This window comes from Trachurus japonicus, chromosome 14 (genome assembly GCF_045865225.1).
Source record: "Trachurus japonicus isolate A0001 chromosome 14, Traja_1.0".
Taxonomy (NCBI): domain Eukaryota; kingdom Metazoa; phylum Chordata; class Actinopteri; order Carangiformes; family Carangidae; genus Trachurus; species Trachurus japonicus.
The window spans coordinates 5,968,851-6,039,880 of NC_140920.1; the positions used below are offsets into that span (position 1 = coordinate 5,968,851).

General features: G+C 43.3%; 5 protein-coding genes across 5 annotated transcripts in view; 4 read left to right on the forward strand and 1 right to left on the reverse strand.

Annotated features, from left to right (window-relative positions):
- The window catches only part of LOC146974112 (uncharacterized), a 3,631-nt gene extending 2,664 nt beyond the window's left edge, over window positions 1–967 (forward strand). The window contains exons 3-5 of the mRNA XM_085796775.1: window positions 169–483; window positions 589–726; window positions 876–967. Of these exons, the coding sequence (XP_085652901.1) occupies window positions 169–483; window positions 589–726; window positions 876–967 (545 nt within the window). The remainder of the gene's footprint in view (window positions 1–168; window positions 484–588; window positions 727–875) is intronic.
- Window positions 968–4,161: 3,194 nt separating this feature from the next.
- Window positions 4,162–7,227, forward strand: LOC146974113 (uncharacterized). The gene is made up of 5 exons (XM_085796776.1): window positions 4,162–4,216; window positions 4,410–4,727; window positions 6,506–6,772; window positions 6,867–6,980; window positions 7,132–7,227. Exons 1-4 carry the CDS (start codon window positions 4,162–4,164, stop codon window positions 6,977–6,979), a joined length of 753 nt encoding a protein of 250 aa, XP_085652902.1. The 3' UTR covers window position 6,980; window positions 7,132–7,227.
- A 3,728-nt stretch (window positions 7,228–10,955) lies between these two features.
- LOC146974114 (T-cell surface antigen CD2-like) lies at window positions 10,956–16,080 on the forward strand. Its single transcript, XM_085798921.1, has 4 exons — window positions 10,956–11,010; window positions 11,587–11,913; window positions 14,014–14,211; window positions 16,028–16,080. Exons 1-4 carry the CDS (start codon window positions 10,956–10,958, stop codon window positions 16,078–16,080), a joined length of 633 nt encoding a protein of 210 aa, XP_085655047.1.
- A 17,776-nt stretch (window positions 16,081–33,856) lies between these two features.
- On the forward strand, window positions 33,857–37,111 carry LOC146974115 (uncharacterized). Its single transcript, XM_085798922.1, has 5 exons — window positions 33,857–33,913; window positions 34,214–34,543; window positions 35,028–35,294; window positions 35,500–35,643; window positions 37,020–37,111. Exons 1-5 carry the CDS (start codon window positions 33,859–33,861, stop codon window positions 37,109–37,111), a joined length of 888 nt encoding a protein of 295 aa, XP_085655048.1. The 5' UTR covers window positions 33,857–33,858.
- Window positions 37,112–43,794: 6,683 nt separating this feature from the next.
- LOC146974116 (interferon regulatory factor 1-like) lies at window positions 43,795–46,985 on the reverse strand. The gene is made up of 9 exons (XM_085798923.1): window positions 46,910–46,985; window positions 46,306–46,398; window positions 45,703–45,802; window positions 45,400–45,604; window positions 45,038–45,201; window positions 44,787–44,891; window positions 44,658–44,680; window positions 44,302–44,407; window positions 43,795–43,965 (listed from the first exon to the last, which is right to left on the reverse strand). The coding sequence occupies exons 2-9, from the start codon at window positions 46,390–46,392 to the stop codon at window positions 43,868–43,870; spliced, it is 888 nt and encodes a 295-aa protein (XP_085655049.1). The 5' UTR covers window positions 46,393–46,398; window positions 46,910–46,985; the 3' UTR covers window positions 43,795–43,867.
- Window positions 46,986–71,030: the final 24,045 nt, after the last annotated feature.

The window sequence follows — 71,030 nt, forward strand, 5'->3', positions numbered from 1 at the left end:
CATAAACACCCCTGAAAAATCTAGCTGTAATTCTTCAAGATGTAATTTAATGAAAAAAATCTAGTTATTGTAACTTAGGAAATTATGATATCGTGGTTCTATGATGTACGGAGTTGGCAGTGACACTTTGCTTTAAATTATGTATTTATGTATGTGTTTGTCTTCCAGTTCCAGTGTCTGAACCAGTTGTGTCTCAAGTGTGTTTGTCAGCAGAACAGATGAATGTCAGCTGCTCCTCTGAGGGAGATGGAGTAGAGTTCACTTTGACTTTAAACGGTCACTCACTGATACAGACCAGAGGCCAAAGTCTGTCCCCAAGTAGCCGCACAACAAACACACCATCACTGACTGGAGAAGCAGCTGAACAGAACAAAACCAGCGTTTCCATCAACTTACATGGTCAGCTGACAGGAGACGTGATTTGTAATGTTCAAAATAATGTCAGCAGAAGTCAAACTGTTCTTCATCTGACAAGCTGCAAAGGTAAAGTGTTTAAAGAATGGTTGATTTTACTTTATAAGTTCAATGCCACTGAATATTTTTTATGTCTGGAAAAATGATTTGGTCTCGTTTTTGTGTGTTTCTTAGATTCTAGCTCTTCCCTCTTCTTTGTGACTGTGACTGTGGCAGTGATAGTTGGTATCATTGTCCTCCTCCTTGTGGCTTTTTGTCTTGGTAGAAAAAGTCTTCAAAACAAATCAAGAAGACCCACATCCACCAATGTGGGTAAGTGAAATGAGCCACTCTTCTTCCACTGACTCAAGTTAGATTGTCATAGTTTACATTTCAGGTATTTTGCTTTGTGTTCATGTAACCCCTTAACAACTGTTCTGTGGAGAGAGAAAGACTAAGATGCATCTGTTGTCTGTTTTTAGTTTCCGCCGGTGACTCTGACGTCATCTACGCAGATGTTAAAGTGACAAGAAAAGTGAAGAAACCACAACCAACTGTACCGAACACACCATGAGCCTCTACAGTCCTGAAGTGTCAACCATTTTTCAACCTTGCATGTAAAGAGGTCATTGTCTCTGATTGGGGGAAACAGTGGAGGCTGGAGATTCTCGTCAAATGACTTTCGACCTGTAGGTTCAAGTTCGTTGTTCTTTTTTCCTTGTGATAACTTTTTTTTTAATAAATGTTAAAATTGTAGCCATGTTTTTTGAGCATTTTGTGCTATTGCTTTTTAAGGTAAAGAGTTTTATAGTTTTATTTTCGGATGTTTTTTGTCTCTGCAGAAAATGTGTGACCTTTGTCTCTCTTACTTCTATTTTAAGAAACATTTTATACATATCTATAAAAAATGACTGTTTTCATATTTCCATTAAACTGATACAAACAAGTACTCTTGCTTCAGATTGAACTTATATATTTATCAACAAAAACTGTAACCCACTCATGACATCTGGAGGATACACAGTGTTCTGCACTTACTATGTAAAAAATGAGTATAAACTGCAAAGAACGTAGTCACCACGAGATGGAGCTAAAAAGATTATCTTGTAACGACATGAAGGCCATGTATATTTAGTAGAGTTGCTTAGTGTACATACAGTAATTAAACGAGGCACTGTTTCCACCATGACTTTACATCATTGCACCTAGTTAAATGACTGTGTACATTGGCTGTGGATCTTTTAATTGTATAATTCAGCTCATACAAATCTCGTCTCCAAGCATCACAATCTGCTGTGCTCTGTTTTGATTTTGGTAATCATATCCCTGAACTGTATTTTATCATGGTTCCATTAGCCACACTAAGCTTAGACTGAAATGGAACATCAAAGGTGTTTAGACAGATACATAAAGTCGATATGAAAGCTTGATTTGTTCGTCTTACAGACATCAGTCTCCTACAGTATGACCACAACCCTCTCTCCAATTCGAGTTAGTGAAGCAGAAATATCAAATGCAAAAAGGTTGTGGTTTTGACCTGACACACAACTAAAACTAAAAACGCACATCAGGCCTGCAAACCAACTAACATGTCTGCAACATCAAATGCTTTTCAAAGAAACAATGCACATTAAATTAGTATTTTACAGTAACATATTTGACTTGTTGCAAAATCTTAGTAATGAACATATTGGTGCAATGTTGCACATAGTTTTTATTTTTCTACAATATCCACTCACAGCCACAAAAGCATGACCTAACTTGTTTGCCTTATGTATATAATATTCTCCACATGAAAAATGTCTTTTTGTAACATTGAGCACGTGCATCTCTTTGAATTGAAAGAGATATAATGTTCAGAAAATGATGTGACGAATTCACCTTTACACATTTCATGACAAGAGCTACCAGCCACAGTGCCCCACAACTAAATTAGTATGTCAAAAAATAACCTGACAAATTCACATGCAAATCTGACTGACTGATAATGGTACGGTTTAAAAGTAGAGCACAGTTTTATAACCCTCTCTCTACAACTAGACTTGTCATGTGCATCTTGTTTCCTTTCAACGCAGGCTACACGAATATGTGCACAACTGTGCTTCCTTATTGCCAGCTGACATCCATCATTATATAGCAGTAGGTTCATTACCTTTAATTATTGGTGTACGTTGTTTTGAGATCCGCGGGGCAGAGAATGTTACATGATTATTTCATAGTGTGGTGAATGTGCAGGTCACAACTTGTCCACCAGAGCGTTTTGGAGTTGTTGGATTGTGTATTTGATGAGTTTGATGAGGGACAGGGAACCTGTACCGTTCACCTCCATTGTGTCCACTGAGCAGCTCATGTCTCTGCCCCGCGGATCTCAAAACAACATGCACCGATAGTTAAAAGGTAATGAACCTACTGCTATGACTATAGGGATTATGGCAATAGGAGAATTTGCCAAAATGTTGAATTATCTCTTTAAGATTTCTTTGGATGATGCATACCATAAGTGAAGCAAAGACATACACAACTTTTCTAGTACAATTTCAAAGTGAACCACAAAGAATACATAGAAAGAATGCAGTTGTCCATGATATTCCAGTTAATGTCAGTAGTCTTTACTGTACAGTATATGAAGGTTGTCAGCTCAGTAGATTTAAATCTACAAACTAGGTCCAGCAGATCAGAGCTTTACTGGTGCTAAGGTGAGCGCTGTTTGCCACATCCTCAGTTTCACCCATACAGCAAAACAAGACCAGAAATATACTAACACAACATCCTATATTAGCAGCAGCAAGTGATCGTTTTGAACTTGAGACTGCGAATGCTGACGTTAAGTAAAACCAGGTGAAAGTTAATTGACTATATGGTGAAAATGTTTTCTACAGTAGAAGTATTTGGAATAGTAAATGACCAGTTTCATATTTTTTGTTCTTCAGTTTGAAATAAAGTAATGGATACTACGTGAAAAGCAACACGTTTCAGATTGAATATGAGAAGGTTTATGTCACTATGGACAGTCAGTGAGTAGATTACTGTTAATAACCAAAAAAATTACTGTAGTAAATATGATGGCAAGAGAAAAGTGATCATGACACAGAGCCACCACCCCGTATGTTGAACATGTTGGTTGTTTTTTTGATGGCTCAGCAGGACACTATTCCGCTATGAGTGTACAACGGGAACTAGGTTACTGTAAACTGTAATGGTATTATGGTGCTAATAACACAACTCACATAAAGTGAAGTTGGCCATAGTACAGAGAATATAAGAAAAACCTCTGAGACGGCAAAAGATAGATGGATCAGGGCTGCAGACAATGATAGCTTAGAATAACACACTTCACCACCAAATACACTACATGGTCTGATTGAAACACCATGTTCTAGTTAACAGCAGTAATTGTGCTATCAACATGAGAACAGCACAAATTCATCAAACTAAAAATTTTAGTGCTTCAGTACTTAAATGGAGGAACATGACCACTTCCTCTGCTGCCCCCACAGCAAGAATAAAATACCAGAAATACACCCGTCTGCCATCAGTAGATCACTGACAAGCCACACACCGTCGTCAACGCCGTGAGTAACAGTTTATGTTTATGTCGACTTAAAAACTTATGGTACAGTAAACACTGTCTAAATTGTATTATCCAAGTATCGATTTTAATTCTCACTACAAATGCACTTTTTGGTACAAATATAAAAGCAAACAACTTGTAATTGTGGGTGACACTGACCATGTTTTTAACAGAATTTCATTGTGTTACAACAGAAAATGAATTTCATCTTCATAATCGTCACAACTTTGGTGACAACAGCTCCGGTAAAAGGTAAACACTAACTTTTACATTTTAGATTCAGTGATACTGTATTTTTACTGAATAGCTGCTCACTGTTTATTAATCATTTAAAGAGACCCCAAGGCTTTTGGTTATAAAAGATTATCATATTAATGTGGATGAATCTGCATTTCCCACACTTGTTGTTTCTGTTTTGATGATTTTTTTTTTTCTTTTCCATCAGGTGCTATGGAGTGCAATTTTGTCGCAGACACTGATCGACAGTGTCTCGGAGCACTTGGGGAACCGTTGAATTTTAACCTGCCAAGTGGTGCAAATAGGCAGATAATTCTGACCAAGAACGACTTTAACATTTTAAAGATAGCCAATAACGCACGAACAATTAACAGCAGATACCAAGACCACGCATCATTTTTGGCAAACGGAACCTTCAGGCTCAAAAATGTGAGAGAATCAGACTCTGGAGATTACATTTTGGAAATACATGGACTCACTGATGGTGTGTTTTTGCACAAAACCACAATCCACCTGACAATACAAGGTAAAACCAAAAAAAATATTTTTATACTCCTATATTGTGAACATTTTTAGTGATCCAATGGTTTAACTTACAACATGTGTGTCGCAAGGCCGTAGCTACCATTGAGGACACCGAGGTCATGACCTCGGTATTTTTTTCGGCCTAATGAATGGAAAAAAAAAAAAAAAAAGTGCAAAGTATTACCCGAAGTAAGCCTTGTGCTTTTTTTTGTCTACATAATTTTTTCAACTTCAAGAGCACCCCGTAACACCTGGAGTTACCTTTGTTTCCACCACGAGCACTTCCCCCCCGCCTTTGAAAACTATTAGGGAGGACAGATGGAAGGTGACTGAGTGACTCCTCTCTTGTCCAAACAACAATTCCGGTAGGCCTATAATGCTCTTGTTTATTGACGCCCTCACGTACGCTGGTGTTTGTTTACTGGTCGCGGGAAAAAAGGCGATTCATTCGGAAAAAGCGAGTGATACAGCGCGTCGCGGAGCCTGTGTGCATGGAGGAGAAGGCTACTAGATGCACAAGATGTGAGCATATGTGGTGCACAAGCACAAATATTTCACAAACAAAGACTGTGAAATTTTTTCTAAAAAATTTTGGACAGATTTAACAAAGAGCATACGGTGTAAAGTTTAGGCAACCATTAGTTTTATTTCAGTCTTTTTTATTTATTTAAAGAAAGCTAAGACCTGTGAGATTACTACAGACATGTCTGGAGTACAGTAGAAAATGTAAATTTTTCATCTCTGCCTAGTAAGAATACTAACAAAAATCACATTAGAGTAAAATCTACCTTTGAATCATGGGATATCAGGCAAATGAATAAGTAATGTGTAGGCTAACTGTGTAAAAGTAGATGCTAAAAAAAATGAACCTGAGCAATTTTGCAGCTGTTTTATTATCAGAGATACGTATGTCCAGGTGGAATTTGACCTTTGGAAAACTAATTAGGCTATATTTCACTAATAGCCGGTGTCATAATATTCACTCCATCCAAATACAACTGTTTTTGGCTCATTTTGATTTCACCTAGACCTCTTCATATTTTCCCATTCAAAGAAGACCATACAACCGAAATGAAGTTTGACACCAATATTTTACTCATAAAAAATATGCATAGAAATGTGAAATACTACACAAACCAACAACCAAAATTTGCTGCAACAAGGAGCAGTCAGATGTATGTTTGTGGTAACTATAAGGAAAAGCAAACAAACTTCCTGGGCCTGTTTCAAAGTGAGGAACACAGCTGACGCTCCAGAAGGAAGTCACCCAAAAATAGTAGGCTATAGCTATGGTCAAAAAGAGTGCACACTTCACCCTAGAAACCTGTTCATCTTTATGTTAACAACCAGGACCTTCACATTGCATTTCAGACTCTTTTTTTTTTCGAGCTGGAATTAAACTTTATAATATAATATTTTTGCTACTCTGTGGCTGCTACGAATGTGAGGAGCTAGTCTCCTGTTTGTAATAGATGGTGTGTTCTCATCAGAATTCAGTGAAGTTGGGTCTTCTCTGGATGATCACTAGTGATGATAATATCATAAAAATGGCATTAATCTAATATGATGTGTGTAGTTTTTATCTGTCAAAGTGCACCAGATTGAAGCCTTTTAATATAAAATTGCCCCAAATTTCTGACGCCACCCCCCCGCGCACCACGACTATGACCTCGGTATTTCAAAAATCCTGGCTACGGCCCTGGTGTGTCGTATTATAAACCTAAAAAGGTCTCTGTGCTGAACATGTTGTGGTTGTGTCTCATATCATGTGTTTTCCAGCTCCAGTTTCTCAGCCAGTTGTGTCTCAGGTGTGTTTGTCACCAGAACAAATGAGAGTCGGCTGCACCTCTGAGGGAGATGGAGTGGGGTTCACTTTGACTTTGGACGGTAACTTTCTGATAAAGACCAGAGCTGGGAGCACAGATGAACACCACATACCCAGTGTTACCATCAGCTTATACGGCCAACTGACAGGAATCTTGACATGTAATGTCCAGAACAACATCAGCAGAGAGGAAACATTCATCCACCTCACGAACTGCGGAGGTAATGGATGTTATACCATTATTGAAGCTAATTTTTCAAAGTTGGATTTTAGATACAGTCTGACACATTCTTGACTGGTCTTTGTGTTCTCCAGAATCCATTTGTCACTTCATCGTGGCTGTGAGAGCGATTGTTCTCACTCTGCTTCTTTTGGGTCTGTGTCTTGCTGTCTACCATGTACAGAAGAAAACAAGACGTAAGACTTAAGGTGAGAGGGTTGATATATGAATTTTCTATAAAGCAAGTGAATATATGAACTAATCTGAAGTTTCTCAGATGTATTACTATATTGAAGAGTTCTCAATGCATGAGTGTCTTTATCATGATTGTCTTTTTGCTTATCTTGTATAATTCTACAGATGAAAAAATGTTGACCGAGCTGTTCTAATGATGCAGAGAACGAGACAAACCAGACTGAACTTGGATCAGAAGGCATCAATATTTTCTCTGGAGATTTTAAAAGGACTTTGCTAAGTCAGGGTTTTTTTTGTCCAAAATTGCAGCACGTTTAAAAATAAATCCGGCCTTATGTTGTGACGATCATGTTTATACACTGACGCCGAATCGTATATGTTATATAACGTTATATAACATATACGATGTTACAACGTGTATATTTGTATATTTGTTAAGACTACACAAATATACACGTTGTAACATCGTATAAAAGATTACGGGTTACGGAGTGGATGGATGAAAGTTTCGGCGTCAGTGTATAAACATGATCGTCACAACATAAGGCTGCAATTTTGGACAATATATATCATTTACAGTACAAGCAGGTCCTCTTGCTCTTGATGTCATCTCAGGACTGGATAGACAACAATTTTTTTTTCTCTTTTTACTTTTAGATAAACTTTTAGATAGACTTTTGTCTCCCTTTCTGAAGTTTGGAACAAAACAAAAATGCAGAGGACTCAGTGTGTAAAGTGTCTGTGCAAAATGATTTTTATCAGCTGACGGATTAGAAAGACGCATTCGGGGGGGAAAAAACAGACTTGGTGTGCAAAGACCTTAAGACTTTACAGAACTATTGACTGTGTGTTAATACAGAACATTATATAATTAAGACTATCCAGATATTTGCTGTATGATGTTGCTCATTATTCCCAAAGGATTTCCATCATTACCATCAGGTATTGCCACAAAATGCGTTTTGTAATAAGGTTAGTGTTGCTTAAGTCCACCTACAGTTGTAGAAACTGTCTGTTTTTCCAATTTCCTCTTACTTCTGCTTATTTTGATTTGTAAAATGTTACTCTTTTAACTATTGTTGAACTGAAGTGCATTCATTTTGTTGTTGCTTTAAGTGATTTGCTGTGCAATTTTTAATTTCTCAGCCTTTTATAGAAAATGTATACATGTATAGCCTCATGAAGGATTCAGACCCCCATTTGTCTTTTGTACAATTTAACATGTAATTTAATTAACACAACTCCTGGTGAAAGGAGAAATGTGATGCGATTTTTGATCATTTATTGAAAATCCCTGGACAAACATAACAAAATACAAGGGAGATCAATGATGAAAAACTTTCACATGCAGCAAACATGACAAATACCTGTCAGAATAACAATGACCCGGGGCACACAGCTATGATAACGCTGTATTGTCTGTGGGAAAAGTGTGTGGCTTCCAAAGGCCCATTCAATGCCCTGATAGTGACTTCTCATCCTGTCTGAGCGTCAGTTCTGCTGTAGTCACTGCCAGCGGGCTACTTACTGAACTAAGGCTCTGAATACTTCTGTAAATCAAATTGAAGTTTTTTGCTAAGACTTTACTCTGTCATTGTGGAAGTGGATTAATGAGCGTGGCTTAGAAAGAATTTGAGTTATGTCAACTTTAAACCAAATCTAAAAAAATTTATAAAAAAATGAGTCGAAACTTAAAAATTATTGTCATGAAAATTGTATATGCGATTAAAATAAACTTTGATATGATTCATTAAAAAGTAATTTTGCTTGCTGTCTGATAATGTTTTAGGTTTCTACCGATTTGGAAAAGGTAGGTTATTCTTTATTGTGGGTTTGAAATAAATAATTAGTGTAACTAAGTGAGAATGGATGAGTACTAGCAGAGAATTTAAAATCAGATCAGTGAAGAGATTATTTATGAACACAAGATGGAGCCAAACTCCTTACATGTAACTAAACAGTGGTCATGCAATTAACCCTAAACTCCACTCATGGAGGAGTCCAGACTAGTAACAGCCCAAATGGAAATGGACAGTGTGCAAGATCTTCAATCCTGCACACTGTCCATTTGTGCAGATTCAATAGGACTCAATAGCACCTGACACAAAGATTTACCTGTTTTTATTGTCATACAGTAGCTTAATTAATTTCCAAACTCATATTTTTCCCATTAAGTGCTTCTGAAGATTTTAACAATTAGGCTACAATTATGATCAACATCATTTTTTACTCCTTACACCACAGGTGAAATGATTTTAATCTGTGAGAGTTTTCAGATATAGTGACAAATGGCCAGTGGTTACTGAGCATCAAGTCATGGCTGGAACAAAAAAAGCCTCTTTGATCTCCACTGTGTTGACTCTCCTACCAGATACTTGAATCGACCACAGCACAACCATATCTCTCGCTCCTCCTCTCTACTCGTCTATCAGAGTACAGAAAAACAACTGTGGTTTTTAACAGAACATGATATCAAGTTTAAGGTGCTACTTCCTTTAGGTCTCTTCTCTAACGCTAATATACACTATGGTTAACCATGTATAGCCACCATGAGGGTTCATGTAGCACAACGAGATATATCTGACTGAGAATGAACTATGACGTTAATTCTCAGGCAGATATTTTTTGAAGGGGAAGAGAACTAGCACTAGATGTTCTCATGGAAGGTGTTTAATAAAAAGGGTCCATAAAGAGACAAGTATAGTATAGAGGCTTCGAAAAGGAAACTGTAATGGAGATGTGTTGTGTTATCGCCTATGGTGGTGATGTTGATGATGATGATGATGATGATGGTGATGATGTTGATGATGAGTTGTTGCTATGTGCCACTTATGCACCTGTGCTGTGCACTTTGAGGTTAGCCACTCTACATGCACTTTATGAGGCAGCATAGAATGATGATGGGTATAATGACAAGCTTGTTTTTGTATGAATGTCTCTCACTGCGAGCCAAATTTACCTGCGAGTACAAATAAAGCAATCTAATCTAATCTAATCTAATTCACGTAAACTCTCTTGACAATGACAGACTTGTGTACAATTTCATCTTCTTCCCCTATTTTTCAAACTTAGAACAAGTTAGGACAAGTCAGCATGTTTCTTTGTCTTTCACTCCGTGTCTCATCTCCACCTCATGGCGTCTTTTGTGCAGATACTTAACGTCAACAAGTCTGTTTGTGCGTCTGCTTGAATTAACTTTCTTGAGTAAATATTTTGCAGACATGTCCTTGAATATTTCATAAAAATACTAAATGAAACTTGTGTCCACCATGAATTCATGCATGAAAAGCACAAATAATGTTTTCCCCCTATTTACAACAAAACAAACCAACTGAGTTTGTCTTGTTCTTATACAAAAGTCAGGAGCTAATTTAACTGCATTCAAATAGTCAGACAGGTAAATATTGTACAAGTTATGAAAGTACTTACAGCTCACACAATGCAGAATTCAGAAATATTAAGCAGAGAATACCTAACTTCTGCACCAGTTACTGCCAAAATTCAAGTGTTTGAGATTGATAAACCATATTAAGATAAATGTCGGTTTTAATCTGAAAGTTTGTCATTAAAATAAGTGCAATGCAAACTAATCAAATGATAAAAGTAAAATAAGCTTAGTGCCTCAGTAGTACTTGGTTGAGTGCAGACAACAGCTTCCTCATTCTCTTTGCACAGCAAGATCGAAAGACCAGAAATAACCTGCCCTGCTGTCAGTGGAAAACTCACAAGATACTGTAGTCAATCAGCCACAAGGACTAAAGACATCCTGCTCTTCAAGAGGTGAGTGATAGTTTGTAGTTACATTAAAGTGATGAGTAAAAATATATTCTAATGGGTAAAATTATCTTTAATAATTCTTAAATTATGCAGCAATTAGATAATCCAGACAAAAGCTTCTTTAGAAAAAGGCGAGTAAACAGCTTGATGATTCTTGTTTAGACAGTGGAAGACATTTGTTTTAAACATAATCTAATTATCTTACAGAGAAAATGAATTTCATCCAGTTAATCATCACAACTCTGACAACAGCAGCTCTGGCAAAAGGTAAACTTCAGCAATTACATTTTGATACTGTAGTTAAGTGTTAGTGTATAGACTCAAACTACTATGGACTTAATAATACTACATTTCACATGATCAAAAACAGCTATCACATCAACACGTGTTTTGCCTATCAGCAAATTGGGTAACACTTTATCATAAGTACATACTACTGTAGTTAAGCATTAAATAGTGAATTCATCATTTATAACACATGAATACTCAGTATGTAGTTTATACAGTAAACACAGTTACTCATCATTGATAAGCACCAAGTATCCATGCGTTATAAATGAAGAATTCAGTATTTATTATGCTTAAGATAATGCTTAATAGTGTGTACTTATTTTAAAGTGTTACCGCAAACTATTGCAGTTTAATTGGTCATAAATAATATTAAGTTGGCAATTAAATTTTAAAAAATATTGCCGGTCGAAAGCACAGGAAATTAATCATACATATACTGTAGTTAAAAAAGACATCCAACATTCAAGTATTAAGATTATTGTTTGAATTAAATGTTATTAGCCAGTTACTATAATAATGTTTTGATAAGTATATTTCTTTTGTGTCTATCAGGGGCTATGGAGTGCAAAATATCTGAAACCAGTGGAGCTCAGCAGTGTCTTGGAGCCGTCGGGCAGCCATTGAGTTTTCTCCTACCCATTGGTGAAAATAAAAAGACAAGACTGAAAAAGAATTCTGATATCATTATGGAGATCAGGGGAGTCGATACTACAACAGTGTCCATTCACAGCAACTACAGAAATCACTCAGAAATCTTCAGAAATGGAACATTTAGGCTTGAGACAGTGACAAACAAAGACTCTGGAGATTACATTCTGGAAACATATGGTACTGATGGTAAATTAATGCTCCAGGTCAACATCCAACTTACAATACAAGGTAAGAAAAAGTAACACAAAATGATTTTCTTTGAATCAACCCTTTACACTCTGTACCAATACAGATGCATCCTCAAGTTATCCGCCGGGTGTTGAGAGCAATACCTGAACATCAGTATAAATTGTGCAACTTGTTATCTTAAAGGAGTCATCACCCGGAAATCGCATTTTTCCTTGTTAAAACATGTATACTGGTGTTGGACCTCAGTGGAGACTTGCCTGAAAACCTGGGGTTTGAAAGTGGCTGAGTTTTTTCGTTTGGGCTGTTTGTGTAAGCCAGAGTAGCTCATGAGGCTGCACACCACAAAATTACGAGATTTTGATTCTGCGCCTACGGTGACGTCACCGTGGAGACTGCTTTCATAAACACACCTCTCTTCCACCACCCCGACATCCGCCGCGCCGCCATTACTTATTGTTTTATTTCCCACTGTAGCGCTGTTATTTCGCCACTTTATTAAGTTTTAATAATTTTTCATGTGAGAAAGTAAGGGTTTAGATCCCCAATGTGCGGTGAGTTTATCCAAATGACGGCTGTTTAGAAGTTTGTTCAACGTTGGGAGAAGTGAGGTGCAGCCAGCTGCAGGGAGCACCAGAGGAGCGGAGGTGTGACTGTCAGCAACCCGCCTGCAGCGCTCGTTTAGCCGGCCGAACGACATCGTCATGCCGCCGGAGGAAACGATCGTTAATTTATTAAGTTTTAATATTTTTTCATGCGAGAAAGTAAGGGTTTAGATCCCCAATGTACGGTTAGTTTATCCAAATGATGGCTTAGAAGTTTGCTTCGCATTGGGAGAAGTGAAGCTCCAGCGAGGCAGAGGAGCGGAGAGTGACTCGTCATCAACCCGCCTGCAGCGCTCGTTAACCGGTCATTGTCATGCCCGCGGAGGAAACGATCATTAATTAACTTACCCGTAGGTTTGTAGAGGTTTACCGCCGACTGGTTAAATTCTTTTTAGGAGATAAATGTTGGTCTCATTGATGAAATCTAACAGTTGTGGCAGTCGTATTAGTTTGTTTGAAGCAGCAGCTTTGCCCCGGGGCTCTGTAGCCTACGTACAGAAATCACCACATTTGCATCAATAAATACATATTTTATAATGAACCGATTAAATTTTGTTTTATTTTATGAAGTTATATAACATGGTTACGGTACACGACAGAGAGCAGCATAGTATGCAGTTTCCAATACAGCCTGCATGTAGCCCACTGGGCCAGCCACCATTCCGGCTCTGTCCTCCCTGCGTCCAATCAATGCGCGCCTCATTACATATTAATACAATGAACATCCCGGACCAGTCAAAACCTTGCACTTACTCTCACGAAAGAAAGTTGCCGTATGAAAAAGTGTCAGAAAAAGCTCTATGTTTGAATTTTTAAAAAAAAAAATGTTTCCAATAAGTTTCAAGAACTGATTCAAAGCAAAACCAGGTGATGACTCCTTTAAATATTGTAGCATGTAATACAGCACATCACAATTATGAATTTTATACCAAATGTTTTTATTCTTTTTTTATATATATTTTGTGTAACATATCTGATTATTAAATATAAACAAAGCATTGTCATACCTACTCCTGTTTTGTACATCTTTGATTTTAATCTCTGATGAAAACTTTTTGTGGTTGAAATAAACCATAAAAACCTTTTCTCAAATTCAAGTAGATGTAGATATCTATAGATGGGGGGGCACGGTGGCACAGTGGTTAGCACTGTTGCCTCACAGCAAGAAGGTCCTGGGTTCGAATCCCCGGCCGCCCAGGTCCTTTCTGTGTGGAGTTTGCATGTTCTCCCCGTGTCTGCGTGGGTTTCCTCCGGGTGCTCCGGTTTCCCCCACCACTAAAAACATGTCGGCTAGGTTAATCCTCCAGTCAGCGCCCCTGACCAAAGGCACTGGCTCATAATCTGGAGTTGGTCCCCGGGCGCTGCACCGCGGCTGCCCACTGCTCCTCAGGGATGGGTTAAATGCAGAGAAAGAATTTCACTGTACTAGCTGTATATGTGACAAATAAAGTACCTTTGACCTTTGACCTTTGAGATGAGTTGACAGTGTTGTTGATACTGTGTGTACTGTATGTGACTACCATCATTTGTCTTCCAGCCCCAGTGTCTGAACCAGTTGTGTCTCAGGTGTGTTTGTCACCAGAAAAGATGAAGGTCAACTGCTCCTCTGAGGGAGATGGAGTACAGGTCACTTTGACTTTGGACTTAGACGGCCAACACCCAGGAACCTTGACATGTAATGCCCATAACGACGTCAGCAGAAAGGAAACATTGATCCTCCTCACAAGCTGTAGTGGTAATGTATTCTATACATTTATTAAAAACATGGTCATAAATATGCACGAATAATGCAACTGCTTCAAAAATAATCCGTGATAATGCGTGATCATATTGCTGTTTGATTTGTATTTTTATGATTACTGCAATTGTTATGTGATTGTTGTTTTGATTTGATGTGCTCTCGACGTCATTGGAAATGAGGGTTTACCCTCAATGGTTTTCGAGATCTAAATAAAGGAAAAAAAAAAAGTTTAAATTCCATTTTTAAAGGGATAGTTCAACATTTTGCCAAATTGCCCCATTGCCATCGTTACCTTTATTTGTTGGTGCAAGCTATTTTTAGAATGGCGGAGCGGAGCGGCAGGCTGCTCAGAGATACGCTACGGAGGCTAATGGGATTTCTTGGTTTCCCTCATCAATCTCATCAAATACACAATCCAAAAACTCCAAAACGCTGTCGTGGACAAGTTGTGACCTGCACATTCACCACGCTATGAGATAATAACAGAACGTTACCAGACAGAGTTGTTTTAGAGGTAAATTCATGCAAAACCGCTGATGTGCGTTGCCTTCAGGGGCAGTTTTTCAGCAAGCAGTCTGTATTTACCTTGAAAACGGTTCAGTTTTGTAACGTTGCATTATTATCTCACACAGCATGGTGAATGTGCAGGTCACAACTTGTCCACAAGAGCGTTTTGGAGTTGTTGGATTGTGTATTTGATGAGGGAAACCAAGAAATCCCATGAGCCTCCGTAGCGTAGCACTGAGCAGCCTGCCGCTCCGCCGTTCTAAAAATAGCTTGCCCCGAACCTACTGCTATGACTATAGCGATTATGGCAATGGGCCAATTTGCAAAACTGTTGAACTATCCCTTTAATCATTTACTCATTTCATAAACAGATTGATTGATTCGTTTTCTTCTGAAAAAGGAAAATTTAAATCAGTATTGCGCATGGAGTTTAAACATAGGGGTTTTGAACAATGTTTTCCCCTTCAGAACAGTTTCAGTATCAACCTAATATAGGTGTTATAATGTCTACATTTCAGATTCAGGTTCTACTTCACAACTTGGTCTCATGGCTATGCCGGCTATGAGTGTGACGGCAACTGTCGGCGGCCTGCTTCTCCTTTTGGTTTTGTTTCTTGTCATCCAACAATTCAATAAGAAGAAAAGAAGGAACCCAGAACCCAGGACTGTTAACGAAGGTAAGAGAGAGACTTTCTACCAAGTCCATGTAGGGCTGGACAATGAATCAAATTTTAATTAACGATTTCAATTTTGGATCCAAACGATCTCAGAACATACTATATAATCAAAGAAAAGCGATTATTTTGTCATTTTCCCAGACTAGGGTGAGGGTTAGAAATCAGTGAGAGTGAAGTTGGCAAAGGCAGAGCAGCGTCATTTGGGCCATGCAACTTTTTCTGAAGGGAAGTTAAAATTTCACAAGGTTGCAAGGTTTATCTGGCAACAAATTGGTCTGTTGGTTGTGTTGTGAGTATTTACAGTTTGTGTATTTCATTGTGTTTTGTCTATTTCCATGTGTTAAGCTCAGAGTGCAAACAAAATTGTAGCTGAAAGGAGCACTTTCTTCTTAGTCGGCTTGGGGCTCAATAGGTCCCACCCACTGCTTGCTTGTACAAGGTAAAACAGAAATAAAAGATCACATAAGAGATAACAAAGTATAAGAAAAAATTAGATAATAAGATAATTTAGCTTTAATGTTGGGTCTGTTTTGATTATTTTACATCACTGTTTTCTGGTAGCACAGTTGAACACAGATACAAAGATCTCAAGATTTCACCAGATTCTTTATTTTTGTTTCTTTCAGATGACGCTGAGGATGAAATCGTCTACTCTGCTGTTAGAGTGAAGAACAAGTAAAAACTAGACCCAACAGGCATTAAAATGCAACTTAATTTGCTCCAAAAACATTAGTCATGCCTTTGCCTAAACCCTGACCTTATCTAAACACAATTTGTTAGTGCCTCTACTTTATGCCATTCATTTACGAGTGTAGAAACCTGATGCTGTGGGCACCTGAATTAACTTTAGCCTTCCTTTCTACCCTTCTGGGAAAGCATCCCTTTGTTTGAAAAACTCATCTGAACCAAAATAACGCGCAGAATTAGTGATCAGCCAGAAGAAATCCAGAATTTTTCATCAAGCTTGTAAAATGTTCTTGTTACTTGCACTGTACAGGTGGCTGCTAATTGTATATATTTTTACTATAGAATGTAAATGCAAATATAAATTTCATAGTATTTTCCATTATGATCTTGGTGTGGGATTTCTATGTTGAATTGGGGAGTTTGTTTAAAAATCATTTATGCTTTTGCTTCTCATTTGCAAGTGTTTTTGCCATGTCATTTTTTTTTTCATTGATTGGCTATCAAGTTCCACATAACCTTAAACAGATTTACAAATAAATCAATAAATATCCATGTGTCCAACACAATTTTAATTTAGTTTCCTCTTATATAAACTACTCCACCAGTCATAGTGCTCATTTGCACTGTTGAGAAATGTAAAAACACACACACCCTACCATGAAGGCATAAATTTAACCCATGGTCTCATAGTGCGTTAGACCAAGTAGAACCCCCTCCTCCAGAGATCAAGGTTGCCGACCATAGACGTCTCGACGTAGTAACTTCAACACAGACAGCTAGATAGGAGAGTGGGTGAATTCTGTTTTCGTCTCCTTTCAATAGAAACCAGGCAAAGCTTCCAGGTGTTTGATGCCTCGTATCATGTGCTAGGACCCTATTTGTAGTGTTGGTGCAGTCTGGTGTTCTGAGCATCATTTGTGTCTATGAGTGGCTTTTTTGAGTGCGGTTGGCTCGTGGCTACAAAGACAGCAGTATGTTGCTATGTGTAGTATTTGCTGAAGTCGCTTCAAGAGATGTTTGCGGTCGGCAAACTTGATCTCTGGAGGAGGTGTTCTACTGGGTCTCACAGTGCTTTAGAGTAGACTATGTGTTTAACTTACACCAAAATATCCCTTTAATATTGTTCTACTAGCTACTACAACACGTAACATTTGAAGAGTTAAACAGCTTGTAGTCTTTGAGGGTTAGGGTCACTCAGGTCAGCCCTGCCAGAGTCATGTATGGACTGAAACACAGTTCTGTTTTTTTTTTCTTTAACCACATAATCACAGTTTCACTTGGCTGCTACGGTCAAGTAACACAAAGATGAAAGTGCACACTGCAATTTCCACTAAGACTGTGTCTGACAAAGACATGAAACAACGCTGTGCTCTCCAGCCGGCTCACCTGCAGCTCGGCTCGAGCTTTGAATTATTTGGACACTTTTGTCCAGTTTTGAGCCTTGCCGAGGAAGTCACTTTTATATGAACTACGGAACAACTGACAGGGTGGTAACAACATGAAACAAAAACACATCCTCATCCTGAGTCAACTTGTCAAAAGCCAATTTGGACTGTGGCCAAGACTAAAAATAATACTGACTCTCTTCAACAACCATAGGAACAGTCTGATGGTCAAATCAACATGTAAGAGGTTAAACACAAACAGTACTGATTACAAAAGAAAAAGCATGTGACAACTCAATCAATATCTAGCCTCTGCTGGTAAGTGACTTAGGTCCAGTGCTAGTACTGTGATTTTTTTTTTTCATTATGAAATGCTGATACTGCAGGAAACACTCATGTACAGAAGAAAACAAAAGACTTTCCACAACCACCTTAACTGTCGTAAAAAATCTTTATATGCATTTTAAATAAATAATAAAAATCAATATGATTCATACATAAGAGGTTTTTTGCTTGCTGTCCATTTAACCAAAGATGAAAGTGCACACTGCAATTTCCACTAACCAAAACAAACCCGTGAACCCGTAAACTGTAGAATAGCATTGATTGATATATTGTAACTAACTTAGTATATGGTATAGAGGGTAAAGATTTAGTTATGGAGATAGCTTATATATTTATATTTATATTAATGATGATATGTATGTAGTATGTATTTATTTTGGTTATATAGATATTTATATAGAATATATTTTTGTAATTATATACTTATATGGATAATGATGTAGCATATATTTAATTTTGTAATTATATATTTATATAGATATTTATTAAGGTTACACATGGTATATACTTATATAGGGCTATTATGTACTGTAGTTAGGATGTATAGTTGCAAACCAAAGAGCAGATAAAAGGGGTGGGAAATTAAAATAAGTATTGTACTTCTTCCCACTTCCTTTTTCGAACAATGTGCGGTGTTTTGTTATGTCTTAGCTCTTTATTTTTAATATTTTGTTTGTTTTTTTTCTCTTTTTTTTCTATCTATTGTATGAACAATAGTTACATACAATTTCTTTTATTTTTATTTTTATACATGTTCGAAAATAAAATACATTCATTCATTCATTCATTCAACTTAGATCAAATACAGAAAAGCAATGGTACGTAACAATATTGTTTAAGGTTTTTAGTATACTGTTAAAAAGGTCTTCTGTATTTTAGTTTGTTAGATCTGGAGCATATAAACTGTTCTTAACTTCTCAAGTTGAGATCAGTGCAGAGAATATTTCTGAACACACGATGGAGCCAAAGGTCCTCACATGTAACTCAATGGTGATCAGGCAATGAAATAACTTGATCAGTCTCAATCTTCAATGTTTGAAAGTCTAAGTTTACCAGTTTTACTTTTATAGCTATTAAATGAATATATGATTAATTTCCACACATAATTTTCCAGTTTCCTGGGTCAGCAGGGTCACAGCGAGCGCAATATTTAAGATTTTAACAGTCAATACTATGATCAGTTTGGTTCTTTACACTTTACTCAACGGGTTAAGTGAGTTTCATCTAAGGGAGTTTTGTACTTTGCACTTCACCCACACTTCCTGCTTCCCCCGTCCTGCTCCACTGTTCCTTGGCAGAAGCACGCACCGCTGCAGGGGTGGATTTAATGTGCGCAGGGCGAGGGGGGCGCATGCAATTGCACGCAGGGTTGTTCTGTTTTCTTGATTATTGTATTGTGTGATTACTTTGTGAACCGGGGCCACATTGTAGGCTGCTGTGCTGTGCTGTGCTGTGCTGTGCTGTGCTGTGCTGTGCTGTGCTGTGCTGTGCTGTGCTGTGCTGTGCTGTGCTGTGCTGTGCTGTGCTGTGCTGTGCCTGATTAAAGGCTAGTGGTTTTTGTGGTCTATTTTTCTTTGTTTTCCATCCAGAAATGAAGATTGTTGGAAATAGAGCTGCATACGATTAACCGTTAAACATATAACAAGAACTTTGACCGTTTAATTTTTATCAATTAATTAGCTACTTATGTTGTCACCTCATGGGGGCGAGTCGACACCTGCATCGACACATGCGTGCTTTCAGTCATATTTCGCAGAAAAAAATCACACGGGAGTACTTGGCCTACAGTACAGAATGTGCCAGTTATGCAGTGCACTCCCCGCGAAGGAACGTCAGACAACAAACTTACACGGACGCCTGCATTGTGCGTCACCTGTAAGGACAAAAAAAAAAAAAGAAGGACAGCGCTCCAGCCGGCTCACCTGTAACTCAAGTGCAGCTGACCGAGCTGTCAGAGTAGCTCGGCTGTTCCTCTCTCTTTTGTCTGGTGTTTGGCTGCACTTACAAAAGAGTTCAACATGTGAAGATTTAACCTCCATCTGAGCACCGATCAGCTGAACCAGAGCACAATGAATGTGGTGCTATACAGCTGTAGCAGCGTGTGTGTTTTATAATGGCAAAAACAACAACAACAACAACAAAACATCATTGATCATCCTCTTAGGCTGGAGGATGGGGTTGTCGACCGGCACAAGCCCAGTCACAGACACTCAGAGCATTTTAATCCTATAACAAGTTATTAACTGACAAGCAAAAGCACAAGCATGTGACAACTCCCATAAATATTTGGCCTCCACTGATGACAAACTTAAAAACTGATTTGGGTCCAACAAGACCTACACATTAGTTATTTTCTTTGCATTACAAGATGCTTGCTACTACAGGTACACTCAGTAAAACCCCTAAATCTGGCTGTGGGAGTTCATTTTTTTTTTACTTAATTACTGTATGTACCAAAACTTGGCAAAGACATGTTTTCTGCAACATTTTCTCAGCCAACTTCCTTAATCATGTCAGACAACAGTAACAGGTATTCAATACTCATTAGTTGTTACACAAAATAGCAACTCACCAAGTCAAGAAATCCATTTTCCATAGAGCTGCTTGAAAAAAGTGTCTTCCACTTCGGGCAGTAGCCGTAACTGAGAGAGAAAGAGGGAGAGAGAGCAAGTGAGTGTATTAATGATGACTGTTAACTCTGTGCAAACTCACTATGAAATTTACTCAGATCATCAATTACTCCACACCATTCACTGTTTAAACTAGGGCTGCAAAGATTTTCTTGGTCGACCAATAGTCGTCATTTATGGCAATTAGTCGACTACCTAACTAATCAACCAATGAAATTTTGGTTGACTAATTACTTTTTGGTCGACTATTTGGGGGCAGTCCTACAGTAGTTTAAAGGGACTACGAGGAGTTTTGGAAAGCGATGTGTTTTCACACTACATTTCCCATGAGCCTCCCCGCGCACGGTGAAATTCTTGGACCGGTGCAAGACGGACAAAAGCGAAAACATTTGCCAAGTCGGAGGTTCGAAGACGATCAGATACTGTCGTAGTTCCGACCATAAACGATGCCAACTAGTGATCCGGCAGCGTTATTCCCATGAAATTCTGGGCGAGTCGACCACTAAATAATAATAATAATATCAAAATAACTATAAAGACAAAACGATATATTCAGCAAAAATTTACCCATTAATAAGTATGGATAATGTAGATTCATCTACATTAATATGAGACTCTTTTATAACCAAAAGCAAACTCCTCAGGGTACATTTAACTTCTCAAGTTGAGATCAGTGCAGAGAATATTTCTGAACACATGATGGAGCCAAAGGTCCTCACATGTAACTCAATGGTGATCAGGCAATGAAGTAACTTGATCAGTCAATTAGTGGTAACTTTCTTCATTTTAGTGTCAGTTAAAATACTTGACAAGTGGGGCGGTGTTTGGCTCAGTTGGTGGAGCACCCGCCCCATATGTTGAGGCTGTAGTCCTCCCTGCGGGCGGCCCCGGTTCGGGTCCCGCGTCGGGCGGCCCTGTCCTGCGTGTCATTCCCCCCGTCTCTGCCTCCTGTTTCCTGTCACACTCTCAACTGTCCTGTCTAGTAAAGGCATAAAAAGCCAAAAAAAATGTACTTTAAAATACTTGACAAGTGCATCATAACAATTGTCACATTATGCCAAGCACACTCATGGAAAAGTTCAACGTTAACAGTTCACATCAGCTGCCTCGGACATGGACACTGTGCAGGATCTCAATGTGCAAAAGTTTATTGTCTTAGCTATCAAATTAATTAATAATTAATTACCAAACTCATATCTTTCCCATTTCCTGAGTCAACAGAGTCACTGTGAGTTTCTAAAGGCAATCTCAAAGATTTTAACAGTTACAGTATGAATGTTGTTTTTGACTCATTACATCACCTGTAAAGTGAGTTTTGTCTGTGAGAGTTTTCAGATACTGACATATGGCCAGTGGTTATTGAGCTTCAAGTCATGGCCGGAACAAAAAAAACTTGTTTCATGTCCACTGCATTAACTCTCCTACCAGATACATGAATCGACCACAGCATAACCACATCTCTCACTCCTCCTCTCTACTGTACTTGTCTGTCAGAGTACAGAAAAACAGTGTTTTTTAACAGAACATGATATGAAGTTCAAGGTGTCACTTCCTTTAAGTTTCTTCTGACAAGCTAATGCACACTATGGTGAACTATGTACAGCACACTGAAAATAGCCACCATGATGGTACATGTAGGATGATGATACAGTATATCTCATTTGATAGTTCAGTCAGATATTTTTGAAAGGGGAAGAGAACTTTAACCATAAATCCTATGGTTATGACAGTAAACTAGCACTAGAAGTTATCATGTCAGTGTCAGGTCCATAAAGAGACAATACAGGTATAAAGGTTTTGAAAATGAAACCGTAATGGAAATAGATAAACTGTGACCCAATGTCACTGTTCTGTTAAACTGACTTCTGTGACAGTAAAAGAAAATTGGGTGAAATTTCAGGTATAATTTCCTTGTATGCAGAGACTGACAGCTTGTATAATGTGACTCTGATATCACCTATTCACGTAACACTCTCTTGACAATTACAGACTTGTGTTCAATTTCATTTTCTTCCCTTATTTTTCAAACCTAAGACAAGTGACTAGGACAAGTCAGCACATTTCTTTGTCTTTCACTCTGTGTCTCTTAATTTTGCAAAATACAAAATAAAGCTTGGGTCCACCATGAATCCATGCATGTTAAAGCAGAAGTAAGTGATATATTTGTGTTAATATAAGTCTTAAATAGTTGTATCTTCCGACAGCAATCACTTACATAGAGTGTTTGGACCGAAACACGGGTCTGTCAGTCACTCTGCTCTGAGCCGAGGAGAAAACATTTATCGTATCCTACAGTTTTTATCCAATGAGGAGAGAGAACGGCATGCAGGGCTGTGTGTGCAGCCAAGGGACGCCGTGAATGTGGTGACGTAGGGACGAGGACTGTTATGGTGCGTTCAAGGCAACTCGTATTTTTCCGACCTGTGAAGTCGTAACAGTTCGATCTGGTACGTATGGCGCATTTCCACTAGCACGGCTCGGCTCGGTACGGCTCGGCTCGGCGCGCTATTTGCGTGTTTCCACTAGCACGTAGTACCTGCAACAAGGTACACTTTTGGTATCACCTCAGCCCTGGTTCCAAGCGAGCCGAAGCGTTACTAAAACGTGACGTCAGCCGACTGCCTTCCACTGATTGGCCGATGAGTGTCGTCACTGGAAGCGACGACCGACAACAGAAATGTTCCTGCTGAAGCCTGAAGCCTGTTATTACCAGAGAATTTCTAATATTTAGACTGGCTCTGTTATTACGTGACTTTATTAAGTTTTAATATTTTTTCATGCGAGAAAGTAACTGTTTAGATCCCCATGTGCGGTTAGTTTATCCAAACGACGGCTGTTTAGAAGTTTGCCCCGATGTTTTTCGGAGAAGTGAAGCTCCAGGTTCGAGCAGCGACCGCGACACCACAGAGGCAGCAGCCCCGGCTCCTGACGTGCTCCGCCGGCCAGCCTACCACCGTCACCCCGAGGAGAACAGACCGCTAATTAACTTCCCCGATGGCTTTTTAGAGGTTTACCACCGGCTGGTTAAACTCTTAAATGTTGGTCTCATTGATGGAATCTAACAATTGTGGCTGTAGCAGCAGTTTGTTTGTGGTTAGAAAGAAGAGCAGCACTGCCTTGGGGTCAGCCTACGCACAGAAAACAACACATTTACATCAATAAATAAATGTTTTACAATGAACCAGGCCGATCTCAGAGCTGGCAAGACTCTCCGGTAAGGCATATTGAACGGTTAAATGCCGTTAACGGGACGAGAGCAGTCAAAACGGCGGTTTAAAGCTAGCTACAGCGAGGGTAGGTTCACTTCCTGTTTACAAAGTAAAAGCACCAATTCTATCGTAATGGCTTTCCTTATGATAAAAGGCAACGGGTATTTTATTTTGTGAAAATAACCGGAAGTGCGTTGCTCACTACGGCTAGCTTTAGTAACGCCGACTTCGTTGAAACAAAATTGTAAACAGCTGGTATTTTGTCAGTTTTTCAACACGTTAGGGATCTAAACGACTACTTTCTCGCCTGAAAATGTTTCAAATGTTGCTAAAGTTATATATTTACAGAGTTTAGAGCGTTGCTCGGCGCCGTGTAAATGACGTCACGGCGGCACTAGTGATACTCAGTTGTAATGGAAACACAACCAAACCGAGCCGTGCCGTGCCGTGCCGTGCCGAGCCGTATCGAGCCGAGCCGTGCTAGTGGAAATGCGCCAATAGACTGTAAAAAAAGATGTACTGGTACGAGTGTAACCGGTTCGTGGAGTACTCTGCGTTGTTGTGCAAATAATCACAGTCCTCCTAGACGTTATTTCTTTTATTCCTGACCAGTTGAAAGAAATAAAAACAAAACACAATCAGCTCCGTCTCCCCAACCCCTCTCAACAAACTGACCAGACGAGAAGTGACCAGTTAAAAAAAGTAAACATACCTGACCAGTTGAAAGAAATAAAAACAAAACACAATCAGCTCCGTCTCCCCAACCCCTATAAAGGAAACATGACAAATGTATATATAAATTGGAAAAACATAAAAAAAAGAGACAAAATAAAAACACCAACAGACACAGAAAAGAAAGAAAACTCACCTCTCAACAAACTGACCAGACGAGAAGTGACCAAAACAAAACCAACGGTTACATTTATATATGGGGGTGGGGCCGCCCAGGGAGGAATGCAGGGGCAGGGGGCCCCAAAAGAAAATAATACAAAATACAAATAAATAAAATAAAACGTCAGGTAATAAATAAAACAAAATAATAAAAAATGAATGAATAAAAAAACAGATAAAAATATATTAAACAAATCAACTACAATTTTATATAATTATATTTAATATTAACCCTGTTACACTCACCCCCCTAGAATTATATAAAATTCTTAGTAGCATATCAAAAATAACACATACAAAAACAGGCCTAAATATATATATATCTAAACATACACTCAGCAACATAAGCTTCCCATGGAAAGGATAGGAGAATAAGAGGTTCGCTCGGCGCCTAGCAAAAGCTCAAATTACTCCACAGACAAAATGAAGTGCCTTATACACCACACAAACAGGCCAAAAATGTGTTTCCAAGACCATAAAAAAAAATAAAAGGTTATCAAATTGGTGGTAATCACATCAATATAAAGAGAGACCAAGAATAAAGAGTACAATATATATGACTTTTGTACAAATTAACCTCACATATGTTAATGAACCTCACATATCACACATTAATAACAGCATTAGAATTTTGCTCAAATCCTAACAAGGTCTCAAGCTGTGTCATGGACTCAATGAGACGACACACAGGTCTGATTACTCTGCCAAACCGTGAGGTGAGTCCATCTTCTACATTACGTCTCAGAAAAGAACCTGAACTGGCAGGAGGTGGACATGGCAGGGGAGCAGAAAAAACTTGAGGTTGGTCTAGGACACCAGCAGGTGGGGGGTCTATGACACCAGTGGGAGCGGCTGGGGCCAGGGAGGCCAGAGGGGGAGGGGCCAACAGACTGTCCTGGGCAGGGGGGTCGTCAATAGAGGACTGCTCGTGCACCCATGAAGCGGTGCGGCCGTTTTCCCATTCACTTACATTTAAGAGGGAACCAGCCAGGGACGGTTCAGCTGCTGCAGCTGCAGTGTCCAACGCAGCCGTTTCAGTATCATGCCAACCAGATTGGGAAGGGACATCAGCTACACTACGGGCAGGTGTGGACAGTGGAACAGCGACATCATCATGAGTGTCATGAGTGTCATTCAAAGGCAAAAAGTTGACCTGGAGCAGTAAATTTCGATGGACAACGCGCTCACATCCGTCCTGATCTCTGATACGGTAAATATGCAAAGCAGGTTTTGCAGCAACCACAGTACAGACGGACGGCTTCCACTTATCAGAAAGCTTGCGCTTCCCAGTGACACCTTTGTTCGCCAGCAGCACCCGATCCCCGACAGACAGAGACTGACCTTTGACCCGTTTGTTGTACTGATCACACTGATGTTTCTGCTCAGCTGTGCAGTTTTCCTGAGCAAAAGCCATGGCACAGTGCAGATCTTCTAAAAGAGACTTCACATACACATCATAGTCACACACAGTCACGTCACGGAACACATTCTTAAACATGAGGTCGACTGGCAGCCTGGGGACCCTTCCAAACATCAAATAGAAAGGTGCAAACCCTGTGGTCTCATGAACAGTGCAGTTGTAAACAAACGTCATGGACTGAATCATCTGCGGCCATTTCTGTTTGGACCGAGGAGGAAGAGATCTCAGCATGTTGCCTAAGGTGCGGTTAAACCGTTCAGTGCAACCGTTTCCCATTGGATGATATGGTGATGTATGTGACTTTTCAACCCCTGACAGCTTCAAGAGTTCAGCAATCAGCTCACTTTCAAAATTCGCTCCCTGGTCAGAATGCAAGCGCTGAGGAAAGCCATAGACACAGAAAAAGTTGTCCCACAGTTTCTTTGCCACTCTCTTGGCAGTCTGATCCTGACAGGGGAACGCATGTGCAAGCTTCGTAAAATGATCAGTGATCACCAGAACATCAACAGACTTGTTATCACTACCCTCAGCTGACCAAAAGTCCACACATACAAGTTCCAAAGGAGCAGTGGTCTTAATGCTCTCCAGCGGGGCTCTAGCAGACGGCTCAGGGGTTTTGCTGAGAACACACCTGTGACAACACCTCACATAATCGCGCACGTATCTCTCCATATCATACCAGAAAAAGCGTTGGCGAGCCAACGAAAGTGTGCGGGGCTGACCCTGGTGACCAGCATGGTCATGAACACCACACAGGGCGTCAGCTTTCAACGAATCGGGCACAACAAACTGAAACCGCTTATGCTTGGACAACGGGTTCTTTGTGACCCTGTAAAGGATGCCATTCAAGAGTGTCAGTTTTTCCCATTGTTTGAGGAGTCTGATGGTGAGTTGACTTTCATTGCAGCGTTCACGTCTGGAGGGCCTACGCTTCCGCTCAACGTAGTAAATAACCCTGGAAATGACTGAATCTCGCTGCTGATGAGACTGAAGGTCACTGAGAGATAAAGAAGGAAGCACATCCTGACCTGAAGGTGTTAAAGTGGTCAGATGATCGGCAAGGGAGGCTGCTCGCTGTCTAGGGGCAGAGTCCCAGTCATCCAAAGAGGAGAGGATAGAAGAGACGTCGTCCTCAGACAGAGAACCATTAAAGGCAGCTGAAGGAGAAGAATTATCCAAGGACAGAGGTTGACAGGTAAGACGGAAGGTGTCCTGCACACAGCCGCAGTCGACATCCTCAGCCTGACCAAGTAGCCCAGAGTAAGGTTCACACAACAGCCTCTCCTTTAAAGGCCTCACAAAAGGATCCCTGCTGAGTGCATCCGCTACTACATTCAAGCGACCAGGAATGTGCTTGATTTCAAAGGAATATGGAGCCAGCTTAGAGACCCAACGCTGCTCACAGGCATCAAGCTTCGGTTTGGTCAGTATATATGTGAGTGGATTGTTGTCTGACCACACAGTGAACTTATGACCCTTGAGCCAATGACTGAACTTTTCGCACACAGCCCATTTCAGAGCTAAGAATTCCAGCCTGTGAGCTGGATAATTAGCTTGACTGCGAGTGAGGGATTTGCTAGCAAAAGCAACGGGTCTCGCTCTCTCCTCGCCAGCCGGCACTTGTGAAAGTACAGCCCCTAGACCATCAAGAGACGCATCGGTGGAAAGGACGAAAGGTCTATCAAAGTCTGGGTGTGACAGTACCACACTGTTGAGGAGCGAGTTTTTCAGACCTTCGAAAGCGGCCTCACAAGCAGGAGTCCAGTCTTCTGAGGTCAGTTCACGGAAAGTTCCAGCTCTACGTCGGCCGAAGGAGCCTTTAGTTTTTCTCTTCTGACCAGCAGTAAGAGCGTAAAGTGGCTTAGCGATGGAAGAGCAGCCAGGAATGAAGTGTTGGTAATAAAGCACCATGCCAAGAAAAGACTTGACTTTCCGCTGAGATGGAGTGCAACCATCGTCCTTCATGAGATCTTCTTTCCGAAAAGCAGAGATCACTTTCACTTTCTCTTGGTCAACCGAAACACCACTGTTGTCAACCACATGACCAAGAAACCTCACGGACTTCCTGAGAAAATGACACTTCTTCTGTGCTAGCTTCAGGTTGTTAGCCCTGAGACGTGAAAAGACGGTGTCAAGACGTTTCAGGGCCTCTTCCTCAGAAGGAGCAAAAACAAGCAGGTCATCCAAATAACAAAGGAGGCTGGAAAAGTTCAGATCACCGAAGACACTGATCATCATCCGCATAAAGGTTGCCGGACTGTTACATAGGCCCTGGGGAAGCCGGTTATACTCATAAAGGCCCATGGGTGTTGTAAAGGCTGTGAACCGTCTGTCAGACTCATGGAGGGGGATGTTGTAAAACCCCGATGTAAGATCCATGGTGCTGAAAAAGGCGTTCCCCCCAAGAGCAGCAAGACAATCAGCCTGGTGGGGCAGCGGGTGTGCGTCTTTGACAGTCTTGGCATTGAGCCAACGGAAATCAGTACAGATCCTCAAATCCCCAGACTTCTTCCAGACCAGGACCAGTGGTGAGGCATATTCACTAACAGACTTACTGATGATGCCTTTCATCTCCATCTCAGACAGCGCCTCTCTCAGTTTGTGATAATGTGCTGGAGGAAGACGGCGATAAGGCAGCCGGAAAGGGCGATCATCAGTAAGATGGATACGATGGACAAAATCCTTTGCCTCCCCACAATCCAGCTTGTCCTTGGAGAACACATCCTGGTAAGTAAGCACAAGATCAGCCAGCCTTTCTTTCCATTCATTTGACACATCACAGCCCTCAAGATCAATGTCAGCCAAGCCGCAGGCTTTAAGTTGCTGAGAGGGAGGAGAAGCAGTGTCTGAAGCGGAAGCACAGTCATGAACCTGACCAGACTGAGGCCTACTCACACCCTGGGAGATAGGAAGATCCTCCACTGCAACACATGGAAAAACATCTGCCACCTTTGCATTCCTGCGCAGTGTGACAGGGCTCATAGTAGGATTAAGAATTTTCATAGGGACCCAACGGTCGCCCCACATAGGTGCTACAACCCGACCAACAATGATGTCCTTTGGAGCAGAACGAGAAGACGTGGGCTCCACTATGACAGCGCTCCCCGGTGAAACAGGAGCATTACCAGGCAATTTACCCCACACCAAATACTCCTGCTGGGGAGCAAGAGTGACAGCCTGCCGCAGCTTAACAGTGCCAACTTTCTCAGGTAGTTCAGGACCTGACCAGCGGGTAATACAGCTGAGTAACTGCAAGAACTGTTCACATTCAGGGTCGGAGTTCCTGGAACGAATGAGCTCCCAGTATTTCTCATCTGATCTCAGCCCCTGTACTAATGGTCTGATGATATTACTTCCAATGATGAGGTCGTCTCTCTGACCTGGAACAAGAAAAATAGGCACAATGAATTTTGAACTGAAAATCTCAACAGCCAACTCATAAATGCAACTGGGTTGTGTTGTGAGACCACCACAACCAACAAGGACCACTTTCTCAGGAACAGACAGAGGACTCAAGAGAACACCCGCAGCTTTAAGCTTGGACTCCCCCTCCGCACTGAGCGTGCACGACATACTCCCAGAATCAAGCATACCTTTCAAAGTGGTCTGACCCCCAACGGAAACCGGAACATAGAACAAATCACTAGCCACTTCAACTCTGTGAGAACCAACAACAATCACTGTATTGTCACTGGGAAGATTACTACAGCAATTCACGTAAACTGACTGCACATCCCTATCAACAGCGAGGGTTTCCTCAGCAATGCCCATGCTACCCCTCTCAGCACACAGGCGCCCTAGTTTAAATCAGCCGGGGAAGGAGAAGGAGGCATTGCAGCTGTGGAGCCGGAGAGCTGTGGACACATCTGTCTAATATGGCCAGGGAGAAAGCAATGGTAGCACAATCTGCACTTTCTGCAGTGAGCTTGGGTTGAATGGTCGCTTGAACTGCAAACTCTGCATGAAGACGGTCCTGAGCGCTGCTGATTACGGTGATGATTGAACTGCCTCTGGGCGGGCTGATAGCTGACTGGCTGAAAGTTGGCAACCCTCTGGCTAGTAGCAAGAGAAGCATTACAAAGAGACAGAACTTTGTCAAACATGGCCACGACCTGCTGGACGCCAGACTCTGCAGCTGGCTGAACAGCAGCAGCAGGGGGCGGGTCAGAGGCACTTGCACATAGTGGGTTCAAAGAAGCGGGTTTGTGCGGATTCACCATTTCGCCCGACCCAAGATGACTACAGACCAAGAGTGGAGGAGGCAAAGATGTAGGTGTGAGCCCTGACTGACATGCTGATGACTCACCCTGAGACAACCCGGAGCTGGGAGGGTTAAAAGACTCAGTGACTGGACTCTGATTGTAAGCTGACAAACCCACTGCATGATGAGTCTGGGCTGCTGCCGTCCTCACACGTCTTGTATGGCTGTCCAGACGCTCCTGAACCTCGGCTGCAGTCCATTGCTCTGGAGCCTTCAGTTGAAAAGACATGGCAAGACCTGGATCGGGGCAATGGTTGATAAACATCATGACTACCTCTGTGCTGGGGTCCTCAACAGACTTACCTCTTCTACGAAGGCACTCATCAGCGGCATCAATGGATTTGTTAAGGCGGATCCAGTAATCCATAGCACTCTCACTGACACGAGGAATAGTGCTGTAGAAATCTCTCATGGGCAGGTTAGAATATGACAGTTCGCTGAAGTTACGCTTTAATATGTCAAACACAGCTAAAGGCAGGTCAGATGCACTCAGTCCACTACAACTGCGAAGGGACACTTTAACCACATCTCTGGCTCTACCTGTTAGTCTCGACATTATCAGATCACACATTTCAGCAGGTGTGTCACATTTCACTCTTTTCAGGTAACAGTTCATCATATCCTCCCATTCATGAACAGAGAACAAATCAGTGTGATCACCTCTGAAGTAAGGTGGTGCTTTGACGTCAGACTGCACAAGGACCTTGAGCTGCGACAAACTAGCATCACTGGACAACTGACTCGTGGAAGACTGGACCTGATCTGCATTGGGCTGCTGCATAGTGCTAAGGTTGGCTGAAATAGTGTCTCCTATTTTCTTGGCTAAATCTGTGATTAAGGTACCAAGGGCCTCAACGGGGACGACTTGTGTAGGCTCAGGGGCAGACTGGGTAAGTGGCGTGGAGCTAGCAGTGGGAGCTAATGACGGGTCAAAAATGGACTGATCAGGTGCGTAGTTGAGAGCACCGGGGGACATGGACCTACCTCTGCCAAAACACAGTGAAGCAATCTGCTGGCCCCTCCCCAGTGTGACATCATGCCCATGACCAACGCCACGACCAAAGTTGGTATGAACCCTAAAAGTGCCCTCCCCTGCCATTATAGCCAAGTAGCAAAGAAAATAAAAGAATTTTTTTTTTTCCAAACAAAATAATAACACAGGAAGGACAATACACACACAACTTTTTTTTCACACAAAAAACAAACACAGACAATACACACAAGACACAAGACAATAAAACTTCTTTTTTTGTTTTGTTTTTTTTTACAAAAAAAAGAAAGACAATTTTCCCTTTTTATCCTTTTCTTCGCTCAATAGGAGTAAATAAAAATACAACCCTCACTTAATATCAGCTAACTCAGATGAAAATGTTGAACAGTTTCCCAATGAGAGTTCATACAGTCTGATTAACTTCAAACATCGCGTATAGCGGCTTTAATCCCTGGGGTCAACAAACCTCCGGCTAGAGCCGAGCGTCAACGAAGTCAGCTGGTGAGCGAAGCCTGCGCCAGACACCGCGGAGAAGAGCCGGTTCATCAGCAGCAGCCGCTGCCGAGCATCACTGCCTGCCACCGCCGAGGAACAGAGCCGTGGAGCCGCAGAGCTGAGAGCCAGGACCGCCGCCGCCACACCGAGAGAGGAGAGGAGGAAAGCCCCGAGACCGGACCGCAGCTAGCGAGCGTTGCTCTCCGCCGACACCGTGGAGGATGGTCGCGAGACAGGACCGTTGGCTAACAGCCGTTAGCTCCCCGCTGACACCGTGGAGGATGGTCGCGAGACAGGACCGTTGGCTAACAGCCGTTAGCTCCCCGCTGACACCGTGGAGGATGGTCGCGAGACAGGACCGTTGGCTGTCAGCCGTTAGCTCCCCGCTAACACCGTGGAGGATGGTCGCGAGACAGGACCGTTGGCTGTCAGCCGTTAGCTCCCTGGTAACACCGTGGAGGAGGATCGTGATACAGAACCGTTGGCTGTCAGCCGTTGGCTCCTGTCGATACCATGGAGGGGAGGAGGGGAGAGAGCCCGGAGCAGCACCCGGTGGATCAGACGACACTGACCGGAGATACGACGGGTCACGGCACCAAGTGTAACCGGTTCGTGGAGTACTCTGCGTTGTTGTGCAAATAATCACAGTCCTCCTAGACGTTATTTCTTTTATTCCTGACCAGTTGAAAGAAATAAAAACAAAACACAATCAGCTCCGTCTCCCCAACCCCTCTCAACAAACTGACCAGACGAGAAGTGACCAGTTAAAAAAAGTAAACATACCTGACCAGTTGAAAGAAATAAAAACAAAACACAATCAGCTCCGTCTCCCCAACCCCTATAAAGGAAACATGACAAATGTATATATAAATTGGAAAAACATAAAAAAAAGAGACAAAATAAAAACACCAACAGACACAGAAAAGAAAGAAAACTCACCTCTCAACAAACTGACCAGACGAGAAGTGACCAAAACAAAACCAACGGTTACATTTATATATGGGGGTGGGGCCGCCCAGGGAGGAATGCAGGGGCAGGGGGCCCCAAAAGAAAATAATACAAAATACAAATAAATAAAATAAAACGTCAGGTAATAAATAAAACAAAATAATAAAAAATGAATGAATAAAAAAACAGATAAAAATATATTAAACAAATCAACTACAATTTTATATAATTATATTTAATATTAACCCTGTTACACGAGTTCACGGGTCGGAAGTTACGAGTGGCCGTTATAGTGACTTTCACAGGTAAAACAGGTCGGAAAAACAGGAGTGGGTTCCCTGGAACGCTACAAAGTCGTAAGTTGTGACTTGAAGCTGTAATTTACGGTTTCAAAAGCCTGCCTGGAACGCAGCATTAGCCAAAACGACCGGATCGCTTACTTCTGCTTTAAATCACAAAAATAAACTTTTTTTTTTTTTAATTTACAACAAAACAAATCAAATTAGATGACCTTTTCTTATACACAGATCATGAGCCAATTTAACTGCACTCAAAAAGTCAGATCGGTAAATATTGTACAAGTTATTAAAGTACCACCAGCTCACACAATGCAGAACTCAGAAATATGAAAACACAGCAGAGAATACCCAACTCTGCACCAGTTACTGTCAAAGCTCAGGTGTTTGAGATTGATAAACCATATTCAGTTTAATGGCAGTTTTAATCTGAAAGTTTGTCATTAAAATAGTACAGTATTAAAAGTACAAACTGAACTAACTAAAATCAGTTAAGCATCTCAGTAGTACGTGGTTGAGTACATACAACAGCTTCCTCATTCTCTCCACATAGTGAGATCAAAAGACCAGAAATAACCTGCCCTTCTGTCAGTGGAAAATTCACAAGATAGTCAATGAGCCACAAAGACCAAAGACATCCTGCACTTCAAGAGGTGAGTGATAGTTTGGAGTTACATTAAAGAAATTAGTAAAAATATATATTGATCATTTTAATCCTTGAATTATGCAGCAATTAGATAATCCAGACAAATCTTTCTTTAAGCATCTTTTCACTTTGACCTATTTTAACTAAAGCATAATTCATAGTCCACTAGAAAGTAAATAACTTGTTTATTGTTGTTGAGCAGTGGAAGACATTTACATGTTTTAAACTTAATTTGATTTTCTTACAACAGAAAATGAATTTCATCCAGTTAATCATCACAACTCTGACAATAGCAGCTCTGGCAAAAGGTACTATGGACTTAATGATACAAATAATAATAATAAAAATAATTATTAAAAATAAATGACATCACTACTTTTTTGGCTATTATCAAATTGTGTTTAATGCAATCTGTTGTGGGTTAACTGGTCATTAGGTGGGCAAATAAAATAAATAGTTGTCGGTCAAAAGCACATAAGTAATCATGCATATACTGTGGTTAAGAGAGATTTAACTAACATCCAGGGATTTAGATTTGTGTTTGAGATTAATGTCATGAGCCAGTTACTATAATAATGTTTAGATAAGTATTTTTGCTTTTGTTTCAGGGGCTATGGAGTGCAATATATCTGAAACCAGTGGAGCTCAGCAGTGTCTTGGAGCCGTCGGGGAGCCATTGATTTTTCTCCTACCCATTGGTGAAAATAAAAAGACAAGACTGAGAAAGAATTCTGATGTCATTGTGGATATCAGGGGAGATAATACTTCAGGAGTGTCCATTCACAGCAACTACAGAAATCATTCAGCAATTTTCAGAAATGGAACATTTAAGTTTGAGACAGTGACAAACACAGACTCTGGAGATTACATTTTGGAAACACATGGACTTACTAGTGGTAAATTATTGCATACGATCAACATCCATCTTGAAATACAAGGTAATAAAAAGTAATATCTAAAATTATTTTCTTTGAATCAACAGTTTATGCTCTGTACCAATTGTATTGCATCTGCAATGTATGCATGCATGCATACAAAAATAAAAGGTGTCTGTGCCAAGCAACCTGTTTGTTCAGGTTGAATATCAATATAAAATGTACATGTTACCTTTTAGATTTAGATATCTCATTATTATACAAATATACTGTAGCACATCACAATTATTAATTCTATAACAAATTCCTCAATTATTTTTATATTTTTGCATAACATATTGGATTATAAAATAAAAAATTAAGCATGATTCTCCCATACCTATTCCTGTTTTGTACACCTTTGATTTTCATGTCTATTTGATGAAACGTTTTTTGTTGACTGGACCTTAAAAAGTTTTATTACTCAAATTCAAGTACATGTAGATATCTATAGATGAGTTGACACTGTTGTTACTAGGTGTTTGTGACTATATCATGTGTCTTCCAGCTCCAGTTTCTCAGCCAGTTGTGTCTCAGGTGTGTTTGTCACCAGAACAAATGAGAGTCACCTGCTCCTCTGAGGGAGATGAAGTAGAGTTCACTTTGACTTTGGACGGTAACTTTTTGATAAAAACCAGAACTGGGAGCACAGATGAACACCACATACCCAGTGTTACCATCAGCTTATACGGCCATCTGACAGGAATCTTGACATGTAATGTCCAGAACAACGTCAGCAGAGAGGAAACATTCGTCGACCTCACAAGCTGTAATGGTAATGTATTTTATGCAATTACTAAATACATTTTTATCCATTTACTTCTTACATCAACTGATTGATGTATTCCTTTTCATAAAGGAAAATTGAAAAACAGCATTGTATACATAAATAGAGTCTAAACACATGGGATTTGGAGCAATGTTTTCCCCTTCAGAAAAGTATCAATCTAATATATGTTTCATAATATTTACAGTTCAAGGTTCTACTTCACAACTTGGTCTCGTGGCTCTGAGTGTGACGGCAACGCTTGCCTGTGAGCTTCTCCTTTTGGTTTTGTTTCTTGGCATCAAACACTTCAAAAAGAAGAAAAGAACAGACCCAGAACCCAGGACTGTTGATGAAGGTAAGAGAAAGACTTTCACCAAGTCAGTGTCAGAGTTTCTGGCTGTGAACTAAATGGTCAGAACGTGAAGTTCAACCATTTTTGAAGAGAAGTTAAAATTTCACAAGGTTGTGCTTGTGCTGGTGAAAGATGTTCAGTAGACTGTCTTCACACCGCTTCAGCAGGAGTACTGTATTAGTCAGTGTATAGTGCCCTAAGAACACAATGCACTGCAACTTAAACAGAAGGAAAATCAATAAACGTCTTCATATATCTGGCAACAAATAGGTCTATTGGTTATGTTGTGAGTAGCCTATTTACCGTTTGTGTATTTCCTTGTGTTTTGTCTATTTCCATTAAAAGGACAACGAGGAGTTTGTATTTGGTTATAAAAAAGTCTCACATTAATGTGGATGAATCTACGCTACCCATCGTTTTGTCTCTATCGTTATTTTATTATTTTAATTAATGGTGGAAATGCTTTACGGACGCTGCCCGGCAGGTCATGGGAATAACGCCACCGAATCGCCGTTTATGGTCGGAACTACGACGGTATCTGATCGTCTTCGAACCTCCGACTTTAATTCTTGATGAATGAAAACATTCTTGGCAAGACGTCTGTCTTGCGCCGGTCCAAGAATTTCACTGTGAGCGCGGAGGCTCATGGTATATGTAGTAACACTTCACTTTCCAAAACTCCTCATTGTCCCTTTAAGCTCAGAGTGCCATTTAAATTGACCCTTCGCATAAGCCCCGCCCCCTTGGTTACTGTACTGTTGCTACGCTGGGCAAGCTTTCACTCCCAGCCATGCTCCTGGCAATATTTGGTATCGATTTCAAAGGAAATATCAGCAAATTTCTGGATAAACTGTTCTGAGATAATAGAGAGAAGTCACAAAGATCATTCGCTCGTATCTGAACATCTCTATATTGCTGCTGCCGCCGCCGCCGCCGCTGTAGCAGCAGCAGCAGCAGCAGCAGCAGCAACATCCTTCTCTACAAACAAATGTTTTTCGTCCTAGTCTCAAAATGTGTCCACAAAAGCAAACGTAATGACTCACTGTCGAAAACTTGCCAGGCCTATAGTTACGGTTGCTAACGTAGGATTGGACAGTAGCCGTTTGTGGGAGGGTTTGGCGAAGGGTCAATTGTAGCTGAAAGGAGTAATTTCTTTTTAGTCGGCTTGGGGCTCAGTGGGTCCCACCCATCGCTTGCTTGTACAAAGTAAAACAGAAAAAACAGATCGACACAAAGCATAAGAAAAAAATTAAAAGATAGTGTACCTTAAATGTTGAGTCTTTTTGGATTATTTTTACATGATTTTCACTGTTTTCTGGTTGGACAGTGGAACACAGATGCAAAGATTTCACCAGATTTTTTATTTTTGTTTCTTTCAGATCAAGCAGAGGATGAAATAATCTACTCTGATGTTAGAGTGATGAAGCAAACAAGAGAAACTAGACCCAACAGGCATCAAAATGCAAGTTAATTCGCTCCAAAAACAGACTCTTCCTGAGGCTAAATCCTGATCTTATCTAGGGACAGTTTGTTAGCGCCTCTACTAAATGCCAAATTAGTATTCATTTGTGACTGATGAATGAAAGTGCAACTGCAGAAACCTGATGCTGAATTAACTTCTCTACCTTCCTCGGACAGCATCTCTTTGTTTGAAAAACTCATCTGAACCAGATAAAGTGCAGAATTACTGAAGGAGAAATCCATCATTTCTCATCAAGCCTGTAAAATGTTGTTGTTTATTTTTCACATATAGGCTAACACACAACATTAATGTGTCTACTTGCACTGTACAGGTGGATTTTGCTTCTCATGTGCAAAGTGTTTTTGCAGTGTCATTGTGTGACTTTATTTTTCATTGATCCATTGTCAGGTTTCACATAATTTTAAACATTTACAAATAAATAAATATCCATGTGTCCAACACAATTTTAATTTTGTTTCCTCCAAACTACTCCACCAGTCATACTGTAGTGCTCATTTGCACTGTTGAGAAATGTAAAAACTTAAAACACACACACACAGGTCATGAAGGGATATTCCGGCATAAGTTTAACCCATGGTCTCATAGTGCGTTAGACCAAGTAGAACCCCCTCCTCCAGAGTTCAAGGTTGCCGACCACAGACATTTCTAGTTGCAGCGACTTCAACACAGACAGCTAGATGGGAGAGTGATAGGGTGAGTTCTGTTTTCGTAACTTTTCAATAGAAACTAGGCAAAACTACCAGGTGTTTGATGCCTCGTATCATGTGCTGGGACCCTGTTTGTACTGTTGGTGCAGTCTGGTGCTGTTCTGAGCATCATATGTGTCTGAGTGACTTCTTATTGCGGTTGGCTCTCAGCTACAAAGACAGCAGTATGTTGCTGTGCAGTCTCTGCTGAAGTTGCTACAACTCGAGACGTTTGCGGTCGGCAAACTTGGTCTAACGCATTGTGAGACCCAGTAGAACACTTCCTCCAGAGATCATGTGTGAAACTTACACCAGAATATCCCTTTAATATTGTTCTACTACAACACATTACATTTGAAGAGTTAAACAGCTCGTAGTCTTTGGCAGGGCTGACCTGAGTGACCCTAACCTTCAGAGTCATCTATAAAACTTGTAACCTGAAACACAGTTCTGTCTGTTTTGTTTTGTTGTTTTTGATCTACATCACAGTTTCACTTGGCTGCTACGGTCAAGTAGCACAAAGATGAAAGTGCACTTTCCACTAAGACTGTGTCTGACAGAGACATGAAACAACGCTCCACAGCTGCAACGGCGCTGTGCTCTCCAGCCGGCTCACACAGACGAGCTGTCAGAAGAGCATGCTGCTGTTTCTCTCCCGCGAGCAGCACTGGGAAGATTAAGATTATATGTCTTTACCGTATTCTTTAGCCTGGGGCCTCATGTATCAATGTTGCGTACGCACAAAAAAGTGGCGTACGTCATTTTCCACGCCAACGTTCAGATGTATCAAAAGTGAAATGACCGTGGAAAAGTGCGGTGGCCCACGCCAACTCCATAGCTGGCGTACGCACGTTTCTACAGCTGTTGTTCCTTTGGCGACACTTAGAGGTGAAGCTGTGAAACTGTTAATAATGTGAAAACAATTAGTCCTCAGAGTAATGTGCACATCAGAGACACATTTATGAACAACCCATCCACGTGTTGCAATTAGATAGGTGGATATAAAAGCACGCGCAAAGTGGTACCGTCAGCTTTAGTTTTAAGATATTGCAGATGCTACAGTGCGAAGTGAATGTACAGATGCATCACATATTAACAAACATTGAGGCGAGATGGCTGGTTCAGCGCACGATTCATTCATTCAGCATAGTTGGGAACAGATTACAGGCTGGCACTGCAAAGTAAATGTATTTGTTTAATTGTCCTATAACCCCCGATGCACACTGAGCATGTCCGCCCAGATATCACACTGTCAGTGACTTTCTTTTTTTGCTGGTTAAACTACACACACTAAAGTACTTAATGTCAATAAACACATGCGTAAAGTTGGACATGTGTCTTTATCAGCCTCCCTGGCGCACTTCTGCATTTATTTACTACGCGATCTGTGTATAAAAAAAGGCAAATGACAATCATAAATCCATTTCACATAATTTAATTATCGAGTAAATTGTCTGCTTTCATTTGGGATGACAGCGGTCCTCCGCCTCACGTTCACCTTTATATAACACACACACTCTCCCACCCCCTTTGTGATGGTGCAGGAGGACGGCAAAAAAAAAAAAAAAAAAAAAGATGTTTACACGGCTCAACTTTATCGAGGAGCGCCTTCAACTCAAATTTGGTTAAATTGCTCTTCCTCACAGTTTTTCATGGTGTTATCTGACCGTAAAGAGAAGGGAATCTTTGGTGCAGGCCTTATTTACATTGATTTGCATATTTAAATGGAGGGGTGTACAGGGAGGAGTTCGGCACTTCTACATGTGCGCTCAATTCCACGTTGATTGGGATGTACAAAGGAAAAGTGCTTGGATCCATGCGTACGCACACTTTGATACATCAGATTTTCTTTGTGCGTACGACAGTTTCTGGATTCTGGCGTACGCCATGTTTCAGTATGAAATCCACGCAAGTATTGATACATGAGGCCCCTGGTGTTTTGGCTGCACTTTGTATAAAAAGAGTTAAAAATTGCAAGATCCCCCCGTCGATCTAGCTTCGTAAACCAGCCTCTCGCGGAAATGCATTTCATTTCATTTCGACGGAGAGTCTGGCCTCATTCCCCCTGTAAGCGTTTGGGGTGGGCGGGAGCTGGGCAGGAGTAGTAGCATTGACAGACAACCCCATTCAGCCAATCAGCAAGTTGGTGTAGTGACTGGGCTTTGCACCAGTCGGCCCCTGATTGGCCAACGTGCTGTGTCAATCACAGCGGCGACGCTGATTGGCTCGGCCTTCTGAGGGTTTCAGGCCCAAACGCTTACAGCGGGGATGAGGCCAGTATGTATGTATGTGGGATGGGCATTTCAACAAAAGCACTATTTAATAATCACCGGGAACTATTCGACTATCATATGAATAATTTGGTGGCCCTCAACATGATCTCATCCAAACCAAGTTCAAGGCATTAACTCATTGAGTGCCAACCACGTAATTTTACGTTTTTCGTTCCCATGCGTTGAGTGCTAAACGTAATTTTACGCTTTTTCTTTTTTTTTTTTAAAGACCGGGTAAACCAAATTCAGTATTTTTCTTCTTATCATATTAATTAGGCCTTAAATGTGTCCCTCAAAACATTTAAAAAATATTTTTGCCATTCATCATTTCCTTGAGGAGCTAGGCCTCAGAGACTGTTCTGTGTGCAGGTTTTGAATGGGCGGGCTTAAGTCGAGGGCCGCTTTACGTAAAGCTTTACATAAACCCGCCCCCTGCTCTGCTCTATGTATAAATACATTCAGCCAACTGATTTCTGTGGTTTTCCGTCCCACTTGCTCTTGAGTCTAGCTGAAACACGTGTAACAGCCAGCTAACAAAACGTAGTTCATGTTCACACACAAGGGAGACCACTACTGTCTTGTTCCTTCAGGGTTTCCCGCAGCGCTTTCCTGTTAAGGCAGCCGCCTTAACAACAAAGAGCTGCCGCCTAAAGCCCCCCCCCCGTCGGACGAACGCCTTTATTCATCTCCGCATCCTCTCACACACACACCACAGAGAAGCGCGCATGCATAACAGCAGCGCGCGTGGTGACGGACGACCGATCGATCCGCTCTATTTTTACACATTTTACCCAAGGTTTTTTGCTTGCTGTCTATTTATCACATATCACAAACCAGTGAACTTAAATCAAATAGAGAAAAGCAATGGTAGCCTACGTAAAAATATTGCTTAAGGTTTTAAAGGAAAAAAGGTCTTCTGTATTTTTTATATAGTTTGTAATCTGATCTGGAGCATGTACACCGTTCTTAGCTTAAGATCGGTGCAGAGAATATTTCTGAACACAAGATGGAGCCAAAAGTCCTCACATGTAACTAAACAGTGATAATGCAATTACATCAACTCCACTCATGGAGGAGTCCAGACTACAGTAGTAACAGCCCAAGTGGAAATGGACAGTGTGCAGGATTTTCAATGCTTAAAAGTCAAGATTTACCTGTTTTTATTGTCAAAGCAATCAAATCAGTAAATTATTAAATTCCAAAGGTGCAATCACGTGGGTCACTTCACAAAGGGACTGAACCCAAATGAAACAACTGGAGCACTCGATAAAATGCAGAAAATTTAATGCAGGTACACGACACCCCACGTTTCGACGCGGTGTGTGTCGAAGGTGCTCCAGGTCCCAGAGGTACCTCTGATGAAGACGCACACCGCGTCGAAACGTTAGGTGACTGCATTAAATTTTCTGCATTTTATCGAGGGCTCCAGTTGTTTCATTTGGGTTCAGTCCCTTTGTGAAGTGATTGCACCTTTCAATTACCTGTCCTGTCTGAGAGCACCGATTCACACACACAGAGACACGGGTGCATGGACAGGTCGCGCTTGCCCGCTAATAAACGGTAAATGCGCTATATTGCTCTAAAGGTCGGTGGTCAGATTCTTCTGGAGGAAGACCAGCTGGTCCACATTGTGCCGTGTTACGGTCAGGTTACGGTGCGTTCACACCGGGCGCGAGTAACAGTGCTAAAGCCAGCATAAATTAACAATGCTAATTTCTGTTAGCCTGTCTATGGCGTTTTACATTATACGTTAGCATTAAGCTAGCGGGCTTTATGCTTAGTTGTGACACGGGCTGTGTGTTTTGAACGTTGTTTCAAACTATGTGGGTATGATTAAACATCTTTGATGCTTAAATATTGCTGCTTAATATATTGCTTTACTCCTCTTTTTATTTTATGTATGCCATTTTTACTGTAAGGCAGGCTATAATCTTCAATTTGGAGTGACAAATAAAACCTTGAAGCAAGAAGATTTTGCCTTTTGTTTGACATTGTACATACAGTAATTCAATAACAGTTGTAAATAAGGTTTATCTTTTAATATTTTACAGTTCAAAAGTAAGCTCACTCTGTCTGTCCCATAGAAGAACATGACAGCGGCAGCCTGTCAGTCAGCAACAGGAGGATCTCCTTTGTATTAGAATTTGAAAAATATAAATAATCGTTTTTTTTCACCACCCCTAATATCGGATCAATATCGGTATCGGGTCGATATTGAAGGCTGCAATATCGGTATCGTATCGGAAGTGAAAAAGTGGTATCAGGACATCCCTAGTACAAACTGAAGGCTATGGGCTTTGATAGCTCAAGCCTCAAATGGATAAAGTGTTATCTCACAGATAGGGAGCAATGTGTAGACGTAAATGGAACTTTGTCCAATGCTAGTAAGGTTCACTGTGGAGTGCCCCAGGGGAGCGTGTTAGGACCCCTGTTATTTCTTCTGTATATTAACGATTTGTGTGTTGCTAGCTCCTGTCATCTTTTTTTATATGCTGATGATGCTGCCTTGCTTGTTTCACACCAAGAAAAAGCAACAGTGGAGAAAACTCTCAGCATGGAACTTGATAACATATGTGTCTGGTTAGCTGACAACAAATTATCTTTACACGTAGGCAAAACGGAGGCTATTCTGTTCGGCTCGAAATTCAAAATGAGAAACGAGCCCACTTTTCATGTTACAGCTCAAGGAACAGTAATAACGGCTAAAAGTAACGTAAATTACCTGGGCTGTAAACTTGACAGTGCTATGTCTGGGGAGAACATGGCACTACAAGTACTAGAAAAAGTACATACTAAAACAAAATTTCTTGCTAGAAAATCAAGGTACCTAGACGTAGCTACACTTAAGATCCTTGCTACAGCTCTAGTACAAAGCCAGTTTGACTATGCTTGCACAAGTTGGTTTAGTAGTATTTCAAAAAACCTAAGACATAGACTACAAACTGCCCAAAATAAACTTATTAGAGTGGCCCTAAAACTTCACCCCCGTACCCACCTGACGATGCAGCACTTCAGAGCCATGGGATGGCTGAAGGTAGAGGATCGAGTGTCCATGCTCAAAAGCAGAGCAGTACACGATGTCCTATTTAATAACTCAGCCTCTTATTTTAAAGATTACTTCAGGCGGGTTAACAATAGTCATGATTACAGGACCAGGGCAAGTCTTTATAATGTCAACACAGCGACTTTCAGAACAGCAGTAGGGAAAAGCACTTTTGCCTACAGTGGGGCTTTAGCGTGGAACAGTCTCCCTGCTTCAATTAAATTAATCAGCTCGAAACACAGGTTTAAAGTAGCAGTGAAGAGGTGGTGGATGGACTGCTTAAAGCAGTAGAGTATTTACTCCATCATCCTGCAACGTGCTTCCGAGTAACTTACGTGTGCACTTTTTTTTTTTTTCACTTTTTTTATTTTATTTAACTGTACTGTAAATGACTGTTTAGTAGTAATTATTTTAATGTTAATGTTTTATCACCTAGTTCGGATTGTCTTAGAGGACCACAGTGGAAATAAGTCCTGGACTTTTCTGTGTTATCCTCGTCAGTTATTTTTTTTTGTATTTCTTTTCTACTGACAAATAAATCAAATCAAACAAATCAAATCAAGTGTCGTAAAGAAAGAAAGAAAATGTCTCTGACATATGTAAAGATAAAGAGGCCGGAGACTGTAAATATACTCTCAATAAATGGCCATTTGTTTTACAGCCTACTTTGATCACATTACAAAATAACTAAAAATTCTATCCGAAAACGTCACAAAGCGATGTCCTGTCCCGTCCCGACACCTTATGAGGCGAATGGATGCATGAAGCTGTCCCACGGTTTGTAGGCGGGTGAAGCTGCGCTCAGATTGATGTAGCTCGGCAAGTCGTCTAAGTCGCTCACTGTAAAACAAACAAACAGAGGAAACTCGAGGTCAGGATGTTGGAAGAAGAAAAACAAGTGTGTAAAACATGTGGTGCAACCTGAAGGACTGAGCTATGATCAAAAAGCATGTTTAGCATCTTTCTAATCACCTGTCAGTTCATTTCCTTCATGCATAGGAGCATTTAATATCAACTGAAATCAAGTGTTTTCTTTTCCTTATTTCTCACTCATTCAAACAGCAGATGGACGCACAAAAAAAACAGTTACTTTATGTCACAGTGTTAAGGGATAATTATCAGTCAGATTATTTTAGAGGAAGTCGTCCATCTGCTGCACCAATTAGCAACATTTACCTGAGGAATCACTCAAGCTCATACTAGGACTGGTGCCCGGGCCATTGCTCAAGTATGATCCGTTGTTAATTGTGGCGATTGCTTCTTTCTCCAGCTGCTCACAGATCTGAAAGAGCAAGACTGGACTGAGTACAGCTACTAACGGTTTTATGCAACTTCACTTTTCCCCACACCCATAAAATATATACAATATATGTATATTAAAAAAAAAATATATATATATATATATATATATATATATATTTTTTTTTTTTTTTTTTTTTTTTAAACAATCAAGCTTTTGTATCACTACTACAAAGACAAACAAACATGGCTCTGAACAATGAATGTTGTGAAGAGAAGAAGTCGATGCTTACCTCCATGATGTAGCTTTCCTCGTCTGTAAAGTCACAGTGAAGAGGGAGGGAAGAAGGGAGGAGACGTTAGTCTATCACTGTCATTTCACTTTGACACATCTACTGTATGAGCATCTGTAGTTGTCTTACCGTTGCTGTGTTCAGGTGAGACTTCAAATCGTGGGTAATAGTTGTTTTCACCACCGATCTCCACTGAGTTAGCCCAGTCAGGCACTTCAGATGCGACTGTGTAACCTGAAAGGTCGGTAAAAACAAAACAACAACCTTTGAGTTCACTTTGCTCCAGCCCTCTTCATGTTTTTTTTCTTGATTTTTTTTTTTTTTTTACAGCTCAGTGTGTTTTAATGCATTCATCATATGCAGTTCATTTTCTTGCTCACCATTCAGCTGTGTGGACTCGGCCTCCTCTGATGACGAAGACATGGGGGAATTGAAGTCGCTGTAGTCTGACTCCTCCTCCATCTTGTACTTCCTCTGCACAAGAGAAGAGTTGGTGAGATTTAAGGGGAAAAAAGGTTTCATGGTAACACAAGCAAGTATCCACCTTTAATATCACAGTATAGGACGATATAAAAAGTATTTACCTCTTCTTCCTTTGGTGTCTTTGGCCTGGATCTCTTCACTGTGCAGAAGAAGAAAGAGAGAGAAAAAAAACTTTGTCAGTTGACATGAAACTGACTTCACGTGTGAAATAGAAAGAGAGAACGCTGCAGACCGCAGAGCTAACTCATAAAAAAAGAACCTAACAACACCGCCCTGCTCACTTCCTGTCGTTTGTCCTTTTGATTTCTGGGTGGCAGGCAGCATCTTGAAGACGCGCACAGCACCGTGTCCTTTGTTGACGCTCTTGTGCTTCACCTCCTCGATGTCAGGCAGGGAGTTCAGGGCGCAGCGGAAGTTGGCTTTCCACGTCTTGGGGTCACTGGTCTGGCCCTCCACGTATTTGCCTGCACAAACACGTCTGATCAGTTTCATTCATCCCAAGACGAAGATTTGTTTTTGTGTAGTTTTGTTTTTGCAGGTGTCTTCTCTTCGCTCTGCTCACCTGTGTGTTTGGCCCACTGCTTGAACAGACATGCGTCCTTGTCCATCTCCCAGCCGTGCCGAGCTGGGTGCTTCCAGGGGGTGGAGAACATCGTCTTCTCCTGTTGAAGATAGCACATCAGTGGTAGTAAACACACAGAAAAAAACTTTTTTGAAACCACAAAATGCCATGTGAGGTGGAGTGTCTGTCAGAAAGATCTCACACTCTTCACCTTTTTTTTTTTTTTTTAACTTTCAAAGGCTGCCAAGTTTCCTCCAACTTTATCTGACCATTAAACTCACTAATGCAGCATTACTATGTCAAAACTAATCACAACCAGTGTTGCAAACATGCTACTTCAACAGGAACATGCGGTGTTTGAGCTGCACTAAATATATACAGTATATAATATATACTGTATAAAAAAAATATAAAAAAATTATAAAAAGACAGGAAAAACTTGTGCAGCTTTGCAGGGATAACTTTCCTCTTTACTTGCTTCGTTGGCTTCCCAGATAAATAAACACATTAGAAAATTTCCATTCTAACTACAGTATTTGTCCCATTACACCGACCGAGCCACACATTTTTAGTAAAACATCACTGTTGAATTCAGGCTCTCACCTCGTCCACCCAGGTCAGACCAGTTATTTGGTTGGAGTCGATCATCATCTCCAGCCATGGCCTCATCCTCATCCTGGACACTGCCATGTTTGACTGTATACAGCAACAGAGAAAGAAGAAAAACAACTTGACAAATGAGGAAGAGGCTGCGTGTGTGTGTGATATGTAGCAGTCAGTGAGAATAGCGGACTCCCACATCCGCCTTCGCACTTAGATTTACTGCTGCGTGCAGGAGTTTGGCTGTGTTGTCCAAAAGTTTATCATCTCCATGCACCATGTAGCAGCTCCGTGACATCCAGGCAGGAGGAGGAGGAGGAGGCAGCGTGCCCCGAAAAAGTTGCTCGGTGCTCGGCCAGGAGCGCAGCCTCCTCCTCCTCCTCCTCCTCCTGCATCGCTACCTCAATCAGCTCCACCACAGCTACAACGTATCACACAAACTTTACCAAAACCTTACTAAGTGACAACTTTAACTTGCATAAAAAAAATAAAAATAAAATAAAAAGGCTACATCTCGCGATAAATTAAAAAATATTTTAACTCGAGGCATCCTCCCCCCCATGCAGGTTTAAGTGATACATTCAAAATCCTCTGTTAGATCACTTACAGGTTTTTGTGTGGTTGAGTAGTCCGTAAGAAGAAAAGGTTCAGAAAATAAGCCGTTTGGAGTTCAGTCTTCAGGTGAATGAGAGAAGGAGCTTCTCTGCAGCTTACCCGTCTCAGACAGAACTGATGTGGCTCTTGGTGGTACTGGGTTTATATAGCTACCCAGCCGAGCTGCGGCGGGTTTTCCCCCCCGGCCAGAGAGGGGCGGGGTGGTGCACGCTGTAAGAAATGTCCACAACCAAAACCAACTGAGATTGTAATCTTAGGGTTTCAGAGATGGAGTTCATACATACTATTTCTTTACAGGTTTCTACCACCACTTGCTCTGTTCTGTGTTGAATGAAATTTTGCATTTTGTGAAAAATAGATGGAGAAACTGTTTATTGCAGTAAACAACAAAAACCTCCTGTTCACTCTGAAATCAGTTCCAATTCTAAGAAATCATAAGGCTGAGAGCAAGGAGGAAGTCAATAACAATGGGTTGATTACAGTGGCCCGGTGCACGTGGACTGCTGACATTGACCCGAGTCATTGGTTACACGTGTGGTGTGCACGTGTGTGACTTTGAAGCATCTTGGTGTGATGTTACACTTTGCATCACACACACAAAAGAAAAGAGGCTTCATCCTTTAAACTGCTGTAAAACCAATGACTGACTAACAACAGTTTTTATTCTGCAGCTGTGATGACAGAACATGTGGACAGAAGAACAGTGGAGACTGTGGAACAATGTTTTACCGTGTGTGTGTGTGTGTGTGTGTGTGTGTGTGTGTGTGTTGAATCTGGATTTGCAGGGGGAAAATCATCCCGGATTTCTGGAGTGATAGCGCTTTCATGTCTGAACACGTGAGGCCGAGAGGAGAGGGACTTACAAGAATCCACAGGCTAAGGGGAAACAGGTGTGGGAGGGGCTGCTCACTCCGTGTTTTTTATTCCTCTAGTTCCTGAATGACTGTGCGGTTTATTTCTCTCTGTATGTCTATTCCTGTGTGGTCTAGCTCTAACCAGTACGACGACCCTCCCACACACTCATTATGTTTTGCATAACAATCTAAGACCCGTGGTTGCTTCCTTTCTGTACTGCAGTAGTAGTAGTTTGACGCTGGACTTGGCTAGGTGTTTTGTTAAGTCCTGCTGTCTGATTTGTGTTTGATTGAGACGTGCCCTAATTTCCTGCACTCTTCTCCAGGACTGCACTACCATTAGCGCTATTAGTTTTCATCTGCGTGTTCTCTTGGTTTCTTGAATTATCATTTGGCTCACCTTGGTCTGGTGTAGCCCGCCGTACACATTCAAAGTCACTTGAGAAATTGACCACTCTGGTCCGTCCAAATCTCGCGTGATTCGCAGTAACCGCACTGACGCCGGCGCAAATCACACGAGATTTGGACGGACCAGGAAGAGGAGCTTCGAGAAGCTTCCGCTACAAACATGCTTGGAATGTGGACTTATTTAATTTTTTTCGGGACAATTGCGCAATTTGGGGCTTCAGCACAAGACGGACATTACATACGAGCATCATGGAGGTATTTGGATGTTTTTTTGTGTGTGTTTTTTTACGAAGAGCTCTGGTGTCCCTTTGCAACCGTTATATGGACATGCACTGCTACGCCAAGACCCCCTGTAACTCAGAGAAGGGACGGTGGACTCTGAGAATTCTTCCAGCCCTTAGTCAACATGAGGGTGAGTAGATAATGAGCGAAATATCATCTAGGGTGAGCTATCCCTTTAAATAAGGCTACTTTGAGGTGATGTTGCATTGTGAGGGGCTGTGAGGACCGGGGAAGTGGACGCAGGTTGACCAGATCAGAATGTCTTGTGCTCAGTGGGCGGGAGTGCCTGCATGTGATGATGGTCTGAATGTGAAAAGTTACAGGTTGTGGGTGTAATGACTGATGTGACCAGGGGGAGGTGCTAGTGGTCATGAGTGAGCTGTGAGCTGCCAGTGAAGCTTTGGGCGGAGAAGAAGAGTGAGCGGAGTGAGTGGGGGGGGTGTGGCAGGTAAACAGTCATGCATGTGCGGTGGTATGGATGGCGTGCTGCAGGTTAGCCGCTAGCATGCGGCTACCGTGCCTGTTCGGGTGGAGGCCGTCGTTTTTGAAGAGGGGGGAGCGGTTCCAGAACAGATTAAAATTGTCTATGAAGTTGATGTTGCGAGTGGAGCAGGTGGACTGTAACCAGGTGTGGAGACTGAGAATCCTGCTAAAACCTTCTACTCCGGGGGCCACGGTGGGAGTCGGCCCGGAAATAAAAACAGACTTCCCGCAGCTGCTTAAAAAGTTTAAAAGGTCTAAAAAATGAGTTTTTGTCAGTTCAGACTGTCTGCGAGAGGTGTCATTGGACCCAACGTGAACAACCACTCGTTTTATGGAGGACGGGAGAGAGTGCAGCAGCGCCGGGAGTTTGCTCAGTATGACTGGAACTGTGGACCCAGGGAAACAGTGTGTGGCGGCGTTAAAAAAGCGGACATTTCTGATTATTGAATCTCCAACTATTAATGTGGTTGGGGAGAAAAGTGGACGAGGGGGTGACGACTGCTGGTTCCCGTTGCCAGGGAGAGTGGAGTCTGAGTCAGTGCTGTGAGAAGAGGACGCGGAGTGAAGACGGACCGGGTTGGCAGCGGGGACAGCAGCCGGGACGGAAAAGGGATTCCCCGACATCGGTTCCAGGCGAGGGGGGATCCCAGAGGGGCTGAGCGCAGCCGCTTTCCGGAGCTTTTGACAGGGTGCGTGAGTGAGGGGAGCCGGCTTTGATGACGGAGGAGAGTGGTCATTTTTAAGTGGGGGAAAATTATCCTCATCCAGGATGGAAAACTTGTTGGACAATTTGAGGGATTGTGACAACCCCAAGTGGTTGTGTGTATGTGTGAGTGTGTGTGTGTGTGTGCGGCTCCCCTCTCGCTCTCTGTCTCTCCTTCCCTCAGGATTGCTCATGGGACTCCGGTGTGCGGGCTGTAGGGGGGCGTGGCTATGTTCCTAAAAGCCGGGTGGAGATCGCCGTCTCCCTCTCTCTCATCCCATTCATGACCTGGCGTCCTGCAGCTCCCCCGCTGCGACTGTCCTCTTGGTTTTAATGCACAGACAACACCTACATAGCCATCCAGGCACCCGCACTCACCACTGATATCCTCCACTACTGATTGTTCACCTTTGATTGTTGTTGCAAATAAATAAGATTATTGTCGGCACCTTCCCCTCTCCGCGTGTTGTTTGTCAGGAAAAGGAGCCAGTCCTGACAAATGGGGGCTCGTCTTGGTTCACCTGTGAAAGGGTAGGTGCAGTGGCGGCTGGTCAATAGAGGGCGCTCGGGCGCCGCCCCCCCTGATGAAAAGCGATTTTTAATTATTATAATTTTTTCCAAAATAATAATTTAAAATTTATATTTTTTTCTTATTGTACCTGTGAATGTGATAGGAATTCTTAAAATCGAGCTGTATATAAAATTAAACCATTATTTAGAGGCTAATTTGCCTACAGGTTCATTTACTGTCTCTGTTATATCTATCGCTCTGTGTCTGGGGCGCTGGAGAAGTCGCCCGAGCAGTGTACCGGCTCAGCCAATCAGTGACTGTTGCTAAGTAAAAAATATACGGAGCAACAGGTAATTTAGCCAATCAGCGTCGTCGGATTTTATGCCTTTGGGGCGCAGAAAATATCGCCCCAAACCAAACATTTTGGTCTCCCGTGGCAACCAGAAATCGAGGGGGAAATTAACCGAGGAGCTGTCCTCGGTAGTAGGATGGCTACGGAGTTTTCATCAGTTTCAAATTCTGTTTCCCGTATAATTTACTTTTTTTTTAAAACAGTGAGGACAGATACCACACGGACTGTTACTGGAGTTAGAGACCTATTTATCTGAACGGATTACAAAACATGAACTCTCAAGGGACACATGAACGGTGCTGTCAGCTAACGTTAGCCAAGCTAGGCAGAAGTCAGGACTAGCAGCAGAGCTTCACAGCTGGATGAAAAACACAGTTTCACGGTGAGGAAATACAACGAACAGGTGGATAAAACTCTGTGGGCCGGTGGCGGGAGGCTGCTATGATGTGACAGGAGGCCGTAGTGTGTGGGAGGAGCACCGGAGGACCGGAGCACCGTTAACCGGCACGTCAGAGACTGCTCTCTCTTGATGCTCGGAGACAACTTCTGGACTACATGCTGTTGGTTCGTCCGCGGTGCGTTCACAGCTCGTCCGAGAGCGTTTTTATTAGTTCATCCAGCTTCTGGGACACTGGACTGGACACTGTTATTCCTGAGTGACACCAGGGGAAACTAATCACCCAGGCTGTGACAGGACGTCTGTGATGCGGAGCATCAGGCTGCAGCACTGTTCAATATGTTTACAGGTGTGACCAGTACGTTCACAGTTAGACTCGTCATCAAACCTGATAATGCAGCAGTTAAGTTAACATCTCACATCAGCAAGGTCAGACCAAACTTAATCACGTTATGCTCCTCATATAGTGTTCCTGTCACACTTTGTCTATAGTTAACATTAATCACTGTTGTAGGTTACATCATACACATGCCTTTTAATAACCATATTTTTGTATATATATATATATATATATATATATTTGCTAATATATTTCATGTCCACTGTGTGCCACCAGTGAAAGACTACTGTTTGTTCATTGTCATTATCTGTCAAACTGCTGATTTATGAAGGCAAATAAATAATTAATGTTTATCCCTAAAAATGGGTTTGGGGTTCTTTTATCAAGATGGTCACCAAAAACTTCAGGGACAAACAGCCCCACCTAGAATATTTTTCACCAGCCGCCACTGGGTAGGTGATACACTGGATGCGCATTTTTTCTGGAGGTTCCCGTTAGGCGAAGGACACGTCTCCTTTGGGATTGTGTCTGTTTGTTTTTTTTGTCAGTAGTGTTGTGGGGAGCGGCTAGTGTTGGTTGCGCGAGCAATCATCTCGGGGGCACTCCGTGGGGTCGCCGCTGGTGGTCCCCGCTGGTTTTGTGCTTAATCAGCCCGCTGCAGAACCACATGAAGACCAGGGTTGAGTTTAGTTAGATTCTGGATAGGCAGTGAGGGGAACGCTCTGGGGGGCATTGTCTGCTTAAGTGCGCATAGCGGTGTGGATCCGGCTCTACGGTGAATATGAGTGATTTGTCAGCTTTCTATGGTGCGCCCTCTGCGGTGTTTTTGGAATCATGTAGGAAAGAGGAGTTGCTTGAAATTGCGGAACATTATGCGATTGAGGTGGAAGAGGGAATCCTGAAGGATGAGTTGAAGGTGTTTGTGTTGTTGACATTGTTTGAAAGAGGTGTGGTTCAGAAAGGGCCAGGGGTTGAGCCAGCTGTATCAAAGGGAGAGCCGGGGGCTGCGGCGTGGGTTGAGCGGGCTGAGAGGCTCACGTTTGAGCAAGAGAGGGAAAGAGCAGGATGGCAGAAAGACCTCTTGGAGTTGCAGTTAGAGGTGGAGCAGGCGAAGCTGAGGGTTGCGGACCGAAATGAGAGGGATTCTGGCGCGTCTGGGTCTGTGGCTGAGCGTGAGGGCAGAGACTTGACGGCGAGTCTGCGCCTTGTGCCTAAATTTAATGAGCGAGATCCTGATACTTTTTTCACGTTGTTTGAGCGCGTGGCAGATGCCAGGCAGTGGTCAGATGTTGATAGGGTTCTCCTGCTGCAGTGCGTCCTCACGGGCAAGGCGCAGGAGGCTTACTCGGCTGTGTGCGCGCAGGAGGGTTTGACTTATGACAGGGTGAAGTCAGCCGTCCTCAAGGCGTATGAGCTCGTTCCAGAGGCATATCGCCAGAGGTTTAGTGGATGAAGGTTGATAAACAAACTAATGTGGAGTTTGTGCGCGATTTGACCACTCATTTTCACCGCTGGTGTTCCGCGGAAAAAGTGAATTCATTTGATGGTCTGTGTGAATTGATAATCAAAGAGCAGTTTAAAAATGTTGTTCCTCAGCGCGTAGCCGCCTACTTAAATGAAAGAGGGCCAGCTACTGCGCTTAAAGCAGCTGAGTTGGCTGATGATTTCTTGCTGACGCATAAGTCTGGTTTTGCTGAGGGGCGCGAGCGCGCTGTGGATGACAGTAGGTTTACGCGCAGCCGTTTTTCCAAACCTGTTCCGGCCCGTGGCGCGCCTGTCGCTGTGCGCCCAGGACGTTCAAACTTGTGCAATTTTTGTCGTGGGGAAGGTCATTGGAAGGACCAGTGTCCTTTGCTCAGGCGAAAAAATTTTGCGCCTTCCCCAGCTCCTGCTATGTTGTGTGCAAGTGTGCCAGAAAAAAAGGCGGTGGAGGCGACCGTCAGTGACAAGTCTGGGTTTGAGCCTTTCATCATAAAGGCGCGTGTGTCCTTGGTGGGCAGTACTGAATGTGTTCCTGTGAGAGTGTTGCGTGACACAGGGGCCCGACATTCTTTCATTGTGCAGTCTGTGCTCCCTTTTTCCTCTGATACGCAGTCTGGAGATTTCATTGTGATGCGGGGGATGGAGCTTGGCTTCGTTCCCGTGCCACGCCATGATGTGGTGTTGGATTGTGATCTGGCTAAAGGTGTGTTTTCTGTGGGCGTGCGGCCTGAGTTGCCTTTGCCAGGCGTGTCAATGATTCTGGGAAATGATATTTGTGGTGGTCGGGTTTGGTCCAGTGGTCCCCCGCCACCTGTGGTGGTGTCCGAACCGGTGGCGTCTGGCAGTTCAGCGCTTGAAGTTTTTCCTGTTTGTGCCATGACGCGCGCTCAGAGTAAATGTGCGTCTGTGCCAGCGGAGGCTGCGGCCTCGGTGGAACCGGTTGCGCTGCCTGATTTGCCTCCACTTGTGGTAAGAGAGGAGTGGATTAAGGCTCAGAAATCTGATGTTTCGTTGTCCTCACTGTGGGATCAGGTTGTGCCGCGTCACCAGGTTGGTGATGTAGCCCAGGGCTATTTTGTGCAGGATGGGATGTTGGTCCGCAAATGGTTGCCTTGTGATGAGGATGTGGTGGGAACGCCTGTGTTTCAGGTGGTGGTGCCTCAGGGTTTTCGTTCCCACGTTTTGAAAACGGCACATGATGAAAGTGGTCACTTTGGGGTGCGTAAAACGTATCTGTCTGTGCTTAAACATTTTTTTTGGCCGCGGGCCAAAAAAGAGGTGGCGGCGTATATTAAAACATGTCACGTCTGCCAGCTGACGGGGAAACCCAACCAGTGCGTAAAACCGGCACCGTTGCAGCCCATCTCTGTGGTGAGTGAACCGTTTGAGTATCTGATAATAGACTGTGTGGGGCCGTTGCCTAGTGCCAAGTCGGGGTGTAAGTATTTGTTGACGGTCATGTGTCAGTGTACTCGTTACCCAGCGGCTTATCCGCTTCGAACCATCACCACCAAAGCGGTAGTTAAAGCACTTGCACAGTTCATTTCAGTGTTCGGGATACCCAAGGTCATATAAAGTGATCGGGGGTCCAATTTTTCCTCGCATATGTTTGCGGAAGTGTTGAAATCGCTGGGGGTGAGCCATAACCAGTCCACTGCGTATCATGCGCAAAGTCAGGGCGCGTTAGAGCGGTTCCATCAGACGCTCAAGTCCTTGTTGCGCGCTTACTGTACAGAGTTGGATCGGGACTGGGAGGAGGGGCTCCCCTGGTTGATGTTGGCAGCGCGAGAAGCCGTGCAGGAGAGCACGGGCTTCAGTCCGAACGAATTGGTTTTTGGGCACTCGGTGCGCGGGCCGTTGGCAGCGCTGAAGGGTGGATTGGTTCCTGCCGAGGCGCCTCGAAACCTGATTGACTTTGTTAATGGTTTTCGGCACAGATTGTTTCGGGCGGGTCTGTTGGCAAAAGAAAAGCTGGGGCAGGCTCAAGTGAAAATGAAAGCCCAGTATGACCGGGGTACGGTGCGTCATGAGTATAGTCCTGGGGACCAGGTCCTCGCACTGACTCCGCTGGTCACGTCACCATTCCAGGCTAAGTTTGTTGGCCCATACACTGTGTCTGAAAAAATTTCTGATGTTAACTATCTCGTTGCTACACCAGGTCGAAGGAAGTCGTCCCAGTTGTATCATGTGAACCTGCTGAAGCCATATTACCAACGCTCGGGGCATGGTGAGTGCGTAAAAGGTGACGTTGGTGCAGCGCTCGCTGTGGACACCTGTAGTGTGGCGCAGGAGACAGACGGCGTTCCTGAGCCTGATGACAGTTTGTTGAGTGGTAGGTTGAAGAATTCTGAGTCTTTGTGTAATCTGCAGTCCCTTTTGTCACATCTGTCTGAAGAGCAGCGTGTTGAGTTGGTGGAGCTGATCGGTAGATTTCCGCAGCTTTTTGGTGATGTTCCCTCTCGTACTTCCTGGATTGTACATGATATTGATGTGGGGGAAGCGCAGCCGATCAGACAGCGGTTTTACCGCATGGGTCCTGAGAAGCTGACGCACTTGAACACTGAGATTGATTACATGCTGAAGAATGACATTGCCATTCCGTCTGCGTCCAGTTGGGCGTCTCCTTGTGTTTTGGTGCCTAAATCAGATAAAACTCTGCGATTTTGCACAGATATGAGGAAGGTTAATTCTGTCACTAAGTCCGATTCATTTCCATTACCGCGCATGGACGATTGTATAGACATGGTTGGGTCTGCCAAGTTTGTGTCCAAGTTCGACCTGCTCAAGGGTTATTGGCAGGTGCCCTTGTCAGAGCGCGCGAGAGAAATTGCTTCATTTGTTACTCCTGCAGGCCTTTACTCATATACTGTTATGCCCTTTGGTTTAAAGAACGCTCCGGCCACTTTTCAGCGGCTTATGAACCGGGTTGTGCATGGGTTAAAGGGCTGTTCAGTGTATTTGGATGATCTGGTTGTGTATAGTGACACATGGCATTCACATTTACAGAGAGTGAAAGAGTTGTTTGAGAGGTTGGCTGAGGCCCAGTTGACAGTAAATTTAGCCAAATGTGAGTTTGCTAGAGCCACTGTTACTTATTTGGGGCGTGTGGTTGGTCAGGGTAATGTTGTTCCTGTTCAGGCTAAGGTGCAAGCTGTGTCTGAGTTTCCACCGCCAACTACGAAGAAAGAGCTCCAGCGGTTTTTGGGTCTGGTTGGATACTATAGAAGTTTCTGCAGAAATTTCTCTACTGTTGTTTTTCCTCTGACTGAGCTACTGAAGGGTGGAGCTAAGTTCGTGTGGTCTACTGCGTGCCAGCAGGCCTTTGAGAATGTAAAGTCTTTACTGTGTTCCTGTCCTGTGTTGGCTGCTCCCCAGTTTGACCAGTTGATGCCAGCCAGGTCGGGGCCGGTGCCGTCCTTCTCCAGGGAGGGGACGAGGGGTTGTTGAGACCAGTCTGTTTTTTCTCAAGAAAGTTCAATCGACATCAGGCCAACTATTCAGTGATAGAAAAGGAGGCTTTGGGTCTCATTCTGGCCTTACAGCATTTTGAGGTGTACGTAGGTGGGACGGCACCTTTAATTGTTTACACAGATCACAACCCTTTGACATTCTTAGGTTCCTTGAAAACTCCAAATCAGAGACTGGTCAGGTGGTCTCTCTTTTTGCAGGGTTATGATTTAGATATACGCCACATTAAAGGGCAAGATAATATCCTGGCAGATGCTTTGTCTAGGGCGCCTCTGCCTTAGAGTTAATGGGGTATTGGGTCAGTTGTGCATTGTTAATCTTGTATGTATGATGACATGTAACTTTATCCCCGCTTTCACACTCCTGCTCCTCCGTCCTTTCATACTCTTAAATAGGCTTCCCCGGTACCAGGTTGCAGAGTTCTGGGATGGCTGGGTGAGTTGGGTTGGGTTTTTTCAGTGGGAATTGTTCATGTAATTCATGTTATTTAGAGTATGGTTACAACTGTAAATGGGTAACATGTAGCTGGTCCTGCCACCCTTACTAGCTTGGGGGTTTATTGTGCCGGTTCCCCTTTGGGGTCCCGTCTTAAGGGGGGGGGTGTGACAACCCCAAGTGGTTGTGTGTATGTGTGAGTGTGTGTGTGTGTGCGGCTCCCCTCTCGCTCTCTGTCTCTCCTTCCCTCAGGATTGCTCATGGGACTCCGGTGTGCGGGCTGTAGGGGGGCGTGGCTATGTTCCTAAAAGCCGGGTGGAGATCGCCGTCTCCCTCTCTCTCATCCCATTCATGACCTGGCGTCCTGCAGCTCCCCCGCTGCGACTGTCCTCTTGGTTTTAATGCACAGACAACACCTACATAGCCATCCAGGCACCCGCACTCACCACTGATATCCTCCACTACTGATTGTTCACCTTTGATTGTTGTTGCAAATAAATAAGATTATTGTCGGCACCTTCCCCTCTCCGCGTGTTGTTTGTCAGGAAAAGGAGCCAGTCCTGACAGGATGCAGGTGTGCATTTCTGGAGAGTATTCCACGATTCCTTCCGACGGGATCCGGGGAAGGATCCCGTCGGGATGCCTTTTCTTGCTTTTGTTTTTTATTTTGTAATCTCCAATTTGCCTTTCCATATCCTCACACACTGTCATGTCAAACGTGCCATCCTTAGGCCAAGCAGAGGGCATTCCCTAAGTCCGCTTTTACCATTTTTCAGAAATAATTTCTTTTAACAGCTCTGGGTACTTGGTCCCAATTAGGGCTGTCAGCACAATACTCATCTTAGTGGTGGCTGCTTTAACTTATGTCAACTGGTTGTAAAAAAAAAAAAAAAAAAAAAAAAAGTAATTTCTCTGTGCATGCCCCAGAATGAGCACGAGGGAGGGGGAACTATTTTTAACTTTCTGTGTCTGTGTACTTTTCTGGGTGGTTTGCCAACCTATGAGTCACCAGTACTACAATGTCCAACACTCCTCACTCATTGTTCACCAATCACACTCGACTCTGAGGAGCCTTTAGGCGTTCCCCCTTGTTCACTCACGCCTTTTCTTTAACTTTTTATTTTATTTTAACTCCTTCAATTCTGACTTTATATTTTCCAACTGTGTAACACCAATTTTTCCTATCGGCGCCACAACCTAGTCTATCTGCTATTTGTTAACTTCGATCAGTCTCTCTTCAAACACACAACACTTCTTTCATACCCTCACACTTTACTGCCAACTTGCAATTTACACATACATTTGCACACTTTTTCCAGAATAAGCACACATTGCAGAGTTACTAGGTACAATTGTTGAAACAGGCGAGGAAACAGTTTATGTGATGGAGCAGATCATTTCTTTTCTTTTCACACAGAATGATCTCAGAATTTAAATTGCAGCAGTATTTAACCAGGGGGCTCCTGGCGCCGGCTTCACAAAATAAAAGATAAAAGCTATCAGTGTCTCAGTTCACTGCTCTGCCTGACACCGGCGAAACCGTGAACTATGTCATCCCCTCATGGGGGCGAGTCGACACATGCAGATTTGCACACATGCTCTCAGTCATATTTTGCAGCAAAAAATCACATGGGAGTACTTGGCCTACAGTAGGTACAGAATGTGCCAGTTATGCAGTGCACACCCCGCGAAGGAACGTCAGACAACAAACTCACAAGGACGTCTGCATGTGCGTCACCTTTAAGGACAGTGCTGCTGAAAAAAAGGGGGAAAAAAAGTAGCTCTGCTGTTCCTCTCTCTTGTCTGGTGTTTAGCAGACTTGTTGGTCGACTATTTGAGGGCAGCCCTAGTTTAAACCACAACCTTCTGACTGCTTGTAGCTGTGACTTGTTCACTGATATGCAGGGTTGTGGAGTAACGGATTACACGTAACAGCGTTACATACTGTATTTAAAATACAAAACATGAATAATTGTATTCCGTTACAGTTTAAATTGGTGTATTCTGAATTAGGGCTGGGCGATAAACCGAAAATTTATCGATATCGAAATTTACGACGATAACCGACGTCATTTTGCCCAGGTCGGTAAATTCGGTTTTAAAAAAAGAAGAAAAAAGAAACAAAATAAAAGTCGTTTTTGTCTTTTTTGGCTGTGTGTGTAGGTAGGCTGTGTTCATGTCCCTTTAAAAGCCATAGCCTACTCCGTGTTCAGCGTGTGTAGTCACGTGACTGCACCCATCCAGTCTGTAACAGGAAGGGACAGAGCCGGTGACACACCGGCAGCAGCGCGGCTATTGGAGCGCGCTCATCTGTACTGAGACTGTTGTTATTTTTTCACCTGAGTTAATGACACACACACACACTAGAGCAATGAGAAAACACCTCGCAGTTATCGTCCATTTATCGTTATCGAGGCAAACTGAACAATATATCGTGATATTGATTTTAGGCCATATCGCCCAGCCCTATTCTGAATACAGATACTTTCTTTTAAAACAAATGGATAATTTGTTCTTAAAGCAGAAGTAAGCGATATTTTTGTGTTAATATAAGTCTTAAATAGTTATATCTTCCGACAGCAATCACTTACATAGAGTGTTTGGACCGAAACACGGGTCTCTCAGTCCCTCTGCTCTGTTCTGAGCCGAGGAGAAAACTTTTCTCGTATCCTACAGTTTTTATCCAATGAGGAGAGAGAACGGCATGAAGGGCTGTGTGTGCAGCCAAGGGATGCGCGTGAATGTGGTGACGTAGGGACGAGGACTGTTATGGTGCGTTCAAGGCAGCCCGTAACTCGTGTTTTTCCGACCTGTGAAGTCATACCAGTTCGATCTGGTACGAGTCCACGGGTCTGAAGTTATGAGTGGCCGTTATAGTGACTTTCACAGGTAAAACAGGTCGGAAAAACACGAGTGGGTTGCCTGGAACGCTACAAAATCGTAAGTCGTGACTTGAAGCTGTAATTTACGGTTTCAAAAGCCTGCCTGGAACGCAGCATTACCCAAAACGACCGGATCGCTTACTTCTGCTTTAACTTCTAAAGTTGAGATCAGTGCAGAGAATATTTCTGAACACACGATGGAGCCAAAGGTCCTCACATGTAACTCAATGGTGATCAGGCAATGAAATAACTTAATCAGTCGATTAGTGGTAACTTTCTTCATTTTAGTGTCAGTTAAAATACTTGACAAGTGCATAACAATTGTCACATTATGCCAAGCACACTCATGGAAGAGTTCAACATTAACAGTTCACATCAGCTGCCTCGGACATGGACACTGTGCAGGATCTTCAATGTGTAAAAGTTTATTTTCATTTCTATGTGTAAAAGTTTATTTCCTTAGCTATCAAATGAATTAATAATTGATTACCAAACTCATATTTTTCCTATTTTCCTATTTCCTGAGTCAACAGAGTCACTGTGAGTTTCTAAAGGCAATCTCAAAGATTTTAACATTTACAGTATGATGAATGTTGTTTTTGACTCATTAAATCACCTGTAAAGTGAGTTACAGTATGTCTGTGAGAGTTTTCAGATATACTGACATATGGCCAGTGGTTATTGAGCATCAAGTCATGGCTGGAACAAAAAAAACTTGTTTCATGTCCACTGTGTTGACTCTCCTACCAGACACATGAATCGACCACAGCATAACCACATCTCTCACTCCTCCTCTCTACTCGTCTGTCAGAGTACAGAAAAACAACAGTGGTTTTAAACAGAACATGATACCAAGTTCAAGGTGTCACTTCCTTTAGGTTTCTTCTGACAAGCTAATGCACACTATGGTGAACTATGTACAGCACACTGTTTGAAAATAGCCACCATGATGGTACATGTAGGATGATGATACAGTATATCTCATTTGATAGTTCAGTCAGATATTTTTGAAAGGGGAAGAGAACTTTAACCGTAAATCCTATGGTTATGACAGTAAACTAGCACTAGAAGTTATCATGTCAGTGTCAGGTCCATAAAGAGACAATACAGGTATAAAGGTTTTGAAAATGAAACCGTAATGGAAATAGATAAACTGTGACCCAATGTCACTGTTCTGTTAAACTGACTTATGTGACAGTAAACGAAAACTGGGTGAAATTTCAGGTATATTTTCCTTGTATGCAGAGACTGACAGCTTGTATAATGTGACTCTGATATCACCTATTCACGTAAAACTATACTGACAATTACAGACTTGTGTTCAATTTCATGTTATTCCCTTGTTTTTCAAACCTAAGACAAATGACTAGGACAAGTCAGCACATTTCTTGTCTTTCACTCTGTGTCTCAACTCCACCACGTGGCATATTTTGTCTGTGTGTTGTGTCTGCATGAACTGACTTTCTTTAGTAAATATTTTGTAGACGTGTCTTTGGATATTTTATTTTGCAAAATACAAAATAAAGCTTGTGTCCACCATGAATCCATGCATATAAAGCACAAAAATAAACTTTTTTTTCCATTTTCAAAAAAACAACGATGACCTGTTCTGTTTAACTGCATTCAAAAAGTCAGACAGGCAGATATAACAAGTTATTAAACACAATGCAGAATTCAGAAATATGAAAACGCAGCAGAGAATACGGTACCTAACTTCTACTGTACACCAAACACTGTCAAAGTTAAAGTGTTTGAGATTGATAAGCCATATTCTGGTTAAGAGCAGTTTTAACCTGAAAGTTTGTACTTATTTATTCTATTTTTTTACTGTCTTGTATTGTACTTATTTTAATGACAATCAGTTTAGCACCTTAGTAGTACGTGGTTGAGTGCAGACAACAGCTTCCGCATTCTCCCCACATAATGAGATCACCAGATCAGAAATAACCTGCCCTTCTGTCAGTGGAAAATTCACAAGTTAGTCAATGAGCCACAAAGACCAAAGACATCCTGCACTTCAAGAGGTGAGTGATAGTTTGTAGGTACATTAAAGAAATAAGTAAAATTAAAGCCGCAAGCGGCTATGACGGGCCCTCGCTCCACGCCACTCGGCGTCCCCGCTGCCCCCGGGCCGCTCTTCGAAAACCCCCGCGCGCAACCGGACGTGGGCGGCCGCGTCCAGGGCGGTCCCCTCGTCGAACACGTGACGTTTCGAGCAAAACGGACAACGTACGATGGAGTTACGGCAGGTTTACGGTTCGTCCACCAGGGGGCGGTAACGGGATGTGGGCCGTTGCGTACGGGGTCGTGACCTCATCACACATGTGAAGTTTCGAGCCGATCGGACAATGTCGATGCAAAACGCGACATTTCCTGTGTCCACAAGGGGGCGTATTGAGCGAGCTAGCGTACGATCAAATGGAGGCGTAGAGGGCGGGCCCCTGATCATGTACTGAAATTTTGAAGTGACTACGACCAAGTATGTGGGCGTGGAAGGCAAACGTAATAGCATGGCGACTAAACGAGCAGTTGGCCAACTTTGTCGCCCCCTAGCAGCCACGCCGTTTCACGTAGAGAAAAGCTTCTAATAGTGTTTGACCAGCTCGGTCTCCTGATGATCTGTAGCGAATATGAAGTCAATCGGGCAAAATCCGTGGGAGGTGGCAGTTTACGATGGAGCGCTATTCCTGTCGCCGCCACAAGGGGGCCATTAGCCGTAGCGTCATAGCGTTCACGAAATACCTTCACCAACTTGTTCGGCATGTTTTAGAAGTGGAATGAAGTTGATGGGGGCAACTATGTATTTTTAATGAATTTTAGCGCACTTCCTGTTACCACCGGGGGGCGCTATGAGTGACGTAGAAAAATAATATGTCGGATCGTTCAGGGTCACGCCATCATCATGTGCACCAAGTTTGAAGCCGCTGCGATCAAATCTGTGGGCGTGATAGCATTTAACCCTTCTTAGCTGAATTCGGCAACTTGGCCGTGCCCTAGCAGCCACGCCCTTTGACCTACACACCTGCGGAGCACAAGCCGTAATCAGCTCAGTCTGGAGATGTTCCGTGCCCAATTTGAAGTCAATCGGGCGAACTCCCTCGGAGGAGTTCGTTTTGCGTCAAAGAAATGCTAACCAAAATGGCCGACTTCCTGTTGGGTTTAGGGCGTGGCTCCAATTCAATTTTTGGTATGTTTGGGTATGATACACGTGTGTGTCGAGTTTCGTATGTGTACGACAAAGTAAGCGAAATTTGTCTATGGAGAATTTCGGAAAAAATTCAAGGGGGCGCTATTGAGGCATTTAGCCACGCCCATGGGAAACGACTCTATCCCCTGAAAGAGCTCGCCATTCTTGACCTGTGGATGAAATTTCGTGAGGACACGACTTCGTTAAAGCCACGAAAAAGGCAAACGTAATTGTACGATAAAAAATCGTCAGTCGCCGCGGCGGCACACGGACGCCGTTCGTCGTATCTTCACAGCGTTCATAATGTAGCTTCAGCAACTGGTTCTGCATGTATTAGAAGTGGAATGAAGTTGATCGGGTGAAGTATGGATTTTTAATGAATTTTTGCGTACTTCCTGTTACCACCGGGGGGCGCTATGAGCCAGGCAGGAAGTCGATACATCAAAACGTTCAGGGAGGAGCCAACGTCATGTCCTTTGAATTTCAAGTGGCTACGACGAAGTATGTGCGCGTGAAAGGCAAACGAAATTTAAATTGGGATGATACACTTTCGCCGCGGCGGCACACGGACGCCGTTGCTCGTAGGGTCAAAGCGTTCATGATGTAGCTTCGCCATCCGGGTCTGCATGTACTAGAAGTGTAACGAAGTCGATTTGGTCAACTACGTATTTTTAACGAATTTTTGTACGTTTCCTGTTACCACCGGGGGGCGCTATGAGCGACGTACGCAAATAATATGTCGGATCGTTCAGGGTCTCTCCATAGATTTTTGCACCAAGTTGGAAGCGTCTCCGATCAAGTATGTGGGCATGAGAGCCGTTCGTATTTACATGGCGAGCACCGAAACAGTCGCCAAACTTCGGGGCACGCCAGAGGCCAAGCGCTTTGAGCTACAGACCTACGGAGCACAAGATAAGCTCAGCTAGGTCAGACGATGTTGTCTACCCAATTTGGAGCCGATCGGGCGTAACCCCTAGGAGGAGTTCGTTTCGCGTAAACCAACTTTGAAGCAAAATGGCCGACTTCCTGTTGGTTTTAGGGTATGTCAGTATAGCAAATTTTTTGAAGATCTCGGGTTGATGAATAAGTTTACCAAGTTTCGGACAAATCGGTGACGCAGACCCTCATTCCCTATGCGCGGTCTAGGGGGCGCTGTGGCGCCAATAGGCCACGCCCACATGCGAAACCACCACTGAACGCTAAGTTGCCACAGGCCCCACGTGCGTCTAAAATGTCGGCCGTTTCTCGGCTTGGGAAAGGGGTCGAAATAGCGTTCGAAGTGGGAGAACGGGAATAATAATAATAATTAAAGCCGCAAGCGGCTATGACGGGCCCTCGCTCCACGCCACTCGGCGTCCCCGCTACCCCCGGGCCGCTCTTCGAAAACCCCCGCGCGCAACCGGAGGCGGGCGGCCGCGTCGAGGGCGGTCCCCTCGTCGAACACGTGACGTTTCGAGCAAATCGGACAACGTACGATGGAGTTACGGCAGGTTTACGGTTCGTCCACCAGGGGGCGGTAACGGGATGTGGGCCGTTGCGTTCGGGGTCGTGACCTCATCACACATGTGAAGTTTCGAGCCAATCGGACGATGTCGATGCAAAACGCGACATTTCCTGTGTCCACAAGGGGGCGTATTGAGCGAGCTAGCGTACGATCAAATGGAGGCGTAGAGGGCGGGCCTCTGATCATGTACTGAAATTTTGAAGTGACTACGACCAAGTATGTGGGCGTGGAAGGCAAACGTAATAGCATGGCGACTAAACGAGCAGTTGGCCAACTTTGTCGCCCCCTAGCAGCCACGCCGTTTCACGTAGAGAAAAGCTTTTAATAGTGTTTGACCAGCTCGGTCTCCTGATGATCTGTAGCGAATATGAAGTCAATCGGGCAAAATCCGTGGGAGGTGGCAGTTCACGATGGAGCGCTATTCCTGTCGCCGCCACAAGGGGGCCATTAGCCGTAGCGTCATAGCGTTCACGAAATACCTTCACCAACTTGTTCGGCATGTTTTAGAAGTGGAATGAAGTTGATGGGGGCAACTATGTATTTTTAATGAATTTTAGCGCACTTCCTGTTACCACCGGGGGGCGCTATGAGTGACGTAGGAAAATAATATGTCGGATCGTTCAGGGTCACGCCATCATCATGTGCACCAAGTTTGAAGCTGCTGCGATCAAATCTGTGGGCGTGATAGCATTTAAACCTTTTTAGCTGAATTCGGGAACTTGGCCGTGCCCTAGCAGCCACGCCCTTTGACCTACACACCTGCGGAGCACAAGCCGTAATCAGCTCAGTCTGGAGATGTTCCGTGCCCAATTTGAAGTCAATCGGGCGAACTCCCTCGGAGGAGTTCGTTTTGCGTCAAAGAAATGCTAACCAAAATGGCCGACTTCCTGTTGGGTTTAGGGCGTGGCTCCAATTCAATTTTTTGTATGTTTGGGTATGATACACGTGTGTGTCGAGTTTCGTATGTGTACGACAAAGTAAGCGAAATTTGTCTATGGAGAATTTCAGAAAAACTTCAAGGGGGCGCTATTGAGGCATTTAGCCACGCCCATGGGAAACGACTCTATCCGCTGAAAGAGCTCGCCATTCTTGACCTGTGTATGAAATTTCGTGAGGACACGACTTCGTTAAAGCCACGAAAAAGGCAAACGTAATTGTACGATAAAAAATCGTCAGTCGCCGCGGCGGCACACGGACGCCGTTCGTCGTAGCTTCACAGCGTTCATAATGTAGCTTCAGCAACTGGTTCTGCATGTATTAGAAGTGGAATGAAGTTGATCGGGTGAAGTATGGATTTTTAACGAATTTTTGCGTACTTCCTGTTACCACCGGGGGCGCTATGAGCCAGGCAGGAAGTCGATATATCAAAACGTTCAGGGCGGAGCCAACGTCATGTCCTTTGAATTTCAAGTGGCTACGACGAAGTATGTGCGCGTAATCGGGAAACGTAATTTTACGACAAAAAATCGGCAGTCGCCGCGGCGGCACACGGACGCCGTTGCTCGTAGGGTCAAAGCGTTCATGATGTAGCTTCACCATCCGGGTCTGCATGTACTAGAAGTGTAACGAAGTCGATTTGGTCAACTACATATTTTTAACGAATTTTTGTACGTTTCCTGTTACCACCGGGGGGCGCTATGAGCGACGTCGGCAAATAATATGTCGGATCGTTCAGGGTCTCGCCATAGATTTTTGCACCAAGTTTGAAGCGTCTACGATCAAGTATGTGGGCATGAGAGCCATTCGTATTTACATGGCGAGCACCGAAACAGTCGCCAAACTTCGGGGCACGCCAGAGGCCAAGCGCTTTGAGCTACAGACCTGCGGAGTACAAGATAAGCTCAGCTAGGTCTGACGATGTTCTGAACCCAATTTGGAGCCGATCGGGCGTAATCTCTAGGAGGAGTTCGTTTTGGGTAAACGAAATTTGAATAAAAATGGCCAACTTCCTGTTGGGTTTCGGGCTTCGCGATAGGAGGATTTTGTGTTTATCTCGCATTGATGAACATGTGTGGCGATTTTGGTCCGCTTTCGTTAACGTCATTTTTTTCCCTATGGGTTTTTGGGAAAATTGTAGGGGGCGCTATTTAGCCATCTGGCCCCGCCCAAATGCGACGCTGCCAAAATATCAAATTTTTCGCGAAGCCCCACGAGGCTACAAAGTTTGGTGAGTTTTCGTGCATGGCAAAGGGGTCGTTTTTGCGATTCTTTGCGGGGAATAATAATAATAATAATAATAATAATAATAAACATTACAATATCTGGGGTTTTTGCTGCCAGGTCTATGCAGTACTTGAGTACTTGCTTGCTTACTTGTTGTTACTCGTCGGCTGGCACGTTGACTAATGTGCATGTCGAATAACAATAGGGACCTCCCTGGGTCGTTGACACAGGCTCGGGCCCTAATTAAAGCCGCAAGCGGCTATGACGGGCCCTCGCTCCACGCCACTCGGCGTCCCCTCTACCCCCGGGCCGCTCTTCGAAAACCCCCGCGCGCGACCGGACGTGGGCGGCTGCGTCGAGGGCGGTCCCCTCGTCGAACACGTGACGTTTCGAGCAAAACGGACAACGTACGATGGAGTTACGGCAGGTTTTACGGTTCGTCCACCAGGGGGCGGTAACGGGATGTGGGCCGTTGCGTACGGGGTCGTGACCTCATCACACATGTGAAGTTTCGAGCTGATCGGACAATGTCGATGCAAAACGCGACATTTCCTGTGTCCACAAGGGGGCGTATTGAGCGAGCTAGCGTACGATCAAATGGAGGCGTAGAGGGCGGGCCCCTGATCATGTACTGAAATTTTGAAGTGACTACGACCAAGTATGTGGGCGTGGAAGGCAAACGTAATAGCATGGCGACTAAACGAGCAGTTGACCAACTTTGTCGCCCCCTAGCAGCCACGCCGTTTCACGTAGAGAAAAGCTTTTAATAGTGTTTGACCAGCTCGGTCTCCTGATGATGTGTAGCGAATATGAAGTCAATCGGGCAAAATCCGTGGGAGGTGGCAGTTCACGATGGAGCGCTATTACTGTCGCCGCCACAAGGGGGCCATTAGCCGTAGCGTCATAGCGTTCACGAAATACCTTCACCAACTTGTTCGGCATGTTTTAGAAGTGGAATGAAGTTGATGGGGGCAACTATGTATTTTTAATGAATTTTAGCGCACTTCCTGTTACCACCGGGGGGCGCTATGAGTGACGTAGGAAAATTATATGTCGGATCGTTCAGGGTCACGCCATCATCATGTGCACAAAGTTTGAAGCTGCTGCGATCAAATCTGTGGGCGTGATAGCATTTAAACCTTTTTAGCTGAATTCGGGAACTTGGCCGTGCCCTAGTAGCCACGCCCTTTGACCTACACACCTGCGGAGCACAAGCCGTAATCAGCTCAGTCTGGAGATGTTCCGTGCCCAATTTGAAGTCAATCGGGCGAACTCCCTCGGAGGAGTTCGTTTTGCGTCAAAGAAATGCTAACCAAAATGGCCGACTTCCTGTTGGGTTTAGGGCGTGGCTCCAATTCAATTTTTGGTATGTTTGGGTATGATACACGTGTGTGTCGAGTTTCGTATGTGTACGACAAAGTAAGCGAAATTTGTCTATGGAGAATTTCGGAAAAACTTCAAGGGGGCGCTATTGAGGCATTTAGCCACGCCCATGGGAAACGACTCTATCCGCTGAAAGAGCTCGCCATTCTTGACCTGTGTATGAAATTTCGTGAGGACACGACTTCGTTAAAGCCACGAAAAAGGCAAACGTAATTGTACGATAAAAAATCGTCAGTCGCCGCGGCGGCACACGGACGCCGTTCGTCGTATCTTCACAGCGTTCATAATGTAGCTTCAGCAACTGGTTCTGCATGTATTAGAAGTGGAATGAAGTTGATCGGGTGAAGTATGGATTTTTAATGAATTTTTGCGTACTTCCTGTTACCACCGGGGGGCGCTATGAGCCAGGCAGGAAGTCGATACATCAAAACGTCCAGGGAGGAGCCATCGTCATGTCCTTAAAATTTCAAGTGGCTACGACGAAGTATGTGCGTGTGAAAGGCAAACGTAATTTAAATTGGGATGATACACATTCGCCGCGGCGGCACACGGACGCCGTTGCTCGTAGGGTCAAAGCGTTCATGATGTAGCTTCACCATCCGGGTCTGCATGTACTAGAAGTGTAACGAAGTCGATTTGGTCAACTACGTATTTTTAACGAATTTTTGTACGTTTCCTGTTACCACCGGGGGGCGCTATGAGCGACGTCGGCAAGTAATATGTCGGATCGTTCAGGGTCTCGCCATAGATTTTTGCACCAAGTTTGAAGCGTCTACGATCAAGTATGTGGGCATGAGAGCCATTCGTATTTACATGGCGAGCACCGAAACAGTCGCCAAACTTCGGGGCACGCCAGAGGCCAACCCCTTTGAGCTACAGACCTGCGGAGCACAAGATAAGCTCAGCTAGGTCTGACGATGTTCTGGACCCAATTTGGAGCCGATCGGGCGTAACCCCTAGGAGGAGTTCGTTTTGCGTAAACGAAATTTGAACCAAAATGGCCGACTTCCTGTTGGGTTTTGGGCTTCGCCATAAGAGGATTTTTTGTTCATCTCGCATTGATAAATATGTCTGCCAACTTTGGTCCGCTTTCGTTAACGTCATTTTTTTCCCTATGGGTTTTTGAAAAGTTTGTAGGGGGCGCTATTTTGCCATTTGGCCCCGCCCATTTTTAACGACTTTAAAAAACAAAATTTTTGGGCCGTCCCCATGTGCATGGCAAATATCGTTCGTTTTACGGCATGTTCAGGCCTCCAAAAAGGCGATTTACTATGGGTAAGAATAATAATAAAAAACATTACAATATCTGGGGTTTTTGCTGCCAGGTCTATGCAGTACTTGGTTACTTGCTTGCTTACTTGTTGTTACTCGTCGACTTGCACGTCGATTTATGTGGATGTCGAATTACAATAGGGACCTCCCTGGGTCGTTGACACAGGCTCGGGCCCTAATTAAAGCCGCAAGCGGCTATGACGGGCCCTCGCTCCACGCCACTCAGCGTCCCCGCTACCCCCGGGCCGCTCTTCGAAAACCCCCGCGCGCAACCGGACGTGGGTGGCTGCGTCGAGGGCGGTCCCCTCGTCGAACACGTGACGTTTCGAGCAAAACGGACAACGTACGATGGAGTTACGGCAGGTTTACGGTTCGTCCACCAGGGGGCGGTAACGGGATGTGGGCCGTTGCGTACGGGGTCGTGACCTCATCACACATGTGAAGTTTCGAGCTGATCGGACAATGTCGATGCAAAACGCGACATTTCCTGTGTCCACAAGGGGGCGTATTGAGCGAGCTAGCGTACGATCAAATGGAGGCGTACAGGGCGGGCCCCTGATCATGTACTGAAATTTTGAAGTGACTACGACCAAGTATGTGGGCGTGGAAGGCAAATGTAATAGCATGGCGACTAAACGAGCAGTTGGCCAACTTTGTCGCCCCCTAGCAGCCACGCCGTTTCACGTAGAGAAAAGCTTTTAATAGTGTTTGACCAGCTCGGTCTCCTGATGATCTGTAGCGAATATGAAGTCAATCGGGCAAAATCCGTGGGAGGTGGCAGTTCACGATGGAGCGCTATTCCTGTCGCCGCCACAAGGGGGCCATTAGCCGTAGCGTCATAGCGTTCACGAAATACCTTCACCAACTTGTTCGGCATGTTTTAGAAGTGGAATGAAGTTGATGGGGGCAACTATGTATTTTTAATGAATTTTAGCGCACTTCCTGTTACCACCGGGGGGCGCTATGAGTGACGTAGGAAAATAATATGTCGGATCGTTCAGGGTCACGCCATCATCATGTGCACCAAGTTTGAAGCTGCTGCGATCAAATCTGTGGGCGTGATAGCATTTAAACCTTTTTAGCTGAATTCGGGAACTTGGCCGTGCCCTAGTAGCCACACCCTTTGACCTACACACCTGCGGAGCACAAGCCGTAATCAGCTCAGTCTGGAGATGTTCCGTGCCCAATTTGAAGTCAATCGGGCGAACTCCCTCGGAGGAGTTCGTTTTGCGTCAAAGAAATGCTAACCAAAATGGCCGACTTCCTGTTGGGTTTAGGGCGTGGCTCCAATTCAATTTTTGGTAAGTTTGGGTATGATACACGTGTGTGTCGAGTTTCGTATGTGTACGACAAAGTAAGCGAAATTTGTCTATGGAGAAATTCGGAAAAACTTCTAGGGGGCGCTATTGAGGCATTTAGCCACGCCCATGGGAAACGACTCTATCCGCTGAAAGAGCTCGCCATTCTTGACCCGTGGATGAAATTTCGTGAGGACACGACTTCGTTAAAGCCACGAAAAAGGCAAACGTAATTGTACGATAAAAAATCGTCAGTCGCCGCGGCGGCACACGGACGCCCTTCGTCGTATCTTCACAGCGTTCATAATGTAGCTTCAGCAACTGGTTCTGCATGTATTAGAAGTGGAATGAAGTTGATCGGGCGAAGTATGGATTTTTTATGAATTTTTGCGTACTTCCTGTTACCACCGGGGGGCGCTATGAGCCAGGCAGGAAGTCGATACATCAAAACGTTCAGGGAGGAGCCATCGTCATCTCCTTTGAATTTCAAGTGGCTACGACGAAGTATGTGCACGTAAAAGGCAAACGAAATTTAAATTGGGATGATACACATTCGCCGCGGCGGCACACGGACGCCGTTGCTCGTAGGGTCAAAGCGTTCATGATGTAGCTTCACCATCCGGGTCTGCATGTACTAGAAGTGTAACGAAGTCGATTTGGTCAACTACGTATTTTTAACGAATTTTTGTACGTTTCCTGTTACCACCGG

What these genes read in the sequence shown, in the direction of transcription:
- LOC146974113 (XM_085796776.1), top strand. Translation starts at nt 4,162, where the DNA reads ATGAATTTCATCTTCATAATCGTCACAACTTTGGTGACAACAGCTCCG. An exon ending in GACAACAGCTCCGGTAAAAG is followed by an intron (nt 4,217 to 4,409) that starts GTAAACACTAAC and finishes CTTTTCCATCAG; the next exon opens with GTGCTATGGAGTGCAATTTT. An exon ending in AATCCACCTGACAATACAAG is followed by an intron (nt 4,728 to 6,505) that starts GTAAAACCAAAA and finishes TGTGTTTTCCAG; the next exon opens with CTCCAGTTTCTCAGCCAGTT.
- LOC146974114 (XM_085798921.1), top strand. Translation starts at nt 10,956, where the DNA reads ATGAATTTCATCCAGTTAATCATCACAACTCTGACAACAGCAGCTCTG. An exon ending in AACAGCAGCTCTGGCAAAAG is followed by an intron (nt 11,011 to 11,586) that starts GTAAACTTCAGC and finishes TGTGTCTATCAG; the next exon opens with GGGCTATGGAGTGCAAAATA. An exon ending in CATCCAACTTACAATACAAG is followed by an intron (nt 11,914 to 14,013) that starts GTAAGAAAAAGT and finishes TTTGTCTTCCAG; the next exon opens with CCCCAGTGTCTGAACCAGTT.
- LOC146974115 (XM_085798922.1), top strand. Translation starts at nt 33,859, where the DNA reads ATGAATTTCATCCAGTTAATCATCACAACTCTGACAATAGCAGCTCTG. An exon ending in AATAGCAGCTCTGGCAAAAG is followed by an intron (nt 33,914 to 34,213) that starts GTACTATGGACT and finishes CTTTTGTTTCAG; the next exon opens with GGGCTATGGAGTGCAATATA. An exon ending in CGACCTCACAAGCTGTAATG is followed by an intron (nt 35,295 to 35,499) that starts GTAATGTATTTT and finishes TTACAGTTCAAG; the next exon opens with GTTCTACTTCACAACTTGGT.
- LOC146974116 (XM_085798923.1), bottom strand. Translation starts at nt 46,392, where the DNA reads ATGGCAGTGTCCAGGATGAGGATGAGGCCATGGCTGGAGATGATGATC. An exon ending in GTCTGACCTGGGTGGACGAG is followed by an intron (nt 45,803 to 46,305) that starts GTGAGAGCCTGA and finishes TATCTTCAACAG; the next exon opens with GAGAAGACGATGTTCTCCAC. An exon ending in CGAGTCCACACAGCTGAATG is followed by an intron (nt 44,892 to 45,037) that starts GTGAGCAAGAAA and finishes CCGACCTTTCAG; the next exon opens with GTTACACAGTCGCATCTGAA.